At 33.6% G+C, this 72,089-nt stretch overlaps 1 protein-coding gene across 1 annotated transcript; it reads left to right on the top strand.

Annotated features, from left to right (window-relative positions):
• Nucleotides 1–46,349: 46,349 nt before the first annotated feature.
• LOC131052682 (probable LRR receptor-like serine/threonine-protein kinase At3g47570) lies at nt 46,350–49,420 on the top strand. Its single transcript, XM_059221080.1, has 2 exons — nt 46,350–48,978; nt 49,065–49,420. Exons 1-2 carry the CDS (start codon nt 46,350–46,352, stop codon nt 49,418–49,420), a joined length of 2,985 nt encoding a protein of 994 aa, XP_059077063.1.
• The last annotated feature ends 22,669 nt before the right edge of the window (nt 49,421–72,089 follow it).

Genomic DNA, 72,089 nt, shown 5'->3' on the forward strand with positions numbered 1-72,089 from the left:
CTACTGGTTTATCAGTGTTCTGAGAGTCAATAATGTGTGTTGGTGACTCAATGTTCTCACTATTCATAGCATTGGTTTCCTTAACATCTGCAATCTCTTTATCCACAACATTGTTAATATCTTGTGTATCTACATTCATGGTGAAAAGAATTTTAGAATCTCGGTTAGTGTCATCAAGTGTTACTTCTTCAACTTCCTTATTTAATTGATTGTCTATATGTACTAGTGTAGCTGAAGTAATTGGTGGGGTTTCCTATGCTGGTGGAGGAAGGTTATCTATTATCTTTATAAAAGGTACACTACCAATTTTACCTTTACCCTTGTCCTTATCCTTTTGATATACTTTGGAAAAAGACTTATCCACTTTTGTCTACTTCTTTCTCCCATCTTCTCTTTTTCAACAAAAAATATGTCCCAACTATCTATTGTCTCATTAGCTATCTCTTTCACTCTCCCAGCCATTAGGCTAACCTACCGGTTTCCACTTCCAAAAAGTGACTGGTTTTGCTTCAAAAATCAGTTCATCAATTTCCTCTTTTGAATTTATAGGATGTACTACCAATAATGCTTCAACTTTTAACTTTTTATCTAATTCCATCACTGACATTCTTTTAACTTCTAATTTTAGATACAAGTCATTTGGCAGATCATCTACAACTTCAATCAAAACTTTCTTATAGATGTCTAGGTACAAAATGATACTAGCCTATATTGTCTCCTTGTCAGAATCATTTTAAGAATGATACAATCACTGATCTTACCAGTGAATACAATGTGTTAGTTCAACACAACCATAGATCTCTAGAAGGATAAGTGTTGACATCAATGACAAATCTAATGCAACACATCCATAATACCAACAATCTCCCCCTTTGGCATTTATGACAACACTAGATGGAAAAACATGTCTAAGTGCCAAAGAAAAATGCCAAAAACCAAAAACTAGCAATCTCCCAAGATAGAGATCAATAACAGAAATCAAAATGCAAAGAGTAAATATCTCTCCCCCAATGAATAATGTCTCCCAATGAATAATGCAATATTGTTAGGAACCAGAAGGAAAAGTGAGGGGGGGTGAATCAGTTGTCAATGAATTTCAACCCAATTATAAATTACTTCAACTTAATATTTAATACCGGTAAACCAATTTTAATGTCAGCTAAACAGATTAACAGTGAATATCAATACCGATGAAACTTAATGCATGAAACAGAAAGAGAAACAACATCCACAACACATAACACAAATATTTTTGACGTGGAAACCCTGTAAGAGGAAAAACCACAGTGGGCAAACTTACCCACAATCAAATGATACTACTTCAAATTGTATGTGTATACAAATGGGGTTTGCACATGTAGAAAGGCCAACTGCCTAGAGCACACTGCTCAAATGGGAGTCTCAATGACTACAGTAGGATGGTTAAATCCTAGAATAATGTACTACTTCAAAGTGCATCTGCAATGCTAGATTCAATACCGGTTTAAGCTCTGATAAACACCTTCAAACCTTCCTCTAACCTTCAAATGATGTCTTCTTTATTCACTCTATGAGATTCTCATATGATCTTCAATATGCGCTCATACCAGATTACAATTCCATACCATTTACCATTACATTACATACATCTCACAGATGAGATCTTACATTTATACAAAACCTAAGACCAAATTCTAAGGTCAACTCACTAAGAATATTACATTAAAATCAATTAAAATGTGTCGGCTTAAAACAATAATCAATAATAAATCATCTCCATAACATGTTGTGCTGATCTGGAATAGATAACGTGCACCGGTAACGTACACCGGTCCATAACCTAGACCTATCTATTAGTAACAACAAATATGTCAACTTGATTAGAGCAATAGTCAAAACACCAAAACCAAGTATCCAAACCATGTCTTCGACATAATCAAGTGATCTCTAGATGATAGCAAGTCATCATTAGTGTCGGTGAACCATATAACCTATTGGTGAGCATATACTAGTGACTGTGCATAAGTCATTAACCTTACTAGTGAACACAATGTATCAGTTCAACACAACCATAGATCTCCATAAGGATAAGTGTTGACATTAATGAAAAAACTAATGCAACACATCTATAATACCAACAATCTCCCCCTTTGGCATTGATGGAAACACTAGATGGAAAAACATCTAAGTGCCAAAGTAAAATGCCAAAAACCAAAAACCAACAATCTCCCAAGATAGAGATCAATACTAGAAATCAAAATGCAAAGAGTAAACATCTCTCCCCCAATGAATAATGTAATCTCTCCTCAAAGGATAATGTTTTTCCATAGATATCTCTCCCCCATTGACATCAAATACCAAAGCAATTAAGAAAATATACCAGAACATACAACCAACTACTCCCCCTGAGAAGTATCTCTCCTCCATCAAAGCTGGAAAAAGGTTTCTCGGTTAGTTTCTATCGGTTTGATACCAATCTCCAATCATCTAAGTCTCTGCCAGTGAGGGTATTACCCCAAGCTACTCTCTGAGATATTTAAAATTTTCCTTAGGAAAAGGCTTTGTAAAAATATCTGCAATATGCTCTTTAGTATTCACATAAACCATTTTCATTTTCACTTCATTTGCTTCAAAATTATCCTTCAAAAAGTTATACTTGTTAGGTCTCGGAGACAACCAAGAGGGGGGGGGGGTGTAATCAGTTGTCTCATAAATTCAAACCATAATTAACTTAACCAAAACTTAATGCTTAATACCGATAAACCAAACTTTATGTCGATAGACAGTTTTATCAGTTATATACAATACGAGTAAAGATTAATGTATGAAACATAAAGATAATAACATCCACAACACATAACACCAACATTTGTATGTGGAAACCCTGTAAGGGTAAAAATCATGGTGGGAAACCTTACCCACAATCAGATGATACTACTGTAGATAGTATGTGTGTACAATATGGAGACTGCACATGCAAAAAGGCCAACTGCCTGGAGCTCACTGCTTAATCACAAAATGGGAGTCACACTGACTACAATTGGATGGTTAAATCCAATGATAATGTACTGCTCAAAATAGCATCTTCATATGTTGGATTTAGTATCGGTTTAATTCTGATATGCCTTCTTTAAACCTTCCTTCAATCTTGAATGATGTCTGCATCTATAGCTCTTCTTATATTCGCATATACCTTATTACAATCCTTTTTCCAATCCCATACCTATCAATCTCACAAATGAGATCTTACATTTATACCATAATCTGAGACCAATTGAGTAGGTGGGATTATTAAAGATATCACAATAAATTCAATTACAAATGAATCAATATCTGATGCATTATGTTGGCTTAATGCATTTACAATAATAACAAATCATCTTCAAGATGTGTCATGTTGATCTGGAATAGATACGCTTGCCGGTGCATAACTTGGACCTATTTGCCGGGTAACAATAAATATGCAAACCCAAATAGTCTAATGAATAAATCACAATAACAAAATGTCCAAACAATGTCTTCAACATAACCAAGTAGTCACCAAATAATTCCAAGTGCTGGTGAACAATATAACCTATCGATGAACCAAATACCGATGACTGTGCATAAGTCACTGACTTGCTAGTGAACATAATCAAGAGTCTCCAAGTGCTGATAAGAGTGGAAAAGTGTTGACAAGTGTTGACATCAATGAAAAAACCATATCAACATATCCAAAATACCAACAATCTCCCCCTTTGGCATTGATGGCAACACAAGATGGAAAAACCATCAAAGTGCCAAAGCAAAAATGGCAAAAATAAAAAACCAACAATCTCCCAAAGAGATCATTAACCAGAAACCAAAATACAGATATAGAGAGTAATAATCTCTCCAACAATCTCTCTCCAAAATAACAATCTCTCCCAAGGGATAATATGTTTTTCCATAGATATCTCTCCCCCTTTGACCTCAAATGCCAAAGCAATGCAAAAACCAGATACCAATACAAAATACCAACTCATTACAAAATACCAACTACTCCCCCTGAGAAGTGACTCTCCTCATCAAAGTTGGAATAAAATATTTCTCTATTAATTCTGTCGGTTGATGACAAATATCAATTGTCTAAGTTTCTACCAGTGGGGGTAGAACTCCAAGCTGCTCTCTGAGATATTCAAAAGTCTCCTTAGGCAAAGGTTTAGTAAAAATATATGCAATCCGCTCTTTAATATTCAGATAAACCAATTTCACTTCTTTTGCTTCAACATTCTCTTTTAGAAAATTGCATTTGATAGAAACATGTTTAGTCTTTAAGTGAAATACTAGATTCTTAGATATATCAATTGCTGCCAAATTATCATAGTAAATAGTTATAGGTTCCTTGCATTTTACCTTTATGTCTTTCAACATTTGTTTAATCCATAATATCGGTGTGCAATTAGTTGCTGCTACAACATATTCTGATTCTGTTGTTGATAAACATGTGCAACTTTGTTTCTTACTCAACCAAGAAATTAGTCTGCTACCAAGAAAAAATGCTCCACTGGTGGTACTTTTTCTTTCATCTACATCTCCTACCCAATTTGCATGTGTATACACATAAATCAAAGTTTTCATCTCTAGGATACCATAAGCCAAGATTTGTAGTACCTTGTAGGTATCAAAAAATCCTTTTTACTATCGATTCATGATTTTCTTTAGGATGAATATGAAATCTTGAAACAATACATACCGCATTCATAATATCAAGTCTTGTTTGTGTCAAATACGGTAAACCTCATATGATACACCTGTACCTAGCTAGATGAACAAGTGCAGATTCATCCTTCAATGATAATTTATTAGTTGTAGTCATAGGTGTGCTTACTGATTTAGAGTTCTCCATGCCAAATTTCTTTAGTAATTCCTTCAAATACTTAGATTGACATAAGAATATACCTTTATCAGTCTGTGCAATCTGCAATCCTAAAAAGAATTTTATCTCCCCAATCATAGACATTTGAAATTCTTGCTGCATTTTGTTAGAAACGTCTTTACATAATCCATCTTCTCCTCCAAAGATTATATCATCAACAAAAACTTCTATAACCAAGATGTCATCATTAGTCACTTTGTAATATAGATTGTTGTCTGCATTACCTTTAGTGTATCCAATCTTCAAAAGATATTTGTCCAATCTAGCATACCAAGCTCTAGGAGCTTGCTTTAGTCCATACAAAGCTTTTCTTAACCTACAAACCATATCTTTGTCAGCTGTCAAAGAAAATCCATCAGGTTGTTCAATGTAAACTTCCTCTTCAAGATCTCCATTCAGAAATGCACATTTAACATCCATTTGATATACTTTATAGTTCTTGTGTGCTGCAAAAGCCAAGAATAATCTGACTACCTCAATTGTAGCTACTGGTGCAAAGGTTTCATTATAGTCAACTCCTTCTTTCTGTGAATATCCCTTACACACTAATCTTGCTTTATTTCTGATTACCTTACCATCTTCATTAAGTTTATTTCTGAATACCCATTTAGTTCCAATTACTTTTTTGTCTTTAGGCCGGGGAACTAATATCCATGTGTTATTCTTTTCAATTTGTTCCAATTCATCTTCCATAGCTTTAATCCAAAATTTATCTTCACGTGCCTCATTAACTGATGCTAGTTCAATTTGAGAAATAAGACATACCTCTTCATTTGCCAATCTTCCTCTAGTCAGAACTCCTTGATACTTGTTCCCAATTATCTAATCTTCAGAGTGATTCAGTCTTACATACTAAGGTGTTTTTACTTGATGTTGTTCCCCAGTCATTGTGGAATCCTCAGATGATGCCGGTGTGAATGGATCAACATTTTGTACCAGTGTACTCATTGTAGGTTCATTTGTTATTATCTCTATTGCTGGTTCAGAGTCTATGTGCCTTGAATTTCATCTAAACTGTTCATCAATCTTCACATTTGCACTCTCAACAATTTTCTGCAATCTCTTGTTAAAACATCTATATGTCTTTCTCTTAGATGAATAGCCAAGAAATATTCCTTCATCACTTCTAGGATCAAATTTGCAAATATAATCATCTCTTCTAATGTAGCATTTACTTCCAAATATTCTGAAATATTTAAGAGTAGGAGTAATGCCAAACCATAGTTCATGAGGGGTCTTACCGATTTCACCTTTGATGTGAACTCTATTGAATGTATAGATTGTTGTATTCACTGATTCTCTCCAATATATATGGGGTAGGTTTGCTTCTGATATCATGCTCCTAGCTACATCCAAAATAGTTTTGTTCTTTCTTTCTACAACTCCATTATGTTGGGGTATTCAGGGTGCTGATAACTGTCTTCTGATCCCATCCACTTCATAGAATTTATTAAATTCCTTAGATGTGAACTCACCTCCTTAATGTGATCTCAAACATTTTATTTTCTTACTGGTTTCATTTTCTACCATCACCTTGAATAGTTTGAATTTTCCAAAAGCTTCTGATTTCTCCCTGAGAAAGGTAACCCAACACATTCTAGAATAGTCATCAATGATTAGCATAAAATACCTATCTCCTTGTAAACTTTTAGTTCTTGAAGGACCACATAAGGCAGTATAAATTAAGTCAAGAACATTATTGGATTTTTTTGGAATACTCTTAAAAGATGCTCTAACTTGCTTTCCAAATTGACATTCCTTACATACCGGATTATGAGGTTTAACAATCTTAGGTAAATCTCTTACTGCCTTAGTTGTACTGATTTTCACAATACAATCAAAATTTGCATGACAAAGTCTCTTATGCCATAACCAACTTTCATCAATATGAGCAATCAAACATGCCTTCTCATAGTTATTCAAATGAAAGATATTACCTCTACTCTGATTACTGGTTGCAATCTCTAAGCTAGTTCTATTCATGATTGTGCATTTATCATTCTTGAATTTTAATTGAAATCCTTTTTCAAGTAATTGACCAACACTCAAAAGATTATGCTTCAAACCTTCAACATAGTAAAAATTATCAGTATTATGCTTACCATCAAAAGATATAGTCCCTTTTCCTTTGATTATACAAGCTTTATCATCTCCAAATCTCACTAGACCTCCATTGTATTCCTGAAAGGTTAAGAATTTACTTTTATCACCAATCATATGATGTGAACATCCCGAATCAATGATCCATTCATCCTTATCTTCAATTTTAGCTTTCAAGGCCTGCTCTACTGGTTGAACAGTATGTGTCGGTTGATCTTCTATTATAGCAAAAAAATCCCATCCATTGTCTACCAATTCCTCATCAGAATCATTAGTAACTCCTTCACCAACATAGGAACAAGATTTGTCTCTATTTTTCTTAAATTTGTACTTCGATATTCAGGGTTAGGCTTATATGTTCTTTTAGCTTCTTCTTTCAATCTTGCCTGTCTATCAGGACACCTAGATGCCATGTGACCAACTTTATTGCAATTAAAACATTTAAAGGGTTCTTTACCTTCATACTTACTTCCAACTGGACCTTTAGCCATTTTCTATGCAAATAGTGCTTCAAGATCTTCCAATTCTTCATTTTCTCTCTTGCTTTCTTCAAGTTCTCTTGCATAAAAGGCTTTCCAATCAGATTTGTCAAATGATGATTGTTGGTGTAAATAATTATTCATCATGGATATTATTACACTTTACTTAAGTTTACTTAGGAAATGCATTTCATGGTAGTTTAGGTATGAGACACTTAGGTGTTTGTGCCACATTGGGATAGTGTGTGTAGGAGAATTTCCACCTTTTATGGTGTCTTGTTGTTACACTCCACATTCAGTGGGTGATCCACCTCATGTGGACTATTATATTATTTCTCCTACCTACCCACACCTATTTCCTAACTACCCTTGTTTCTTATTGAGCCACATGTCATGTTTGTGTGCTCACATATCCATATAGCCTTGCCTATATAAGAAGGCTTATATTCATTGTATGTAATGCTTAATGATCCAGTTGATCATATTTTTCATCTTGATAGAATACAGTTTATTTCTATCATCTATTTTGTTCTCTCTTATTTGTGCTTTCCATTTCCTCTTGATCTTGGCAAAATCTCAGATGGTATCAAAGCCACTAGAGTGTCATTGGTTAGCCAATTCAGAGAAATTTGATGTTATTTGGGGTTTGCATTTTGGATCTTTCTATTGCAAGTTTTTATTGAAGCTTGATGGGTCAAATCTAAGGTCATCATTGGATTTAGGAGGTCCAAGAAAGTCAGTTTTGCCTTTTGTTTCATCCAAATCGAACTTCAGAGGCCAAATCTAGAGGCAGTTGAAGTTTGATGGTGTGGTGGAAATTTTCCAAAAATTATAATTTTGCAGGCATTTTTCAAATAGCAATATCTCACTCATCTGGACTCGTGTTTTCGAGCAATTTTTTTTGTTTTTGGGTGTAATTTCATGATCTATACAATGGTGCGGGAGTTTTCTGATTTTTGGATACAAGTTTTTCGAAAATCATGAAATCCTGATTTTTACAACTTTGTAGGCTTCATTTGGGCTCATATGGACTCCTTTTCTGGTGCCATTTTTTTTGAAAGTGCATATTTTTTCATCTACTTTCATAATCTACCAATTTTTGTAGTAATTTTAAGTAAAAATTGTTCTTTCATTATTTGGCCATTTTTGGCATATTTGGTACTTGTATTTTGCTTGGATCTCAGTTTAGATCACTAGCAATATTTGTTGAAGTCTCTTAGATCTCATTTTGAGAAGTTGTAAATTGAAATCAGAAGTCCAGTTATCCTTCTTTTGCAAGTGGCCTATTGTACACGTACTACATATAAAGTGCAAAAATCATCATTTTTGGGGGGTACTTTGATTGAGTTAATTTGGGGGGGTGTCTCCTATGATTTTGTGCTCTTGTGTTCCTTCCTTTTTGCTACTATGGATTCTTCTAAGTTTCCTCTCTTAACTCCTCATAATTATGCTACTTGGAAAATTGATGTATGGAGTAAACTTATGGAAAAAGGACTAACTCATTACATTGATGGAACTATTGTTGCTCCCACTAATCCTAAGGTTGATCTAGTTGGTCACTTGGATTGGCTCACTAAAAATATCATGGCAATTGGTACCTTAAGAAAGTATGCATCAAAGGATCTCATTTTTCATATTGAGAAGTGCACTCTAATCAAGGATGCTTGGAAAAAGTTTCAAGACTTGTATGGTCAAGTTGATGAGATTAGAGAATATCAAATTGATAGTGATCTCACCATGTTGGATCCCAAGAACTTTGATACTATACAAGACTATGTCACCAAGACAAATGAGTTGAGGGCACAGCTCAAAGATTGTGGCATTGATAAGAAGGATACTCAATCAATCTTCAAATTGATGGGCAAGCTTCCACAAGAATATGTAGCATTTATTTCTAATTTCCAAACCCATAGGATGACAATGGGTTCAAGCTACACAATGCCTACATTTGATGCTTTCAATGAAATGTTGATGATGGAACAAACTAAGTTGATGAGCATGGGCATTCTTAAGGCTTCTAAGTCTCAAGCATTAGTATCAAAATCAAGGGAACAAAGGAAATCAAGGAAAGCACAACTCAAACAAGAAGAAATGGAAATCAAAGTCTAAGGACAAAGCGTCATCCTCTCCACAACAAGGAGATACATCCTCTTCCAAGAGGGATAATTCACCAAAGAGGGAGAAAACTACTTGTGCCTATTGTAAAAAGTTTGGTCATGAGGAGTGTCATTGCCATTTTAAGAAGATTGATGAGCTCACACATATCATCAAAAAGCATAACATTGATTTGTGTAATGTCTACAAGAAGGATGATTCATCAACTTCCACTTCCTCACATTCAAAAGGAAAAGGGCAAGCATTCATGGCTTCTACAAGTAGGAAGACTCACTCTTTTGGGACAAGAAAAGGAAAAGCTCTATGTGCTACTATCAGTCATGATTTAGAGAGATGGCTTCTATATTCAGGGGTTTCTCATCATATGGCATATTCATAGTCTATGTTCTCTACATTTGAACCTTGCACCATGCCGCAGATATTGATGGGCAATCATACATACATGGATGTGATTGGGAAAGAATCTATTGACATTCGGGATAACTCCTTCAATAATCTATTATGTGTACCCCACTTGACAAACAATCTCCTTTCTATCTATCAAATCACACATGGCGCAACTAAGAGAGTTATGGAGTTCACACTTGAGTCAATTTTCATTAGAGACTTGGAGACTAGAGCTATCATTGCGACTGGGGTGGTTGCTCATGCATCTCGGTTATACTCCTTTTCAGATTTTGTTGATGATGATGATTTCACATTTGATGATTCTACACATGATGATCACACTTCTTGTGATGGTTCAGATTTTGAGGAGAACTTTGGGCACTTGAACATGGGGATTCTCAAATGTGAACCCATTCTTGAGTCTTGTATTTCATCTCCTCATATTGATATCACATCACCTATTGCACCTGATGTACGGATAGTGCGACAATTTTGCCTTCATGTGATTCAGTGCAACAGGATATTCATTGTCTTCCAGCTTCAAATTCATGGGATGGTTACTTGACAGACATTGCATGTTTATTTATGGAATCCTATATTGCAAATTTGGGAGACATCATCGATGACATTCATCTTCTCTTTGATGAAGGTGATCCTTCTTCGATTGTTGTGAGGGAACACCCTGACCCTCTTGTTCATTCTCTACATGATCATTCTTTCAAGGTTGATATGATTGTGGATACTTATGTAAAACAGTTGGAGGAGGTCTCTTTATTTTTTGAGGAGACATGTGAGTCTTTGGGACATGTTCTACATCCATCTCCACTAGATCTTGGAGTACCTTTTTCAGCAATGTGGCATAGTTTCACATATTTGGAGGGGGTATCTTTTAGCATTGACATGGGGACACTTGAGCAATTTTTAGAGATTCCTTTCATCATGAGTTTTCTTCATATATCTTCCCTTCATGATTGGGGAGACTTCATGGATACACCTTTGGTTTTGTTTCTTCCTAAGGGGAGGAATATTGTTCAATGTTCATGGAGCAGTTTCTTCATACATCGAGCTCCTATCATTGGTGCAGATTCCACATTGAGGGGGGGCTTCCTAGCTTCTCTTCTTCTCTCATATCGGGGGGACTTTTTCCTCACATGGGGTTTTGTCCTTCACATACTTCTATGAGAGTTCTTTGTATCTAGTTTTTCATCTCTGTTTTGGGGGAGGGTTTTTTCCCATTGGGTTTTTCTCTCTTTCTCCACTTTGTGAGAGATTTCATTGCATTGGTTTTCATGCATTTGCATTTGTACATGGGTACCTAACATGGCCTAGTAGTTGGGACCCATCTTACATTGCTTAGTTGCATTGTAGACTTGAGTGCATTCCCCTAAGTTGCACTTAAGGGGGCGTGTTGGTGTAAATAATTATTCATCATGGATATTATTACACTTTACTTAAGTTTACTTAGGAAATGCATTTCATAGTAGTTTGGGTATGAGACACTTGGGTGTTTGTGCCACATTGGGATAGTGTGTGTAGGAGAATTTCCACCTTTTGTGGTGTGATCTTGTTGTTACACTCCACATTTATTGGGTGATCCACCTCATGTGGACTATTATATTATTTCTCCTACTGACCCACACCTATTTCCTACCTACCCTTGTTTCTTATTGAGCCACATGTCGTGTTTGTGTGCACACATATCCATATAGCCCTGCCTATATAAGTAGGCTTATATTCATTGTATGTAATGCTTAATGATCCAGTTGATCATATTTTTCATCTTGATAGAATACAGTTTATTTCTATCATCTATTTTGTTCTCTCTTATTTGTGCTTTCCATTTCCTCTTGATCTTGGCAAAATCTCAGATGGTATCAAAGTCATTAGAGTGTCATTGGTGTACTAATTCAGAGAAATTTGATGTTATTTGGGGTTTGCATTTTGGATCTTTCTATTGTAAGTTTTTATTGAAGCTTGATGAGCCAAATCTGATGTCATCATTGCATTGATGATGTCCAAGAAAGTCATTTTTGCCTTTTGTTTTATCTAAATCAGACTTCAGAGGCCAAATCTAGAGGCATTTGAAGTATGACGCTACGGCGGAAATTTTCCAGAAATTATAATTTTGCAGGCATTTTTCAAATAGTGATATCTCACTCATTTGGACTCATTTTTTCAAGAAATTTTTTTTGTTTTGGGGTATAATTTTGTGATCTGTACAATGCTGTAGGAGTTTTCTGATTTTTGGATACAAGTTTTTTGGAAATCTTGAAATCCCGATTTTTACAACTTTGGAGGCTTCATTTGGGCTCATATGGACTCGTTTTCAGGTGCCATTTTTTTTCAAAAGTGCATATTTTTTCATCTACATTCATAATCTGCCATTTGTTTGCAGTAATTTTAAGTAGAAATTGTACTTACAATATTTGGCCATTTTTGGTATATTTGGTACTTGCATTTTGCTTGGATCGCAATTTAGATCACTTGTAGTATTTGTTGAAGTCTCTTAGATCTCATTTTGAGAAGTTGTAAATTGAAATCAGAAGTCCACTTAGCCTTGTTTTGCAAGTGGCCTATTGTACACGTACTACATATAAAGTGCCAAAATCATCATTTTTGGGGGGTACTTTGATTGACTTAATTTGGGGGGGGGTCACTGTTGATTATGTGCTATTGTATTCCTTCATTTTTGCTAGAATGGGTTCTTCTAAGTTTCCTCTCTTAACTCCTCATAATTATGCTACTTGGAAAATTCATGTCTGGAGTAAACATATGGAAAAAGGAAAAACTCATTACATTGATGGAACTATTGTTCCTCCTGCTGATCCTAAGGTTGATCCAGTTGGTCATTTGGATTGGCTCACTAAAAATATCATGGAAATTGGTACCTTAAGAAAGTATGCATCAAAAGATCTCACTTTTCATATTGAGAAGTGTACTCTAATCAAGGATGCTTGGAAAAAGTTTCAAGACTTGTATGGTCAAGTTGATGAGATTAGGGAATATCAAATTGATAGTGATCTCACCATGTTGGATCCCAAGAACTTTGATACTATACAAGATTATGTCACCAAGGCAAATGAGTTGAGGGCACAACTCAAAGATTGTGGCATTGATAAGAAGGATACTCAATCGATCTTCAAATTGATGGGCAAGCTTCCACAAGAATATGTAGCATTTATTTCTAATTTCCGAACCCATAGGATGACAATGGGTTCAAGCTACACAATGCCTACATTTGATGCTTTCAATGAAATGTTGATGATGGAACAAACTAAGTTGATAAGCATGGGCATTCTTAAGGCTTCTAAGTCTCAAGCATTAGTAGCAAAATCAAGGGAACAAAGGAAATCAAGGAAAGCACAACTCAAATGAGAAGAAATGGAAATCAAAGCCTAAGGACAAAGCATCATCCTCTCCACAACAAGGAGATACATCCTCTTCCAAGAGGGATAATTCACCAAAGAGGGAGAAACCTACTTGTGCCTATTGTAAAAATTTTGGTCATGAGGAGTGTCGTTGCCATTTTATGAAGATTGATGGGCTCACACATATCATCAAAAAGCATAACATTGATTTGTGTAATGTATACAAGAAGGATGATTCATGAACTTCCACTTCCTCACATTCAAAAGGAAAAGGGCAAGCATTCATGGCTTCTACAACTGGGAAGACTCACTCTTTTGGGACAAAAAAAGAAAAAGCTCTATGTGCTCCTATCAGTCATGATTCAGAGAGATGGCTTCTATATTCAAATGCTTCTCATCATACGGCATCTTCGCAGTCTATGTTCTCTACATTTGAACCTTGCACCATGCCACAAATATTGATGGGCAATCATACATACATGGATGTGAATGGGAAAGGATCTATTGACATTGGGGATGACTCCTTCAATAATCTATTATGTGTACCCCACTTGACAAACAATCTCCTTTCTATCTATCAAATCACACATGGCACAACTAAGAGAGTTGTGGAGTTCACACCTGAGTCAGTTTTCATTAGAGACTTGGAGACTAGAGCTATCATTGGGACTAGGGTGGTTGCTCATGTATCTCAGTTATACCCCTTTTCAGATTTTGTTGATGATGATGATTTCACATTTGATGATTCTACACATGATGATCACACTTCTTGTGATGGTTTAGATTTTGAGGAGAAATTTGGACGCTTGAACAAGGGGATTCTCACATGTGAACCCATTCTTGAGTCTTGTATTTCATCTCCTCATATTGATATCACATCACCTATTGCACTTGATGATGCGGATAGTGTGACAGTTATGCCTTCATGTGATTTAGTGCAGCAGGATATTCATTGTCTTCCAGCTTCAAATTCATGGGATGGTTACTTGACAGACATTGCAGGTTTATTTATGGAATCCTACATTGCAAATTTGGGAGACACCATTGATGACATTCATCTTCTCTTTGATGAAGGTGATCCTTCTTCAATTGTTGTGAGGGAACAACCTGACCCTCTTGTTCATTCTCTACATGATCATTCTTTCAAGGTTGACATGATTGTGGATACTTATGTACAGCAGTTGGAGGAGGTCTCTTTATTTTTTGAGGAGACATGTGAGTCTTTGGGACATGTTCTACATCCATCTCCACTAGATCTTGGAGTACCTTTTTCAGCAATGTGGCATAGTTTACCATCTTTGGAGGGGGTATCTTTTAGCATTGACATGTGGACACTCGAGCAATTTTTAGAGATTCCTTTCATCATGAGTTTTCTTCATATATCTTCCCTTCATGATTGGGGAGACTTCATGGATACACCTTTGGTTTTGTTTCTTCCTAAGGGGAGGAATATTGTTCAATGTTCATGGAGCAGTTTCTTCATACATCGAGCTCCTATCATTGGTGCAGATTCCACATTGAGGGGGGGCTTCCTAGCTTCTCTTCTTCTCTCATATCGGGGGGACTTTTTCCTCACATGGGGTTTTGTCCTTCACATACTTCTATGAGAGTTCTTTGTATCTAGTTTTTCATCTCTGTTTTGGGGGAGGGTTTTTTCCCATTGGGTTTTTCTCTCTTTCTCCACTTTGTGAGAGATTTCATTGCATTGGTTTTCATGCATTTGCATTTGTACATGGGTACCTAACATGGCCTAGTAGTTGGGACCCATCTTACATTGCTTAGTTGCATTGTAGACTTGAGTGCATTCCCCTAAGTTGCACTTAAGGGGGCGTGTTGGTGTAAATAATTATTCATCATGGATATTATTACACTTTACTTAAGTTTACTTAGGAAATGCATTTCATAGTAGTTTGGGTATGAGACACTTGGGTGTTTGTGCCACATTGAGATAGTGTGTGTAGGAGAATTTCCACCTTTTGTGGTGTGATCTTGTTGTTACACTCCACATTTAGTGGGTGATCCACCTCATGTGGACTATTATATTATTTCTCCTACCTACCCAAACCTGTTTCCTACCTACCCTTGTTTCTTATTGAGCCACATGTCATGTTTGTGTGCACACACATCCATATAGCCTTGCCTATATAAGTAGGCTTATATTCATTGTATGTAATGCTTAATGATCCAGTTGATCATATTTTTCATTTTGATAGAATACAGTTTATTTCTATCATCTATTTTGTTCTCTCTTATTTGTGCTTTCCATTTCCTCTTGATCTTTGCAAAATGTCAAATGGTATCAAAGCCATTAGAGTGTCATTGGTTTGCTAATTCAGAGAAATTTGATGTTATTTGGGGTTTGCATTTTGGATCTTTCGATTGTAAGTTTTTATTGAAGCTTGATGGGCCAAATCTGAGGTCATTATTGGATTGATGAGGTCCAAGAAAGTCAGTTTTGCCTTTTGTTTCATCCAAATCGGACTTCAGAGGCCAAATCTAGAGGCATTTGAAGTATGACGCTACGGCGGAAATTTTCCAGAAATTATAATTTTGCAGGCATTTTTCAAATAGTGATATCTCACTCATTTGGACTCATTTTTTCAAGCAAATTTTTTTTGTTTTGGGGTATAATTTTGTGATCTGTACAATAGTGTAGGATTTTTCTAATTTTTGCATACAGGTTTTTCGGAAATCTTGAAATCCCGATTTTTACAACTTTGGAGGCTTCATTTGGGCTCATATGGACTCGTTTTCAGGTGCCATTTTTTTTCAAAAGTGCATATTTTTTCATCTACATTCATAATCTGCCATTTGTTTGTAGTAATTTTAAGTAGAAATTGTACTTTCATTATTTGGCCATTTTTGGTATATTTGGTACTTGCATTTTGCTTAGATCTCAGTTTAGATCACTAGCAGTATTTGTTGAAGTCTCTTAGATCTCATTTTGAGAAGTTGTAAATTGAAATCAGAAGTCCACTTAGCCTTGTTTTGCAAGTGGCCTATTGTACACGTACTACATATAAAGTGCCAAAATCATCATTTTTGCGGGGTACTTTGATTGACTTAATTTGGGGGGGTGTCACTTTTGATTATGTGCTCTTGTATTCCTTCGTTTTTGCTAGAATGGGTTCTTCTAAGTTTCCTCTCTTAACTCCTCATAATTATGCTACTTGAAAAATTGATGTATGGAGTAAACTTATGGAAAAAGGAATAACTCATTACATTGATGGAACTATCGTTGCTCCCGCTGATCCTAAGGTTGATCCAGTTGGTCACCTGGATTGGCTCACTAAAAATATCATGGAAATTGGTACCTTAAGAAAGTATGCATCAAAGGATCTCATTTTTCATATTGAGAAGTGTACTCTAATCAAGGATGCTTGGAAAAGGTTTCAAGACTTGTATGGTCAAGTTTTAGAGATTAGGGAATATCAAATTGATAGTGATCTCACCATGTTGGATCCCAAGAACTTTGATACTATACAAGACTATGTCACCAAGGAAAATGAGTTGAGGGCACAACTCAAAGATTGTGGCATTGATAAGAAGGATACTCAATCGATCTTCAAATTGATGGGCAAGCTTCCACAAGAATATGTAGCATTTATTTCTAATTTCCAAACCCATAGGATGACAATGGGTTCAAGCTACACAATGCCTACATTTGATGCTTTCAATGAAATGTTGATGATGGAACAAACTAAGTTGATAAGCATGGGCATTCTTAAGGCTTCTAAGTCTCAAGCATTAGTAGCAAAATCAAGGGAACAAAGGAAATCAAGGAAAGCACAACTCAAACAAGAAGAAATGGAAATCAAAGCCTAAGGACAAAGCATCATCCTCTCCACAACAAGGAGATACATCCTCTTCCAAGAGGGATAATTCACCAAAGAGGGAGAAACCTACTTGTTCATATTGTAAAAAGTTTGGTCATGAGGAGTGTCGTTGCCATTTTAAGAAGATTGATGAGCTCACAAATATCATCAAAAAGCATAACATTCATTTGCGTAATGTCTACAAGAAGGATGATTCATCAACTTCCACTTCCTCAAATTCAAAAGGAAAAAGGCAAGAATTCATGGCTTCTACAAGTAGGAAGACTCACTCTTTTGGGACAAGAAAAGGAAAGGCTCTATGTGCTACTATCAGTCATGATTTAGAGAGATGGCTTCTATATTCAGGGGCTTCTCATCATATGGCATCTTCGCAATCTATGTTCTCTAAATTTAAGCCTTGCACCATGCCACAGATATTGATGGGCAATCATACATACATGGATGTGATTGGCAAAGGATCTATTGACATTGGGGATAACTCCTTCAATAATTTGTTGTGTGTACCCCACTTGACAAACAATTTCCTTTCTATCTATCAAATCACACATGTTGCAACTAAGAGAGTTGTGGAGTTCACACCTAAGTCAATTTTCATTAGAGACTTGGAGACTAGAGCTATCATTGGGACTGGGGTGGTTGCTCATGCATCTCGGTTATACTCCTTTTTAGATTTTGTTGATGATGATGATTTCACATTTGATGATTCTACACATGATGATCACACTTCTTGTGATGGTTCAGATTTTGAGAACTTTGGGAACTTGAACATGGGGATTCTCACATGTGAACCCATTCTTGAGTCTTGTATTTCATCTCCTCATATTGATATCACATCACCTATTGCACCTGATGATGCGGATAGTGCGACAATTTTGCCTTCATGTGATTCAGTGCAGCAGGATATTCATTGTCTTCCAGCTTCAAATTCATGGGATGGTTACTTGACAGACATTGCAGGTTTATTTATGGAATCCTACATTGCAAATTTGGGAGACATCATCGATGACATTCATCTTCTCTTTGATGAAGGTGATCCTTCTTCGATTGTTGTGAGGGAACACCCTGACCCTCTTGTTCATTCTCTACATGATCATTCTTTCAAGGTTGACATGATTGTGGATACTTATGTACAGTAGTTGGAGGAGGTCTCTTTATTTTTTGAGGAGACATGTGAGTCTTTGGGACATGTTCTACATCCATCTCCACTAGATCTTGGAGTACCTTTTTCAGCAATGTGGCATAGTTTACCATCTTTGGAGGGGGTATCTTTTAGTATTGACATGGGGACACTTCAGCAATTTTTTAAGTTTCCTTTTATCATGAGTTTTTTCATATATCTTCCCTTCATGATTGGGAAGACTTCATGGATACACCTTTCATTTTGTTTCTTCCTAAGGGGAGGAATATTGTTCAATTTTCGTGGAGCAGTTTCTTCATACATCGAGCTCCTATCATTGGTGCAGATTCCACATTGAGGGGGGGCTTCCTAGCTTCTCTTCTTCTCTCATATCGGGGGGACTTTTTCCTCACATGGGGTTTTGTCCTTCACATACTTCTATGAGAGTTCTTTGTATCTAGTTTTTCATCTCTCTTTTGGGGGAGGGTTTTTTCCCATTGGGTTTTTCTCTCTTTCTCCACTTTGTGAGAGATTTCATTGCATTGGTTTTCATGCATTTGCATTTGTACATGGGTACCTAACATGGCCTATTAGCTGGGACCCATCTTACATTGCTTAGTTGCATTGTAGACTTAAGTGCATTCCCCTAAGTTGCACTTAAGGTGGGGTGTTGGTGTAAATAATTATTCATCATGGATATTATTACACTTTACTTAAGTTTACTTAGGAAATGTATTTTATAGTAGTTTGGGTATGAGACACTTGGGTGTTTGTGCCACATTGGGATAGTGTGTGTAGGAGAATTTCCACCTTTTGTGGTGTGATCTTGTTGTTACACTCCAAATTCAATGGGTGATCCACCTCATGTGGACTATTATATTATTTCTCCTACCTACCCTTGTTTCTTATTGAGCCACATGTCATGTTTGTGTGCACACATATCCATATAGCCTTGCCTATATAAGTAGGCTTATATTCATTGTATGTAATGCTTAATGATCCAGTTGATCATATTTTTCATCTTGATAGAATACAGTTTATTTCTATCATCTATTTTGTTCTCTCTTATTTGTGCTTTCCATTTCCTCTTGATCTTGGCAAAATCTCAGATGGTATCAAAGCCATTAGAGTGTCATTGGTTTGCTAATTCAGAGAAATTTGATATTATTTGGGGTTTGCATTTTGGATCTTTCTATTGTAAGTTTTTATTGAAGCTTGATGGGCCAAATCTGAGGTCATCATTGGATTGATGAGGTCCAAGAAAGTCAGTTTTGCCTTTTGTTTCATCCAAATCGGACTTCAGAGGCCAAATCTAGAGGCAATTGAAGTATGACGCTACGACGGAAATTTTCCTGAAATTATAATTTTGTAGGCATTTTTCAAATAGTGATATCTCACTCATTTGGACTCATTTTTTCAAGCAAATTTTTTTGTTTTGGGGTATAATTTTGTGATCTGTACAATGGTGTAGGAGTTTTCTGATTTTTGGATACAGGTTTTTTAGAAATCTTGAAATCCCGATTTTTACAACTTTGGAGGCTTCATTTGGGCTCATATGGACTCATTTTCAGGTGCCATTTTTTTTCAAAACTGCATATTTTTTCATCTACATTCATAATCTGCCATTTGTTTGCAGTAATTTTAAGTAGAAATTGTACTTTCATTATTTGGCCATTTTTGGTATATTTGGTACTTGCATTTTGCTTGGATCTCAGTTTAGATCACTAGCAATATTTGTTGAAGTCTCTTAGATCTCATTTTGAGAAGTTTTAAATTGAAATCAGAAGTCCACTTATCCTTGTTTTGGGAGTGGCCTATTGTACACGTACTACATATAAAGTGCCAAAATCATCATTTTTGGGGGGTACTTTGATTCACTTAATTTGGGGGGTGTCACTTTTGATTATGTGCTCTTGTATTCCTTTGTTTTTGCTAGAATGGGTTCTTCTAAGTTTCCTCTCTTAACTCCTCATAATTATGCTACTTGGAAAATTGATGTATAGAGTAAACTTATGGAAAAAGGAATAACTCATTACATTGATGGAACTATTGTTGCTCCCGCTGATCCTAAGGTTGATTCTGTTGGTCACTTGGATTGGCTCACTAAAAATATCATGGAAATTGGTACCTTAAGAAAGTATGCATCAAAGGAGCTCATTTTTCATATTGAGAAGTGTACTCTAATCAAGGATGCTTGGAAAAAGTTTCAAGACTTGTATGGTCAAGTTGATGAGATTAGGGAATATCAAATTGATAGTGATCTCACCATGTTGGATCCCAAGACATTTGATACTATACAAGATTATGTCACCAAGGCAAATGAGTTGAGGGCACAACTCAAAGATTGTGGCATTGATAAGAAGGACACTCAATCGATCTTCAAATTGATGGGCAAGCTTCCACAAGAATATGTAGCATTTATTTCTAATTTCCAAACCCATAGGATGACAATGGGTTCAAGCTACACAGTGCCTACATTTGATGCTTTCAATGAAATGTTGATGATGGAACAAACTAGGGTGATAAGCATGGGCATTCTTAAGGCTTCTAAGTCTCAAGCATTAGTAGCAAAATCAAGGGAACAAAGGAAATCAAGGAAAGCACAACTCAAACAAGAAGAAATGGAAATCAAAGCCTAAGGACAAAGCATCATCCTCTCCACAACAAGGAGATACATCCTCTTCCAAGAGGGATAATTCATCAAAGAGGGAGAAACCTACTTGTGCCTATTGTAAAAAGTCTGGTCATGAGGAGTGTCATTGCCATTTTAAGAAGATTGATGAGCTCACACATATCATCGAAAAGCATAACATTGATTTGCGTAATGTCTACAAGAAGGATGATTCATCAACTTCCACTTTCTCACATTCAAAGGGAAAAGGGCAAACATTCATGGCTTCTACAAGTGGGAAGACTCACTCTTTTGGGACAAGAAAAGCAAAAGCTCTATGTGCTACTATTAGTCATGATTTAGAGAGATGGCTTCTATATTCTGGGGCTTCTCATCATATGGCACCTTTGCAGTCTATGTTCTCTACATTTGAACCTTGCACCATGCCACAGATATTGATGGGAAATCATACATACATGGATTTTGATTGGGAAAGGATCTATTGACATTGGGGATAACTCCTTCAATAATCTATTGTGTGTACCCCAATTGACAAACAATCTCCTTTCTATCTATCAAATCACACATGGCGCAACTAAGAGAGTTGTGGAGTTCACACCTGAGTCAGTTTTCATTAGAGACTTGGAGACTAGAGCTATCATTGTGACTGGGGTGGTTGCTCATGCATCTCGGTTATACTCCTTTTCAGATTTTGTTGATGATGATGATTTCACATTTGATGATTCTACACATGATGATCACACTTCTTGTGATGGTTCAGATTTTGAGGAGAACTTTGGGCACTTGATCATGGGGATTGTCACATGTGAACCCATTCTTGAGTTTTGTATTTCATCTCCTCATATTGATATCACATCACCTATTGCACCTGATGATGCGGATAGTGCGACAGTTTTGCCTTCATGTGATTCAGTGCAGTAGGATATTCATTGTCTTCCAACTTCAAATTCATGGGATGGTTACTTGACAGACATTGCAGGTTGATTTATGGAATCCTACATTGCAAATTTGGGAGACATCATTGATGACATTCATCTTCTCTTTGATGAAGGTGATCCTTCTTTGATTTTTGTGAGGGAACACCCTGACCCTCTTGTTCATTCTCTACATGATCATTCTTTTAAGGTTGACATGATTGTGGATACTTATGTACAGCAGTTGGAGGAGGTCTCTTTATTTTTTGAGGAGACATGTGAGTCTTTGGGACATGTTCTACATCCATCTCCACTAGATATTGGAGTACCTTTTTCAACAATGTGGCATAGTTTACCATCTTTGGAGGGGGTATCTTTTAGCATTGACTTGGGGACACTTGAGCAATTTTTAGAGATTCCTTTCATCATGAGTTTTCTTCATATATCTTCCCTTCATGATTGGGGAGACTTCATGGATACACCTTGGGTTTTGTTTCTTCCTAAGGGGAGGAATATTGTTCAATGTTCATGGAGTAGTTTCTTCATACATCGAGCTCCTATCATTGGTGCAGATTCCACATTGAGGGGGGGCATCCTAGCTTCTCTTCTTCTCTCATATCGGGGGGACTTTTTCCTCACATGGGGTTTTGTCCTTCACATACTTCTATTAGAGTTCTTTGTATCTAGTTTTTCATCTCTCTTTTGGGGGAGGGTTTTTTCCCATTGGGTTTTTCTCTCTTTCTCCACTTTGTGAGAGATTTCATTGCATTGATTTTCATGCATTTGCATTTGTACATGGGTACCTAACATGGCCTAGTAGCTGGAACCCATCTTCCATTGCTTAGTTGCATTGTAGACTTAAGTGCATTCCCCTAAGATGCACTTAAGTGGGTTGTTGGTGTAAATAATTATTCATCATGGATATTATTACACTTTACTTAAGTTTACTTAGGAAATGCATTTCATAGTAGTTTGGGTATGAGACACTTGGGTGTTTGTGCCACATTGGGATAGTGTGTGTAGCAGAATTTCCACCTTTTGTGGTGTGATCTTGTTGTTACACTCCACATTCAGTGGGTGATCCACCTCATGTGGACTATTATATTATTTCTCCTGCCTACCCTTGTTTCTTATTGAGCCACATGTCATATTTGTGTGCTCACATATCCATATAGCCTTGCCTATATAAGGAGGCTTATATTCATTGTATGTAATGCTTAATGATCCAGTTGATCATATTTTTCATCTTGATAGAATATTGTTTATTTCTATCATCTATTTTGTTCTCTCTTATTTCTGCTTTCCATTACGTCTTGATCTTGGCAAAATCTCACAATGATGATGATGCAGATGATGTTGATACTTTGAAAGCTAATTCTGTCTTTATTGTAGCAACATGACCAAATTCCTCAAGTTCAAAAGCTAAAAGTTTTGCAACCAAAGTGTCTCTAGATACTGATGTATTAGGCATTGTTCTCAATTCATTTATAGTAGTAACTTTCATTTTATATGTTGGTGTCAATGCTCTTAAAACTTTAGAAACAATTTCATCTTCACTTAAGGTTCCTCCACAACATTGTATACCCAAAACAATTTCATTTACTCTTTCCATAAAAGCAGAAATGCTTTCATCTTCTTCTATTTTCAGATTTTCATACCTGACCCGGAAGCATTCAAGTTTTGCAATTTTACTATGGAATCTCCTTCATTCAATGTTTCCAATCTATCCCAAATAGCTTTAGCAGTAGATCTATTTGATAATACCATGATTTGTTGATTTGACAATGCGTTCAAAAGTGCTTCTCTTGCTTTGCAATCATTTTCCTCATCTTTACCCAAGTTTGGTGGATTAGGTTGACCTAGAGTAGGAGCAACATAACCATTATTTGTAAAATCCCATATATCATTTCCAATTCAGTTCAAATGTGTCTCTATCCCGATCTTCCATATGCCATAGTTAGTTCCATCAAGTTTAGGACTGTCCTTCTTGAAATAGTTACAAGACCTTGGATCTCCCTAAGTTGTTAAACTTATGCAAAAAGAGGACTAAGCTCTGATACCAATTGTTAGGTCCTGGAGACAACTGAGAGTGGGGGGGGTGAATCAGTTGTCTCATAAATTCAAACCAAAATTAACTTAACCAAAACTTAATGCTTAATACTAGTAAACCAAAATTTATGCCGGTAGACAAATTTATCAGTTATATGCAGTACCCGCAAAGATTAATGTATGAAACAGAAAGACAATAACATCCACAACACATAACACCAATATTTATACATGGAAACCCTGTAAGGGAAAAAACCATGGTGGGAAACCTTACGCACAATCAAATGATACTACTGCAGATAGTATGTGTGTACAATATGGAGTCTGCACATGCAAAAAGACCAACTTCCTAGAGCTCACTACTCAATCACAAAATGGGATTCACACTGACTACAATTGGATGGTTAATTCCAATAATAATGTACTACTCAAAATAACATCTTCATATGTTGGATTCAGTACCGGTTTATCTCTAATATGCCTTCTTCAAACCTTCCTTCAATCTTGAATGATGTCTGCGTGTATAGCTCTACTTATATTCACATATACCTTATTACAATCCTTTTTCCAATCCCATACCTATCAATCTCACAAATGAGATCTTACATTTATACCATAACCTGAGACCAATTGAGTAGGTTGGCTTACTAAAGATATTACAATAAAATCAATTACAAATGATTCAATATCTGAGGAATTATGTCGGTTTAATGCATTTACAATAATAACAAATCATCTTCATGATGTTTCATGCTGATTTGGAATATCTATGCTTGTCGGTGCATAACTTGAACCTATTTGTCGGTAACAACAAATATGCAAACCCAAATAGTCTAATGAACAAATTACCATAACAAAGTGTCCAACCAATGTCTTCGACATAACCAAGTAGTCACCAAGTCATTCCAAGTGCCGGTGAACAATATAATCTGTCGGTGAACCAAATACTGATGACTATGCATAAGTCACCGAGTTGTCAGTGAACATAATCAAGAGTCTCCAAGTACTAATAAGAGTGGAAAAGTATTGACAAGTGTTGACATCAATGACAAAACCATATCAACATATCCAAAATACCAACAATACTTAATAGAAACATGCTTAGTCTTAGAGTGAAATATTAGATTCTTTGATATATCAATTGCTGTTGAATTGTAACAATAAATGATTATCAGCTCTTTGCATTTTACCTTTATGTCCTTCAACATTTGTTTAATCCATAATACCTAAGTACAATTAGTTGTTGTTGCAACATATTTAGATTATGTTGTTGATAATGAAGTACAACTCTTCTTTTTGCTTAACCAAGAAATAAATCTGCTACCAAGAAAGAATGCTCCACCAGTGGTGCTCTTTTTGTCATCAACATCTCTTGCCCAATTTGCATCAGCCTATGCACATAAATCAAAATTTTCATCTTTAGGATACCATAAACCAAGATTTGTTGTGCCTTGTAAGTACCAAAAAATCCTTTTTACTATTGATTCATGATTTTCTTTAGGATTACTCTGAAATCTTGAAATAATACATACTTCATTCATTATATCAGGTCTTGTTTGTGTCAAATATAGTAAACCTCCAATCATAGATTTGTATCTTGTCAGATTAATAGGAGTTGAATCACCCTTCAATGATAATTTATCAGTTGTAGTCATAGGAGTACTTACCGGTTTAGAATTTTCCATACCAATTTTCTTCAGTAGTTCCTTCAATTATTTTGTTTCACATATGAATATACCTTTATCAGTTTGTGAAATCTACAATCCTAAGAAGAATTTTATCTCACCAATCATAGACATTTCAAATTCTTCCTGCATCTTGTTAGCAAAGTCCTTACACAATCCATCTTGTCCTCCAAAAATGATATCATCAACAAAAACTTCAATAACGAAGATGTCATCATTAGTCACTTTGTAATATAAGTTGTTGTCGATATTACCTTTAGTGTAACCAAGCTTCAAAAGATATTTATCCAATCTAGCATACCAAGCTCTAGGAGCTTGCTTCAATCCATACAAAGCTTTCCTTAATTTGTAAACCATATATTTATCATTTGTTAATGAAAATCCATTAGGTTGTTCAATGTAAACTTCCTCTTCAACATCACCATTCAGAAATGCACATTTTACATCCATTTGATATACTTTATAGTTCTTATGAGCTACAAATGCAAGAAGTAATCTAACAGCACCAATTCTAGCTACTGGTGCAAAGGTTTCATTATAATCCATTCCCTCTTTCTGTGAATATCCTTTACACACTAATCTTTCTTTGTTCTTGATTACCTTACCATATTCATTAAGTTTGTTTCTAAATACCCATTTAGTACCAATAACATTTTTGTCTTTAGGTCAGGGAACCAATGTTTGTGTATTGTTCTTTTCAATTTGTTCTAATTCATCTTCCATTGCTTTTATCCAATGTTCATCTTTACATGCTTCAATAACAGATGTTGGTTCAATTTGAGAAATTAAGCATACCTCTTTATTTTCCATTCTTTCTCTTGTCATAACACCTTGAGACTTATTCCCAATTATCTAATTTTCTGAGTGATTCAATCTTACATACCTAGGTTTATTCTGATGCTATTGTTCTTCAATCATTGTGGAATTATCTGATGATGTCGGTGTGACTGGATCCACATTTTGTATCAATGCACTATGTATTGGTTCATTTATGATCATCTCAACTGCCAGTTCAAAATCTACAAACCTTCTGAAGTGTTCATCTATCTTCACATTAGTACTCTTAATGATCTTCTGCAATCTTTTATTGAAACATCTATATGCCTTGCTCTTAGATGAATCACCAAGAAATATTTCTTCATCACTTCTAGGATCAAATTTACCAACATACTCATCTCTCCTAATATAATATTTGCTTCCAAATATTCTGAAGTACTTAAGAGTAGGAGTATTACCAAACCATAGTTCATAATGGGTCTTACTGGTTTCACCTTTGATGTGAACTCTATTGAAAGTGTAAACTGTTATATTTATTTATTCTCTCCAATACATGTGAGGTAGATTAGCTTCCAATATCATGCTTCTAGCTACTTCCAGAATAGTTATGTTCTTCCTTTCCACAATTCCACTTTGCTGAGGTGTCTGAGGTGTTGATAGTTGTCTTTTGATTCCATTCACTTCACAAAATGTATTAAATTCCTTTGATACAAATTCACCTCCTTGATCAGATCTCAAACATTTGATTTTCTTACAGATTTCATTCTCTACCAGTGCCTTGAATAACTTGAATTTTCCAAAAGCTTTTGATTTCTCCTCGAGAAAAGAAACCCAACACATTCTACAATAATCATCAATAATTAACATAAAATATAAATTTCCCTATATACTTCTAGTTCTTGCCGGACCACACAAGTCAGTATGAATTAAGTCAAGAACATTATTGGATTTCTCTAAAATACTCTTAAAAGTTGTTCTAACTTGCTTTCCAATTTGACATTCCTTACATACCGGATTATGAGGTTTCACAATCTTCAGTAAATCCCTTACTGCATTAGTTGAACTGATCTTTACAATCCAATCAAAATTTCATGACAAAGTCTCTTATGTCATAACCAACTTTCATCAATATGTGCAATCAAGAATGTATTATCACCATTATTCAAATGAAAGATATTACCTTTATTCTGATTACCGGTTGCACTCTCCAATCCAGTTCTGTTTCTGATTTTGAATTTTCCATTTTTAAATTGTAACTAAAATCCCTTTTCAACTAATTGACCAACACTCAAAATATTATGCTTCAATCCTTCAACACAATAAACATTGCCAGTATTGTGCTTACCATCAAAGGATATAGTGCCTTTTCCTTTGATCAAATGAGCTTTATCATCGCCAAATCTTACTAGACCTCCATTGAATTCCTGAAAAGATAAGAATTTACTTTTATCACCAGTCATATCATGTGAACATCCACTATCAATGATCCATTCATCTTTTTCTTCAATTTTATGCATTAGAGGATAGAATCATAGGAATGAAAATGATCTACAAAAGTGGACTCAACCTAGAAAAAAAACATGGATCTTATGTTGAATCTGAGGTGAAACTCAAACAAAAAGGAGTCACTTCCAATCCCAAGAAAACCAAATTTTGATGTCACATAAATTTCATCATTCTTTATTGAATCTAGATATAATTGCATATACTTATTATATTTACTTTCTTAGATACCATAAATACAATCACAATTATCATGTTTTCAATGAATATTATTTAATATAAAGGTATGCCCAAAAAGGTTTAGGACCAAAAAGTTGCTGCCCCACATTTTGGTCTCTTAGGGAACACAATATACTCACATTATCATTTCTAGCGATTGAGCCTCAACTCATGTTATGTTAAGTTTACATTTAAACTCAAAAAAGAACCAAATCTATCTCATTTTTATTTTTTCCTAATTGTGAAACCTGCAACTTAGAAGTGGTTTGGTGTATTCTTTCATTGTTAGAGAGCCCATTAATTATTTTTTTTCCATCAAATCAATACCAAAATGTTTTCACAATGTCGCTAAGTTCAAAGTGTTGAATATTTTTTTATAATTTATAAGAGTTCTTTATGGACCACAAGAAAACACACTAAATAAATAATCAAGGTTGATAGTAAAACAAAATGCATTTTTAGTGTATTTTCTTGTTTCAACACTTACAATTAATGGTTTGTTTATATGTTGTATTGCGAGAAGATGTGTTGGAGAAATTCAAGGGCAAAAATGAGCAATTTTCTCCCTATGGAGGAAACAATGATAATATTCAGGACATCATTAGACAAGAACATATGATGAGAAACTTATGCTCAATCTATTTAGAGTTTCAAGTGTCGCATTTCGAGGAGAAAAAGTCATGGAAGAGGCTAAAATGTTTAGCTCTACATTGTTGGAGATTATTGTTAGCATGAGCTTGTATGGTTGTCATTGATTTCCAACCTCGTTATTATGATGTATATCAATTTGGCTATGCTTTGTCAGACCATGATTATCTAGAAGGAGATTGGTCTAGATACTCTTTTAGTGTTGATTGTGTCATCTTGTATTCATGGTGGTCTGAAATGCTTTTGGTTCCCTCTGGATATGTTGTTAATTGCATTGAAATTTAGTGGATCATGTTATTTTGGTCCCAATATGTATTGGAAGATGTATTGAGGTGATTATTTGGCTCTCACTTTGGTTTGTGGAGATCTGCATGGAGTATTTTGCTTTGAATGTGGATATTTGGTTGTTGGTTGATTAAATATATACCTTATTCTTTGTAACATATTTTGGGGTATGTATTTGCATATATGGTTTGTCAAATTATTCATGAGATGATGTATTATGATATGTTTTCATTTCATCTTCCTGCTAGAGTGGACCAAACTAAGTATTTTAGGTCTAGGTGGCTTATTTGTGTAATATTGCTTATTATATTTTGTCTGACCCTTGATTAATATTTCAATGTTGTATCTCATATATAAGATGTGCAGAAGGATGAATTGAGCATGAACAAGAAGTAAATTATGTGAGAAGTGTATGTGAATTATTTGCAAGCAGATTTGAGTTTGTGGTGATGTGAAAGTTAGTTTGGGAAGAGCTTTGAAGCTGATATGTTTTACCAAAAAAAATTGTGACAATGGAGATTATCAAAGATGTTTGACATGTTATTGGTTACTTTATTATTTTTTAGGGACAATTTCATAATTAGGACAATCCTTCTTATTTTTTAGTTTAGCTATTTAATTTGTTGCTAATTGATAGTGAGTCATCCAACAATAGTTTATATCTTGTCCTGAAGAAGTATTCTTTAGCAGTACAAGTCCTTTTGTATCTTTCCTAAGGTAGTGCGCCTTATTTTTACAAGTCCTTCAAGTGTTGGTGCTCCTTGGATACAAGCCTAAAATGTCATAACATTGTTATTCATATTGTGAGTTAGATTCTCACCATGGTTTTGCCTTGTTTGGGTTTTTCATGTAAATTTGGTGTTCATGTGTTTATGTGGTTTTTTTTATGTGTTGATGGTTAAAGTGTTGATATTAAATAAGTTTATTAATAATTTTTTTTGAAGTTCCCCCCTCTTATTCATGTTGGGTGTTCAATAATTCATATCAAAGCAAGGTTCCTATGTGGAAAGCTTAACCACTTGAGGTAGATCTAGAAATGGAAAGAGGCCTTCTTGTTAAAGATTTGATGTTTGATGGAACAAACAATAAGTATTTGAAGGATAGAAGGGAATCTTATTTGGAAGCATTACAAAATGGAATATATGAGATTATCCAAACTGGTTATCAATGACCTCTGAATGGACCAACAACTCTAGATGAGATTAAGGCTCAGGAGTCAAATACGAAAGGTAGAATAATTCTTATCAGTTGTCATAATGATGAAGTTTTTGGTAAATTCAAAAGAATGAAAGAAGATCACGGAATTTGGAACAAGTTGTTTTGTGCATATAAAGGTGATGTGAAGTCTTGGCAAGAAAGACTCTTAAACATGAAGAAAATATTTGAAGGTTTAAGAATGGATGATGATGAAAGAATTCAAAGTTACATACATAGAGTGAGTGATACAACAAAAGCTATCTGTTCTATTGGAGGAGTTCTTGAAGAAAGTGATGTTATTAGAAAGATCTTGTTTACATTGATAAACCCCTACAAACTAAAAAAATGTGCAATTGAAATATTTAATGACTTGAACAACTACACAATTGATCAGCTTATTCGTACATTATCTAACTATGAGATTGGAGAGATAGAAGATATAAATTCTTGTCGAAGAGAAGCTACACTCAATGTTTCAAGGATATCAAGAGATGAATAAAATTTTAGTGAGAACTTGGATGAGATTGAAGAAAAGTTTGTAAGAGGATTGAAGAAAGGAATCAGAAAGCATTAAGGTAAGTTGCCCTTGAAATGTTTTAATTATGGAAGAATTGGTCATTATGCTTCTAAATGTACATATAAAGAAGATTACAAAAAGTCTAAGGATGATGAAAAGAAAAGTAGGTATAGAATAAAAGACTTTAAGAGAAAAAGGGAAAATCAGTTTATATTCTATGGAGGCACATTCATAAGAAGAAGATGTTGAAGACTTGAATGAAGAATGTTTATTCTTGGCTATAGGAAAGAATTATCTAGAAAGTAAAAAAAGACCAGAAGAGAAGATTGCATTGCATGCTAAATTTGAACCTAGATCATGGATCATTGATTTTGGATGCTCAAATCACATGATTGAAGACAAAGATAATTCTATGGAACATCAAAATCAAATGCCCTCACCAACTGAACATTCATATTATGCAACATTTCAAAAAACAACATGGAGTATAATTTATCTACAAATATTTGCCTCTGAGAAAGAAAAAATAGCAAACTAAAAAAAGTTCAAAATCACATACGTTAAATTGTAGGGTGCTCGGGACTATTTGAAAACTTTAAAGAAAGGAAATTTAACCTGCCCATTTGGATGCACCAATATATTCCCACATTTAAGATATTTATTCAATGAAATGTCAAAAAGTGAATCAATGGAATTGATAGCTAGAATCCCAAGAATAAATATTCTACAATAAATGCAAATATCAAAGACTTAAAATGTTTTCAAATAATTGCGATTTAAGCTCTGGAAAATTTTCAAGTTGTATAATTAAATATTTTGATGGGTAGACTTTATAGACAAATAAGCTACTTACAAGCTTATTCATGTTCTTTCATTATAAATTAAAAAAACCTATATCTTGATTGTTTAACAGGAATTATTTTAAGACTATGCAATTTTTGCTACTATGAGATTTTTGCTACTAAAAATTAGGAGAAATAAGCTAAGGGTTCGGATAACTAGCCATTTCTAATTTATTCATATAATTAATAAAATTTAGAATATTTGTGTAACACCCCGCCAAGAAACCCTAGAGGAAATGACTAACTTAAGTAAATAAAAGTGAAATTTTTTTTTTTTAAACTATTTAATAATGTTTTGAGCTATAGAAGGATAAGAGTGGATCTAAACTGCACATGTGAAAGTCATCTACTAACTTTCCACTAAGGTTTCTCAACATTGTTACAGTTCTAATCTTACATCAATTAAATAAATTGAAACTAATAAGGATAACATTGCTACACAAAAGAAAAAATTTCTTACGAATGGTTAAAGTATTCCATTTAAACCAATTATTAAATTACACATTTACATTGCATCACATAAATAATTTCTAAAACTACATTCATTGAAACCAATAATAACAAATAACATAACATACAAAGTAGTGATTAATAAACATGATGACATTTAATATTAAGGAAAATATTGCCAAAATCTAACATTAAACCTATCATCTAATTCTCATTTCATATACATCAAGTTTTCAGCATGAATACAACATAGTTTACTTCATTGTTACATCACAATTACATCATATACACTTCATAGATACACCATTTACATTTTTGCCTTGTAGGCATGAATATACATAGGTTACAATGGATACACATAAGTACAAAGTCAGAATGAAAAAGATCTCCATCAGACTCACTGAGCTGACCCAATCCAGGAGTAGCATTCTAGAACATGAAAGAAGTCGATCCACACAAAGACAAGAACAAAATCCCCGATGGAAGAAGGAAACTACCACCCGACCATGTAGAATTTGAAGGTCCAACCCCCATTCTAGGAGATAAAATAAGGCCCTCAAGCATACAACATGAAATAAACAACACATGGCCTAAACATATTTCCACTAGGTCAGGACTCAATCACACATACATGAAGAAAAACTAACAAAGAATAACTCCAAGTGTTGTAGAAACATGACAACAGTGCACACCAGGGAGGATCGCCATCACATAGCTTGATATGGGTTCTCCTGGTAGGTATCCATAGTCCTCGACCCCCATCTTGGGTTATCTTGGAAACCTCTCCCTACCCCCAGCCCCCATACAAGACACATGTGGAACCAACATACCTTTCAAAAGGACAAGGTATATGATCACGCCATTCTAGGCCTTCCCACCTCACCTTGAGCCTAAATGAGCACTCAAGCCATGAGTGGGGCAATCATTATCTTGATTAATGTTTTTATCTACCCAACCCCCTAGATTCATTATTAGGTTATCACTTATTAAGTAAACTTTCAATGGGTTATCTTAGCAGCCACTTTGGGCCTTGACCCCCACTTGGAAGCCACTCCCCCTTATGATACTAAACATACTCAAAATATTTTTCAAGGCATGAATAGAAATTGGCCAAAACATCACAGTGAAATCCAATGCAAATACTTTACATCACTTGGCCACATGCAACACCTTCACTGGAAGGACACAAAAAGGGCATTACAAATGATTAAAAATGGTTCAACTCACATTAACCAAACCATTGATGGGAATTGACAAGTACTAACACTAATGGCATGGATCATAACCAAACATCCACATAAAAAAATATGCATCTAATTTCATTAATACCTACAACAATCAATTAAAAACATGAAAATATCACACACAAGCCCTTAAAACATTATCCCAATATACCCCTCATACAATTAATTTGACAAGGTAATCCACCAAACTAGTAAATTTCTAACATGAAATATTTTCAAAATATTGAATAAACTAATTGTAAAGGAAACAAATAAATTTCCGAAGACAATTTCCACAAAATATTCTATTATATTTTATTCAAGAATAAAATAAATCAATTCATACAAAATATTTTACAAAGTATTTAAAACTAAACAATTCTACAAAATTATTTATAAAAAATATTTATACCAAACTATACCACTAAACTATTCATGAAAACATTTATACCAAACCACTTACTAAATTTTTTTAATTTTTTTTCAATAAAAGTGGCATAGCCACTAAACTTTATTATTAATTTTTAGATAATTTTTTCAATGGGTTCAAAAGGCATATCGGCAGGAAAGAACCTACAAGAAAACCTCTGGTTGTTGCCTTAAGAAAAGAAACTAAACTAGCCTCACAAAATAGCTAGATCCCGATGATTCGAAATCTCACCCATACCCATATAATTAGCCTATTTACAGAGATCCCATAGGACATATACCTCAACTGATTATATACTCAGTTGGTTACAAAATGAAGAACTGAACACCAAAAAAGATTCATCAAGAAGATCTAGGAGCCCATCAGCTATTATCAGCAGCAAGATAAAAAATGTGGAGAATCATGCCGAGACACCAAGGAGACCAAAAATATGAACCAAAGGAGGACTGAAACTAAAAATAGACTAAATATATCCAACCCCAAAAATTTGAGTCATTGAGAAATGCCCAAAAATCCATCCCATAATCAGCTTGCAAAAAAGTGAGAGATACTTGCAAAAACTGTGAAATCAGTTAGTCATAAACCAATTACTCGAGCTTTCCTCTAGAGGAGTAGGTAGAGCATCATAAGGAACCAGAGGCTGTATAGGAATTGTAGGGAGAGGAGTAGCAGATGAAGAAAAATAGAAATTAATTAGAGCATGAAGGCCAATTAACACATCCCGTGCCCTAGCCAAAACCCGGGGAGAGATAAAACCAAGTAAATTCTCCATGGCTTTTAGTGCTTCATCAATAGTGTCACAAATCAGACCCATTCTAATTTCAAAAAGAAATTCTCCACAATGACCATCTTCTAAAATATTTTGAATAGAAAGGAAGCCCCCATAAGAAAGAGTACCCATATCAAAATTATAACTATCCAAAGCTGACCCAAGATTATGCATATCAAGCATTGGAGGAGCCACAAATTTTGATGCAATAAGTTGGACCAGAGTCTTATCCCACAGAAGATCATAACATATAGTAAAAAAATGAGACAAAACTTTTGAAAAAGAGATAAAAGAAGGAGAGAGCAACCAATGATTACCCACCACCCTGCCAATTTCAGACTCCAACTCCAGATTATGCAAAACAAAAACTCTCCCAAGCTTTTCAGAATCATAACCATAATTATCGACAATGTCTACCTCTGGAGTAATTAATAAAAAATGATAAATCGAAAGAGTATTAGTCATGAGAGATAGTTACCTTTCCCACAGAGAGAAATACTCCTCAAGTTACCATCGACACAGATAAACAAAAACATACTGCACCAAAAATTAATATATAGCAGAAGCAAAAAACAAGTAAAACCTAAATTAATTTGCCACCATGCACAGTAATGAATGATCCATCCATGTGAAAAGCCAAGAAAAAACATTCCGAGTGATGCATCTTGTCCAATCAAATTAAGCCAAAAGGCCTATAATAATTTAACCGTCTTTCATAATAATGAATGATTTGCTCATGTGAAAAAAGCAACTATCCAAAAAATCATTTTAAGAGATGCATCTCGGTTGAACCACAATAGGCCAAGAAATAAATAATGATTAAACCTCATAATCACCTCTATGATAAGTACCACTTACTAAATTATTATGATAATGAATATATACATAGAGAGAGAGAGAGAGAGAGATTCATTAACTGACAAATTTTGAGAAGGAAGTTATAACAATCAGCCAAACTCATAAATAGAAGGCACACAAAACTCAATGGAGACAGTCCATGGATGGTACCCACAACTGTGGGTAGAGCCCCCATGGTTGTGGGAAGGCTCCTCATAGTATAGGGTTTCCCACGACTGTGGGAGGATCCCCCACAATAGTGGGTAAGCTCCCCTCAGCATGGGGTTTCCCCATGGCTGTGGGTGGAGCCCCATGGTAGTGAGTGTGATCCCCAAAGCATGGGAGTTTCCCATGCTTGTGGTTTGAGCCACCCACTATGTGGGTAGGCTCTCCACAACCCAAAAAAAAGCACTTTTTTTTAAATTATTTTTTTTTTTACATTTTCAAAACAATAATAAGCAAGTAAAAATTTAATTAAATCAATATGTAATAATAGAGTTTTCATAATAAAACTCTGCTAACAAAATTCACAATCACAGAAGCAAATTTATTTTTAAAACACATTAACAAAATACTAGAAAACCTCGGGCAATAGGTATGATTCATACATCAACATGATCTTTAATTTTTTTTTTTAAAGAATTCCCCTCCTAAGAAAATTTTAGGGATACCAAATTGAATAAATTTCCTAGAGCATTTACAGACAAGATCATTCAATTTTTCATTAAAACAAAACAAAATCTGGTTTCTATGAGACATTCAATATAATTTCACAATTTAAGGAAAATATCTAAACCCCTACCTCTATTCGTTAATCATGCCCAAACACAGAGGTATAAGCCGATTCCCGAAATCCACAACTTTATCTTCCACAATTCGGCAATTCACAGACAAAGATCCATTCCCCAAAAGCATTCAACAAAAATTCATCCCGAAAAAACCCCAAACTACATGCCTTTTCTCCCAAAAAATTTCCTCTAGCCAAATACCTTGTTCCTTCCCCATAATTATTGCCAGGAAAGGAAATTCCTCTGAACAAATCTAAAATTACACACCAGTTCCAGAAAATGTTTTTTTAGGAGTAATTATTGCATTTTTTATTTTAATTGACATTTAATTCATTATATAAATTTAATTTATTCTTAGAATTAAAATAACTTGATTTATTAAAGAATGGAGCTTTAATATTAATTTATTATATAAAACACCAATATTAGTTTTATTTCAATTAATTAAATACTGACTTAATTATTAAAACAATAAAGTTTTTTTATTTAATTTACTTAACAAGCACAAATATTAATTAATTTATCTACTATCTTAATATTAATTTATTAAATAATTAGCAAGCTATTATTACTATAACAGACTTATCTTAATATATTCACATATCCACACAAATATACATTCCTATAAACATCCATTAATTATTACTCATTAATAAAAATAATTAATTAATTAAATTACAATTATAAATAAAACTTTAATAAATTAACAATTAATCTCTATCAACACAAACACACAATAAAACCCACAAGACACCAACAAGGGCACAAACACAACATACCAAAGTGTCAGATTTTTGTCTATGTGGCAAACCTATGGATTGACTCAGAACAAAGGACAATGTCGTATTACCAAACAAGGCTAGGGTAAGAAAATTGGGTCGTATGTCATCTCCCACAACTTCCATAAAGTTAATATAGATGTGTGCTCAAACCTGAGAACCAGGTGGAGTCGATGCCTTGTACCTACAATCATGCATCACCGAAAGCACATGCATACATACATACATATATACATGTGTGTGTGTGTGTGTGTGTGTGTGTGTGTGTGTGTGTGTGTGTGTGTATAGCTAACAATTACAAGCACACTAGTGGAGGAGAATTGTGGCATTTTGTGTCTCTCTGAAGTGAGTGACAAAATATTATCCCCTCACATCCCATACAAACTCAAACATGTACAATCAAACCCCATGAAATATCTCATACATAAAGCAAGTATGTCAATCCATGGTTAGTACATATGAATAAAATCAAACATCTATACATCCATAATCAGTACTCATAAATAAATTCTAACATCTAACATCCATAAACAATACTCATAAATGAAATCTAACATCAAAAAATCCATGGAGACATAATGCGTAATCAACATTTATCAAATTCAAAACAACATATCATAGTATCCTGATAAAAGTTATAACAACATTGAGTATCATCCAACCACATAAGAAACTAAAAAGGTCAAAACATTCAAACCATAAGGGAAATAATGTCTAAATAAGGGAGGGGCATTAAAATTTGAGGATTGAAATATCTTGGAAGCTTTAAAGGCACTAGAGTAGCTAAGAATTCATCCATTACAAGATCTACTTAAGTGTCAATTGAAAATAAAAAATGTGTTTGATGATAAAAATCCCTAAAATTACCAACAAAATAAAGAAGACAATCTAAATAAGTTGTGGGGAAATCCATCCTATCAACTTATTACTATAGAGTTCTAGATTATTTAACAATGAAAGACTTCCTATAGAAGGAGATGTAGTACCTTGTAATTTCAGGTGAGAAAGATGTATATAGACTAGTCTCCTAGTGTGAATTCTATAGGAAATGCCAAACCACTAGTAGATGTTGCTGGAATTATTTACCCTCTATCTTAGTAGTGATGTATATGGATCAAGTATAATTCCCTTTCTAAAGGACAAGTGAGATTCTGCATTTCTTTCTAAGGGGACATTGTTTCTATTGAAGGTTGTGGTCGCCCACATAATTGGCAAGGTAAGAAATAGAATGCAAATATGTGCAAACATAAACAAGATATGTGGATTCTTTGTTTCTATACATGGACTGTTTACATGGCTTGTGAAAAAATGTGGAAATATAGACAAGGCACATTAACTAGACAGCGCATGTGTTAGGGGAAAATAATTACCTTGCAAAGAAATTATGAGAGTAAAAGCAACATAGCCTAATTCAAGAAATGACCCTGAGAAGACCTATAATCTCTCATGCCTCGTGATTCTTAAAATAATCTATAATCATTGGTCGCCTACAACACACTGTGCATGTCCTCTAAGAGACATGCGTTCCCTTACGTGAAAATTTGTAATTGCCAATTTTTGCCTAATCAAATCTTAAATACATAGTTTGTTATATATTATGAATTTAAAAAACTTGTACTTCTCTCTACTCGAACATAACATAAAAATAGAAACCAACAAAAATATGCTACGATATTGGCTAGTACAATTAAAGATTAATAGTCGTTTAAAATTGCTTCGTCTGCTATAGTTCTATGACAAGAACTAATAAAGATTTCATCTTCAACATGAACTCTCAGTAATAACATTTCAATAAGGTTTAAAACTTTGGTAGTAAGAACCATAATATCATGATTTAGCCATCACACTGTGTCATTATCGTCCTTTGATAGTCTTATTGTAATATGCACTACAAAAAATTTGGATCATCATACAAAACACATAATAAATTATATCTGAGAAATTTAAATTTTCAAGTTTTATATTTAAGAAATTTTAGTGTAATGGTGAAATTTATTTATTTATCTTCATTTAGTTTTGTGTCTATTTATGTTTCCCCTTTTTCTTTCACCAATTTTGCAAGACATCACCTTTTTCCTTAAACTCATCTCATAAGCACTTATGTCACATTCTCGGCCTTCGACAACCTTTGGGAACCAAGACTTCCCTTATTCTGACCTTCCTTATAGGGATGTTTTTCTGACCTCTCAAGTTCATCATCAACTTAACCTTGATTGGAGAAATATTTTTGAGTTGAACCATCTTCAAGGTTCCTCAAGTGCAAAGGTTCGATTATGTGATATTCACAACTGCTATCCAGTATCAATCAACCAATCGGTTGATACAAGAATTTTGATATTACTTCCACTAATAATTGAGTTCTCAATCCTTCCAAGTGGCTGATATACCTTTAAGAGAAATTGAGCATACTACGAAATGAAGAAGTCACAATGTCATCAAAGTATCAAAGGATTTGAAGACATGAAATTTTGCCTCTAAATTTTTCACTCGCCGTTTATCTTATATTGTACTCTTTCCAAAGCATAATCCTATTTAGATTTACAAGTACATCTCCTTAATGGCCAATTAAATGGTGAAAGACATGAAAAGGTGGTAGCAAGAGTAGGAGGGCAGCATATGAAGTTAATTATCACAACTCACATTTAATGCATTAAAGAATTCAATATACGAAGGAAGGGTTGTGGTGCTTCAATGCACATCATTATTACATAGATTAACTTATTATAGCTTCTTAGAATTGAATATTCCTTTACCTTATCTTAGAATGGTTCACCCGCATTAAAATCAATTCCTATCATTCATCTTGATTTGGACTAGCCAAAAAGCAAGAAAGTGGATATTATCTCTAGATTGAGCACTCTTGCGTGGAAATAGAAAAAAAATTCTTAGACTACAGAAAGATAGTTACTATATTGACAGAAACAGTGAGGCAAGTTGGTGCAGGAGAATCTAGCATTATCGTGCCTACAAGGGACCATTTTGGCATTTTGATTTGAATTTTTCAATTTTGGTCATGTAATATGGTCCAAGAGACCACTTTAGTCACGTATCCATCATTTATGTCAATGTGTAGTTATGTTTTAGGGGTTACAAATAGATACCTAACGTTGGTTAGGAGGGTAGCATAGTTTGTGTTCATGTTTTAAGAAGTCCAATGGTCATAAATTTGAAACTTGGCTATGAACCATTGGACATGGTTGTAATAAGTTAAATACCACTTTCTTGGGTCGAAGAAAGGGTTTTTGAAGACTTTTGAAGGCACAAAGAGCAATAAAACTTCATATTTGTGTGTTTTTTCCATAAAATTTGTTGCTATAGGTTGTAGGACTGATTCGTAAAAGTTGCTACTATCATGAAATGAATTAGAGTTTGTATTTTGTTGAGTTAGATAATTTTGGCTTTGATTTGGTTGATTTTCATTCAGTTTGAAGCATTTGGGAGCAATTTTGGTGTAACCGGTGGATAACCCCTACTTGTGAGGGTTTTGTTGTCAAAACATGTCAAAAAGGCCATCCCACTAATATAACTTTTGCAATTAATTTGAATGGGTGTAAATAGGATGTTATAAATGTTAGTAGTGTTCATAGTGCAGGCTTTGGAGTTGGGATTAAATTGTTGCATGTAGAGGCCTAATATCCTCATGTATTAGGTTAGGAGAGGGTTTTGAGTTTGGGTAGATTAATGATGTAAACTAGTATTGTAAGATGCATATTAGGACTCCATGTGACATTCTTATAGCCCTGGAAGGAATATTTGGTATTTGGGAAAAAAATAACACATACTTGCTTTAGAAAATAGGCCTAATTAGACTTTTTTGTAGCATACCAGTCAAATTTTTGGAGACACTACTCCAAAGTAATCCATATCCAATTTGAGCTATGTTATAATATGTCGAAATAGGTATCTAAAAAGGTACACCTTTTTTCTAGAATCTTTTCATACAGTTAGTTATGCTCAAAAAATCGCTTTGGAAGTGCTACAAGGAGATAGGCCTAGATATAGCCAAGGTAACCTTGAAACTAAGGTAGAGGTTGAATCAATGAAAGGGAACCCTTGTGATTTTACAAGGGTGCCAAAGGAAGTCCAATATTTTCAATGGAAAATAATTTAGCGCCTTTTCTAAAAGATATTGGAAGTTAGTAGGAGAGAGCTCGTGAAATGGGAATGAAGACCATAGAGAGAAACCAAAGAACCTAATCCAAAATTGAAGTCTCATTCAAATAAAGTTGTTAAGAACACTCCACTCTTATACTACATCACAAGTTAAAGAGCACAAACTTCATCTGCAAGAAAGAATCATCAGAGCTAGGACCCAAACAAATTAACCCTTTAAAGAGGATGGTTCTCTTAGGTAATGGTTTAGCTCTAGTTATGTAGCCATGGGAAAACATGATAGAGAATCCACAGGAAGATATTCTTCATGGATTGACCATTCTAGCTTAAGAATGTCACTATCACAAAGGTGATAGGGAGTTTGCATATGTGACTCTAGTGCTAGTTGAAGAAGAGGAAAAGGTTGAGATTATTGATGCCCAGATTTAGAAAAGGATTGAGAAGGAAAGAAATCCTATGCCACATGGACTTTAAAGAAGCTTTTAGTTTTCTTTGCAGAAATTGTTCTTTTCAAGGAAACCATTATCTTCAAGAACTTATTTTCTTTTGTTATAATACTATTGTAAAAGGGTGAAAAGGGAGGACTAGTTCCCCTTGCACTTTGATGCATGAATGAATATCGATCAATTTTCTTTTTGATTTATTTTCCAAGTTAATTTTAGGATTTGACAGTATGTTTTTCTTTCCAGAAACATAATTTATATGCATAAATAGAGACTGTTCTTTTAAATCTAAGGATGAAAATTTGTTTGTAGCTTTGTATTCATGCATGTTCTTTTGGTTGACATTTACTTCGATATTGGCAATCAGTTCCTTGAATTCATTTGTGTATTAAGTCATAAATGAACATGTTTATAGAACTTTGAGTTGTAATGCATTTACATTATCAAAGGAAAATTTCTATCAACTTCCCATCATAGTTGATCATATATAATGAATCGGTGGATTTCGAGTCATTTATTTGTGTTCTTTCCAAGTCTTACCATTTCCTTTGTTTTTCTTTTATAATGAATCTCCCATAGCAGACTTTTTGGGTATCCCCATGCAGGAGGAAAAACCCTTGTCCATTCCTTCCAAGCAATCATCAATGAAAATAACACAACATTTAGCATTGATTGCATCACAAGAAAAGAACAATGTCTCACATGCCACATTTATAGGGGATCTAGTCGAGAGGAAGAAACCCTAGCTCTAGCTGTCGAAATAGGGTAACAAGATATAGAACCCTTAGAAACAACAGTGCCAATGCCCCTGTCACAGTCTCCATATTTCACTTCATCCTCACCTATGGAGCTGCAAGATTTAGATCCTTGTATTCCCTCTCACTTAGCTTGAGAGTGCATACATTCTGAGCCCTTCGGTGTTCACTCTAAGCCCTTCCAACTTGCCAATATTTTTGCAATATTTTTTAGAATTATTTTTTGTTTAATGTAACAAATATTTTTATTTTATTTTTAACTATGAAAATTAGTAAAATTTAAAGTCAACGCATTTATTTATTTATTTATTCACATAATGTAATGTATTGCACCACAAAAATAGAGAGAAAAAGAAACAATATATATATATATAATTTTTTTCTCTTGAAATTAATAAACTTCTCTTCAAAAATTAAATTACTTTAATTTAATTTAATAGACTTCTTTTTCTTCACTTAATATAATGTCATCATAAAAAGTAAATAAATATTTTATAAATTAAATAGTCTATAAAAATTAATAAAAATTTAAAATATTAAAAATATTATCATCCAATATTATTCTTTTAAATAAAATTTAATTTATTAATTAAAAATTAATTTTCATTATAATTAGTAATTTATTAATAATTTCATATGTATCAAGTTTTTCAGCATGAATACAACATAGTTTACTTCATTGTTACATCACAATTACATCATATACCCTTCATAGATACAACATTTACACTACTGCCTTGTAGCCATGAATATACATAGGTTACAACAGATACACATAAGTGCAAAGTCAAAATGAAAAAGATCTCCATCAGACTCACTGAGCTAACCCAATCCAAGAGTAGCATTTTGGAACATGAAAGGGGCCGACCCACACAAAGATAGGAACAAAATCCCCAATGGAAGAAGGAAACTACCACCCGACCATGTGGAATCTGAAGGTCCACCCCCCCATGCTAGGAGATAACATAAGGCCCTCAAGCATACAACACGACAAAAACAACACATGATTTAAACATATTTCCACTTGGTCAAGACTCAATCAAACCTACAAGAAGAAAAACCAACCAAGAATAACTCCACAAGTTGTAGAAACATGACAGCAGTGCACACAAGGGAGGATCGACATCACATAGCTTGATATGGGTTATCCTGGTAGGCCTCCATAGGCCTCGGCCCCCATCTTTGGTTATCCTGGCAACCTCTCGCTACCCCTAGCCCCCATTCAAGACACATGTGGAACCAACATACTTTTCAAGAGAACAAGGTAGATGATCATGCCATTCTAGGCGTTCCCACCTCACCTTGAGCGTAAACAAGCACTCAAGCCATGAGCGGGGAATTCATTATCTTAATTAATGTTTTTATCTACCCAACCCCCTAGATTCATTATTACGTTATCACTTATTATGTAAAATTTTAATGGGTTATCTTGGCAGCCACTTTGAGCCTTGAACCCCACTTGGAAGCCAGTCCCCCTTATGACACTAAACATACTCAAAATATGCTTCAAGGAATGAATAGAAACTGGCCAAAACATCACAGTGAAATCCAATGCAAATACTTTACATCACTTGGCCACATGAAACACCTTCAATTGAAGGACGCGGAAAGGGCATCATAGATGATTAAAAATGGTTCAATTCACATTGACCAAACCACTAACAAGAATTGACGAGTACTGACACTAATGGCATGCATCATAACCAAACATCCACATAAATAAATACATGTCTAATTTCATTAATACTTACAACAATAAATTTAAAAAATGAAAAGATCACACACAACCCCTTAAAACATTATCCCAATATACCCGTCATACAATTAATTTGACAAGGTAATCCACCAAACTAGTAAATTTTTAACATGAAATATTTTCAAAATATTGAATAAACCAATTCTGAAGGAAACAAATAATTTTCCAAAGAAAATTTCCACAAAATATTCTATTATATATTATTCAAGAATAAACTTTAAACCAATTCATACAAAATCTTTTACAAAGTATTTAAAACTAGACAATTCTACAAAACTATTTATACCAAACTATACCACTAAACTGTTCATGAAAACATTTATACCAAACCACTTACTAAATTATTATTATACTTTACATCACTTGGCCACATGCAACACCTTCACTTGAAGGACACACAAAGGGCTTCATAGATGATTAAAAATGGTTCAACTCACATTGACCAAACCATTGACGGGAATTGACAAGTACTGACACTAATGGTGTGCGTCATAACCAAACATCCACATAAAAAAATACACATCTATTTACATTAATACTTACAACAATAAATTTCAAAAATGAAAAGATCACACACAAGCCCTTAAAACATTATCCCAATATACCCTTCATACAAATAATTTGACAAGGTAATCCACCAAACTAGTAAATTTCTAACATGAAATATTTTCAAAATATTGAATAAACCAATTCTAAAGGAAACAAATAATTTTCCAAAGACAATTTCCACAAAATAATCTATTATATTTTATTGAAGAATAAACTTTAAACCAATTCATACAAAATCTTTTACAGTATTTAAAACTAAACAATTCTACAAAAATATTTATACCAAACTATACCACTAAACTCTTCATGAAAACATTTATACCAAACCACTTACTAAATTATTATTATACTTTACATCACTTGGCCACATGCAACACCTTCGCTGTAAGGACACACAAAGGGCATCATAGATGATTAAAAACTGTTCAACTCACATTGACCAAACCACTGATGGGAATTGACGAGTACTGACACTAATTGCATGCATCATAACCAAACATCCACATAAACAAATACACATCTAATTTCATTAATACTTACAACAATCAATTTAAAAAATGAAAAGATCGCACACAACCCCTTAAAATATTATCCGAATATACCCCTCATACAATTAATTTGACAAGGTAATCCACCAAACTAGTAAATTTCTAACATAAAATATTTTTAAAATATTGAATAAACCAATTCTAAAGGAAACAAATAATTTTCCAAAGGCAATTTCCACAAAATATTCTATTATATTTAATTCAAGAATAAACTTTAAACCAATTCATACAAAATCTTTTACAAAGTATTTAAAACTAAACAATTCTACAAAATTATTTATACAAAATATTTATACCAAACTATACCACTAAACTGTTCATGAAAACATTCATTTTAATTCTCACTCTATCTCTGACCTCAATTTAACCCAAATGAGTTTAGATGACGCCATTTCTCCTGTGCTCAAGAATCTCTCCTCTTTTCGATCCCTTGACCTCTCTGACAATTACCTCATTGGTACCCTCGCTCTGTCTCTAGTCGTCAAAACCCTAACTCTAGCCGTCAAAAGAGGGTAACAAGCGATAGAACCCTTAGAAACAACACCACCAATGCCATTGTCAGGGTCTACATACTTCACTTCATCCTCACCTATGGAGCTGCGAGTTTTAGATCCTTGTATTCCCTCTCACTTCGCTTGAGAATGCATACATTCTAAGCACTTTGGTGTTCATTCTAATTCCACCTTGCCAACGTTTTTGCAATATTTTTTAAAATTATTTTTTGTTTAATGTAACAAATATTTTTATTTTATTTTTAACTAAGAAAATTAGTAAAATTTAAAGTCAACGCATTTCTTTATTTATTTATTCACTTAATGTAATGTAATGCACCACAAAAATAGAAAGAAAAACAAACAATATATATAATTTTTTTCTCTTGAAATTAATAAACTTGTCTTCAAAAATTAAATTACTTTAATTTAATTTAATGGACTTCTTTTTCTTCACTTAATATAATGTCATCATTAAATACATATTGTTTAAATTAAACAGTCTACAAAAATTAATAAAAATTAAAAATATTATCATCCAATATTATTCTTTTAAATAAAATTTAATTTATTAATAAAAAATTAATTTTCATTATAATTAGTAATTTATTAATAATAAAAAATTAAAATTAAAAAACATAATTAAAAACTAAATAAATAATTTAAACGATAACCACTCATTTAAAAATGATATTTTATTAATGCGTGAAGACCGTCCCACTCGTTTCCCATCCATGTGAAAGAATGAAATTAATTTTGTGCAAAATATAATTTCCCTGATCTAGGTATTTATAACACCTCCATTCCATTAAATCCTATTCTCTTCAATTGCCAAAGTGTGTTTCCCCTGCTCCTCAGTAGTTTGGTCTACCATGGCTGCTCCTATTCTTTTCTTGTTACTTTTAATCTCTGCTCTTCCTCATTTTCTCAATAAACCCTCTCATCATCACCAACGACAACCACAACTCTTGTTGCAATTCAAAGCCGCCATTTCCAACAATGCCGCAACTCTGCCCGACTGGACTTCCCTTAACCCAGTCTGCAACTGGACTGGCGTTACTTGTCATTCCCATTCTCACTCTGTCCGTGACCTCAATTTAACCCTAATGAGTTTAGACGGCACCATTTCTCCTGTGCTCGGGAATCTCTCCTCTCTTCGATCCCTAAACCTCTCCGGCAATCACCTCACTGGTACCATTCCACCTCAACTCGGCCAACTCCCAAATCTATGGGAACTCTCGCTGAACGACAATCAATTACAAGGAACCATTCCGCCCGACCTCTCTGCTTGCCGCAGTTTGTATTTTCTGGCACTCTCCGATAACAAACTGTATGGCAGCATTCCCCCTGAGCTGAGTCTTCTCACGAGTTTGAAGTACCTCTACTTGGGCACTGACAGTCTCACGGGTACCATTCCATCCTCTTTCAAAAATCTGACAGACTTACTTATTTTGGATTTGGCCGAAAATGAGCTCTACGGCTCCATTCCTTCTGAATTGGGCATGCTCGCTCACCTTTGGACTCTTCAACTTTCTAATAATTACTTGTCAGGCACCATTCCCAGCTCTTTAACAAATCTCTCAAACTTGAATGACTTAGTTTTATATCAAAACCAGATAAGTGGACATATTCCTTGGGAAATTGGTACCAAGCTCTCCAATTTGGTAATCCTTAGTTTATGGGGAAATCAGCTTAGTGGAAACATACCAAACTCCTTGGGAAATTGTTCCCGACTCGAAATACTTTTTTCAAATGATAACCAACTAGGTGGAACGGTTCCAATGGAGCTGGGTAAGTTGAACCTTCTTACCCGGCTTTACCTACACACCAATCAACTTGTTAGTGACAGCAGTAACACATTGGCCTTTCTCAATGCTCTCACAATTTGCTCCCACTTGCAAATAATAGAAATGGGAAACAATCATTTCACTGGTGTATTGCCCCCAGCCATAGGCCAACTGTCTTCCAATCTCGTTCGCTTGACTTTACGAAACAACATGATCAGCGGAAGCATACCACAACAGATTGGCAATCTGACAAAATTAACTTACTTAGATCTAGGCAATAATCTTTTCAGCGGCAATATTCCATCTGGAATTAAAAGATTCCATCAGTTGGAAAGATTGTATTTGAGTGGGAACAAATTAGAAGGAAGCATTCCAAGTGAGATGGGCCAAATGCAACATCTCGGAGCCTTATATCTTAGTTACAACTACTTATCTGGAAATATACCAGATTCTCTTTGTAGCTGCCAGCAGCTAAGATATCTTTATCTTGACCACAACAATTTTTCAGAGAGTATCCCTGTTAGTTTGGAGAGATGTCAGAAGTTAGAACTCCTTGACTTATCTTACAACAAACTAGGGGGAAGGATACCTCGTGAAGTCATTACCAGCCTAAAAAACTTGGCATTCTATCTCAATCTTCCATGGAATTCTCTGGAAGGGTCCTTGCCACAGGAGATGAGTAAAATTGTGATGGCTCAAGCCATAGATATATCTGGAAATCGACTTACTGGGGTCATTCCATATTCTCTAGGAGACTGTACAGCATTAGAGCGCCTAAATCTGTCCCACAACGCCTTTGAAGGTCCAATACCAGGTTCACTCTCCAAATTAAAAAATCTCCAAGAAATTGATGTTTCTTTCAATAATTTGTCAGGAAAGATTCCAGAAGTAGGGTTGTTTTCAAATAGAACTGTTATATCATTGTTTATGGGGAACCCTGGCCTATGTGGCCCCAAAAACTATTCATTGCCTCCATGTCTAAATCAGAGCCAGGAAAAACATTCGCTACTCAAAAAAAAAGTCTTATCTGTTGTTGGAACCCTTGCATTTGTTTTATGCATCTTCATTATAGGAATTCTGTGGAGATGTAACCTTTCAAGACAACAAGTTCGTCCCTCAAGCTTTATTTTTCCAAGGCTCAGCTATCAAAAGTTTTCTTATCAAGATCTTTTCATTGCAACAGCTGGATTTGATGAGCTTGGAGTGGGTAAGTTTGGATCAGTCTACAAAGGCATCTTGAGGGATGGTGAGGCAATTGCCATCAAGAATCTTAATTTGCAAAATGAAGAATCTCTTAAGAGTTTTAAGAGAGAGTGTGAATTCTTAGGGAGAATCCGGCACCGTAACCTCATCAGAATCATAAGTGCATTTTCTTACCCCGACTCCAAAGGTTTGGTTCTTGAATTTGCATGTAATGGAAGCTTGGAAAAACATTTGCACCCTGACAGAGATGATGAAGGCTTTTGTAAATTGGGATTGAGTGAGTGTTTGAGCATTGCTGTAGATGTAGCCCATGGCATGGAATATTTACATCATGATTGCCCTCTACAAATTGTGCACTGTGATTTAAAACCTAGCAATGTACTCTTGGATGCCAACATGACAGCCCTTGTCACCGACTTTGGTATATCCCGTTTAACTGCTACAAATTCCATAGATTCACTAAGTACAACAACATTTGCACTCAAAGAATCTATTGGATATATTGCTCCAAGTAAAATTTATGAGCTTTCTTTTGTATAGGAATTATCATTTTCTTTATTAGCTTTTTAAGAATTTAACCGAAAAAATTGATTGCAGAGTATGGATTGGATGGGAGTGTTTCTATAAGAGGAGATGTTTATAGTTTCGGAGTTCTGATATTAGAAATGGTTACAAGGAAGAGGCCAAGTGATGACATGTTTGTGGGAGACATGAGCTTGGACAAGTGGGTGAAATCAGCTTTTCCAAACAGACTGCCAGAAATTGTTGATAGCGAGCTACTGAAAGATGTGAATGAAAACATGGACAAGAATAAATGTCTTATTTCTTTCGTTCATTTTGGTTTGCTTTGCAGTAGCGAAACACCAAGAGAGCGACCTTCCATGAGAGATGTAGCGAATGCCTTGGAGAGCCTGAAGAAATCTTTAATGGGAGGGCAGCTGCTTCCAATTTAACAGCTACCATATCAGAACTCCTGGAAAATACAAATCCCACACAAGCACTGGAATCTGACAGTCAAAGTTCAACATTTTAATTGTTTTTTATTTCCATTAAGAAGTTTTTGTCCTTTATGTCTGTTAGTTTCAAGTTTGTCATCTTTCCTGTAAAAAAAATTCAGTTCCTTGAGCTTGTATGTTGTTCCATTACAGTATTCATGTGGCTTCATTACAGTATTTTGAGAAAGCATGAAGTTATCAATACATTGTAATCTGCGTAACAAATTGAATTTTGAGATTACATCTGAATGGCGTACATTGGTATTGATTGACAATCTAGATAATTTGGTTTTCCAAAGATTTCGAAAATTTTGGATTCGAAATGCTGATTTAGAAAATTGGAATAAAGTGACCGTTGACATTGATATTGATTTACAATCTAGATACTTTGGATTGCAATATAATTGAAGGGAATTACATTGAAATTTTATTTTAATGGTTTAATATACAAATAAAATAAAAATAAATTAGATTGAAAATAGAAATACTTTAGAATTTAGAATAAAATTGAGAATCTTTGATTTAAATTACATATTGAAGAATTCTAAAGGAGAGACAAGACAAGAAGGTATTGATATACCAAAAAAAAAGATGAAATTTACTTTTATCGAGTATTAGAATATGAATATGGTAAATTAGAAAATAGAAAATTCATAATAAATGGTGTTTAAGAGATTTTGTCATATTTTTTCCTTTGGTGTTTGTCCATAATCTACAACCCTCTTCCCATGGCTTCCATAGCTCTATAATATTTATGCAAGATATTTTTTAATATAAATATTGTAAGCTTCAAGCCTTTTATCTAGAAAATGGTTGACTCATCATTTCACTAGTTGTTGTGAGCATACCAAACATCATTTGAATGATTTATTACTATGTATCTATATTTGAATGAATTCAACTACATTCACTTAACATCCTTTAATACTCAACAATATTCGCGCTCATCCTAGATCATTTAAGAATTCAAGGAGTGATTATTAAAGCACTTTAATTTTGGCATACTAAAAGAATAACATTTACTTTGAATTATTCATCAAGGACATTTGCATGACTTCTTGCTACATATTAATCTTTTGTGTGACTATAAAAACCAATCTTTTTCAAGGGTTAACTTAGGAGAAAAATTTAGAAACCCTCTAAATATATATTTTAAATAATACTAGTACTTAAAGAAGAGCAAGGATTGGAAAGAGCAGTAAATCAAGAAGTCAAAGTGTATGTCTAGTTGACGATCAAATCTATGCATCAAAAAATAGATTCATAGACATGGAAATGATCTATAGATGTGGATGCAACCTAGAACATAGATCTTATACCGATGTTGAGGTGAAATCCAAACATAATTATAGTGTCGCATGAATTTGATCCCTCTTCATCAAGTTTGGATCTAATTACATGTATCCATCATTTAATTTTCCTAGCATAGTATAAATAGCATTTTAATTATCACTTGTGTAGCTATTATTATTTAATCTTTAATTATCCATTCTCATGTGTATGCATCTTATTTGATTAGCTAATATTGATTTAAGGAAATAATTATTTTCTTTTACATCTTTGATGATCTCATCTAATCTTATATAACTTAGTTTATATAGGGAAACTTATTATAATTATTAGGATTTTTAAATCTATAAGTAGTATTAATTATACATCTTATCTATAGATACAATCTTTTTCCATTCTTGCTTTGTGAACTACTTCAAATATAATGGAGACCAATTATGACACAATTTTTGAAATTTTATTTGAAATAAACTAGAATTATTTGATTTTTGAAATGATAGGATTGTTCAACATTATTTCTAATGATTTCAAACTATTTGAATGAAATGAATAGTTTATTTCATATAGATTTTTTAAATCTAATGCAATAGTTAGTCCATAATATGTTTATAGATTATTTGAAATAGCCTTTTATAACAATTTATTGTTCTTATATACTACCATGTATTTTTTACCTAACCTTTTCACACTTTCTTTGCCCTTATCATATATATTTAATACTTATTTTTAAATCTAATATAATTATACTATTCTAATCATTCTAAGATGATATTAATTAATTATTTTCTTATTATTATTAATTCCATGAGCTATCGATCGACCCAATCTTCTATTAAGAAGGAATAATTTCTTAACCCCTAATATCGTTGCTCACTCTCATAGAAATGGTATCTTTAAATGTGGCTAAAAAAGGCATTAAAATTAGCACTTGACAAGGCTTACTTGATGATTTTATACACTATGAATCCCATTATAAATATAAAATCTAATTTATAAGGCATTAGTGGGATTTCCCCACAGCATATAGTTTTAGAACATCTTATATCATTATGATTAATTTTAATGATATATTCTTTAGCCTATCCTTCTCTTCCATCCCAACTATACCACATTCATGGTCAATACCACTATTAACCTAAGTGTTATTCCTACCTCATTTCCCATTAATTTTACTACCTAATAGGGCTTACCCTATGGTTGCACTCCTCTCCTCATAAAAATCACCAATGCTTCCATTCCTTATAAAAAATTTCCCATGCCTATTCCCACTACATTTATAACCACTAAGCTACCACAACCTCAACTCATAGCCTATAATAACCCTCCAACTTATCTCATGATCTATCATTCTCATAATGTGTCTAATTCATTCATAACTATTTAGTTAGCTCTTAGATAAAAACCATAATAAATTTCCACTATTTCACGTACTTATAATAGCACTTTCACCTCCACCAACACATTATATACACTAATATGAAAATAAAAAATTATGAAGAAACTTAATGATGTCAAGAAGGATTATATTTGTTAGAATACTTTTCATCTTTATATTTTGAAGTTCATTACATACCTATTACATGTAGATTTAATAGCTTCTAGATTCGAATTATACAATATAAAAAGAGACTCAAGTATTCACATCTAATATTTTATAACCATGTGCATTGTCTTTATTGAAGACACCAAGATATTAGCTAAATTATTTTCATGAACCCTAAAGGACCCTGTTATATACAATACCAATTTTATTCTTTACATTTAGGTTTGATGAAATTGTTTTATAATATTATTACAAAATTTTCACATAATGTGGATTTTAAAATCACTATGAAGGATTTGACTAGATGTGCACAAAGAAGAAAGGTACCTTCTACCATCCAATTTCAATATCTGTGTGAAAAAAGAAAATAGCTCTTTGATCATTGTGAGTTTCAAATCATTTTTTTATGAATCACTTCCAATCATAAAGAATAATATGCATAATTTGTATTTTATTAATTAAATAATTAATCCACAATATACCAGTATTATTTGTTTACAAAATTAATCTTTTTCGCAAAAGTATTTAATTAACATTAACCAAACTCTAAGATAACACTGCAACTAACATAACACAAAGACACAAGGGCATGACCGACAAATACAAAACTAACTACGACCACATGGATACCTAATAGGAAGGTTATGTCTAGGGTTTGATTGATAACTCCAATTTCCACTTTACCATTGGGTTGAAGAGCATGCTCAGACTTGAAGATTTTGGTGGATTTGATGCTTGGTACCTATAGCTGCATAAGAAAACCATCAAACATGTGCATATAAACCATATAATAACACACCATGAAAAGGGAATGGAAGCGATGTAGCTTGCCCATAGAGAGAAGTGCGATGCTTTTCTCCTTCACCCAAACACATCAGAGATAAAAAGGAGTGTATGGTCAGAATAAATAATCATCGATAAGCATAAATATTAAATCCTAATGTATTGCATATGGAAACCATCTCAAAGATCATCTAACTAACAAAGCATAGATATCACCAAATAACCATATCATAAACAATGGTATGAAAAACATCATTATTATAACAATCCATATAACATAAAGAATAAATGTCATATATGAATTCAAGGAACATAAGAAAACATCACATCCAAAACAAAATTGACCAACACCAAATGGGTTGAAACCACACAGAAGGCTCAAAACCACAAAATCTGACAAGCCAAAAGAGAGGGCACTACATATCATCTACCTTGTAAATCATATAACTTGGCTCCAATATCCTTGGAAAGTGTTGTATGGCACTTATGTTGCATTGCTAAAATATATTTATAATATTTATTCTCACTACTCTTTGTAATAAAATATTTATAATATGAACACAATAATTAAATATTGTTTTCCCCACATGTGGATGCCTAGAATAAAATAATTGATAATTTTGTAAGTGGACAAATGAGTGACCTTTGTTATTTTTCTAGTGTGGGCTTGGAAGAGGAAATAAGTTTCTCTTAATATTATATCATTTATTACATTTAATATAGTATTTAACTTACAAGATTAGGTGCCTAATTTGGAGGGAAATTATTGGAGCCAAAACTAGCATCCTTTTATCTTTTATGGAGGGAATCCAAGGGTTGTTGTAGTTTGGAGTGAAGATTCTTGTTTTTACACCTTTATTGGTGGTTTTAGAGCTCTTTTCATTCTATAAATTCAATTGTTTTGATGTGGAATTAATGAAGAATAGATGAATGTAGATTTAATATACATTAACAAGGATAGGTGGGAGGCATAAGAAGGTTGTTCTTATGTACATAGGTACTTCTATGTTAGAGGTAAAGAGGATAATGGAAGTGAATCTATTTTAATCATATTTATTGTAGATAATGCAAACTTGACCTCTCTTCTTTGTGGATTGTTTTTTCCACATGGGTTGCTCCATGTAGAGTATATGCTATGCAATTCTTTTATGTATGTGATTCATTGAATTGCTGCTATTTTATGGTGAGAATATTATTTATTTATTGTTATTATAATTTTAAATAAGATAGGGTCATCGAACATGAAATGTAGGTTGATATTTTGCATCATTAAGAAGGATCAAAGCATTGTTTTCTACATTAAGGAAACTTAATTTTTGCATTTACATATAAGTCACATTTTCATGTTGTAGTTGTCCAAGCCATGTATCAAATAATTCAATTGGTTCATTGGATAAAGATTTATCTTCACAATATTTGGTATTGAACTTGTTTATTCAATAGTAGTATTGATGTAAGTGTCCTTTTCTTCTTTCTACTTTCCCGAGAGTATGAGCATAATTTCATACTCCCACTAAAGTGTGGGCTAAATATGATGTACTAAATTGCATACCTCTATAATTTTACACTCACATTGGACTCACTTCAATGGTGGTTGCACCTAATGTTTTTTATTTAGGTTTGATTGTGCTCAATTTTAGGATCATCTCTAGAACCTAGTGCAATCCCCTTCTCAATGACCTTTGTTATAGATCATTTTTGGGGGAATAGGGTGCCAAGTAGTTTGGCCCAAAATTTGAAATTGCAATGGTCATATTTGCAAGAAGTGGTAAAGTGCTCCTTGGTGTTGGCTTTCCCCCAAAAATTAAACTAAAAGAGGTGCAAACTCTTACATATATATAAAAGTCCCTCTGTAATTTTAACTAGATGTCTTACTATTATTGTCCATTGAGTATTCATTCAAGTATTTTCTTCTTTTTTTTAATGTCGAGTAAACTTTTTAATGTGACCAGCAATGCTGGCATGACATGCCCTTCGGCTCCACGTGAAACAGTTTTGACCCGGAGCTATGAACCAGTGAGGCCACAATCAGGGGATCTCATCCCCACACTTCACTTTTTCAAACCCATGAGCACAACGGCCTAGTGAAGACATAAGGCCTGCGAGCGCAATGGCCCGGTAGGGGTTTGAAGGGTGAATTCACAAAACTGGTTCCCACTTTTGCCAACAAAAGAATTTGGCGAAAGTGGGAATTTCGGATTTGACAATGTTCGAGCGAAACACAAATGTTCGCTCGGACTGCCCCTGGGAGTCCGAGCGAACCAAACGGTTCAGCTGGGTTCGAGTGAACACGGTGGTTCGAGCGAACCCATTAAATATCGATATTTTAATGGGTTCGCTCGAACCCCCCATTCGCTCGAACCCTTGGCAGTTAGGGTTTTTTTTAAAATTTTATAAATATCGAAAATGATAGTTAAAAGGTCATTGTTACATTTGACTTTTTCTGTCTGGTGGGGGTTGGATCGAACCAGTCGTCAGCATCATGTCATCGACCCTTGTCTGCAGCAGTTAGCATCTTTCTTATTTCAGTTTTCGACCCTTGTTATATCAGGTGCACAAAATAACCCTTTGTTTGGTTTAATAATGTCTTTTTTTATTAAATTTGTAAATAATTTATTTGTTAATTTAATTTTTTAATTAAATAATTATATATAGTTATTGGTTTTGAACATTTTAGAAAAATGTTTGATAATTTATTGTTTTTCATTATTTTAGAAAAATGTTTGATAATTTAATATTTTGATTGAAATGTGTAAATTTGTTTTTAAAATTACGTAATTGTATAGATGTATATTTTTTTCAACATTTTAAAAAATTGTTATGAAAAACATAGAAAACTACCCTGTAGTAAATCAGATCTTAGAAAAACATTAGCAAAAAAAGAAAAACGTTAAAAAAATTAATTTAAATAAACATTAGAAAATTTAGATACCAAATTTAAACAAATTAGACAAAATAAATTTCCTCTACAATGTGACCTATTTTCACATCCTATTACACGCACAACATGACCCCTTAAGACCACATATGACACTATACGTTCTCTTAGGAGGTCATAGAGGATCACATATAATATAATAGTGTACATGTATGACATTCCCTTTAGGATCGCATCTAGTGTCCTAAGGGGTCATACGTGGTTCTAAGGGGTCACATGTGTTATAACACATGCGGGACCCCTTAGAATCGCATATGACCCCTTATAAAATTGTAGGGTGAATGACATACCCCTTAGTCCATCAAATAGTGTCTTAACACATACGTGACCCATTAAAATCGCATATGACCCTTTATAAAATCAATCTTAGTGTGAACGACATATCCCAAAACCCATCACATAGCGTCTTAAGGGGTCGTATGTGGTCCTAAGGGGTCACGCATGCTTTAACACATGCGTGACACCTTAGTAGGTCACATAGGACCCCTTATAACATCCTACTATACATATGACATTCCCCTTAGGATCACATAGTGTCATAAGGGGTCATATGTGGTTCTGAGGGGTCATGCATTTGTTATAACATATGCATGACCCCTTAGAATTGCATATGACCCCTTATAAAATCCTAGTGTGAATGACATACCCCTTAGTCCATCACATAGTGTCTTAAGGGGTCCTATGTTGTCCTAAGGGGTCACGCATGCATTATCACATGTGTGACCCCTTAGTAGGTCACATATGACCCCTTATAACATCCTACTGTACATATGACATTCCCCTTAGGATCATATAGTGTCCTAAGGGGTCATATGTGGTTAGACCCACATATGACCCCTTATAAAATCCTATAACCACATATGACCCCTTATAAAATCCTAGTGTGAACAACATACCCTTTAGTTCATCACATAGCGTCTTAAGGGTCGTATGTGGTCCTAGGGGCCACGCATGCATTGACACATACGTGACCCCTTAGTAGGTCACATGTATGACCCCTAATAACATCCTACTGTACATATGACATTTCCTATGTGTCCTAAGGGGTTGAATATGTGGTCCTAAGGGCTCATGCATGCATTAACACATGCGTGACCCCTTATAGAATCCTAGTGTGAACGACATACCCCTTAGTCCATCACATACTATCTTAAGGGGTCGTATGTGGTCCTAAGGGGTCAACATGCATTAACACATGCGTGACCCCCTTATAACATCCTACTGTACATATGACATTCCCCTTAGGATCATATAGTGTCCTAAGGGGTCATATGTGGTTAGACCCACATATGACCCCTTATAAAATCCTATAACCACATATGACCCCTTATAAAATCCTAGTGTGAACGACATACCCCTTAGCCCATCACATAGCGTCTTAAGGGGTCATATGTGGTCCTAAGGGGCCATGCATGCATTGACACATGCGTGACACCTTAGTAGGTCACATAGGACCCCTTATAACATCCTACTATACATATGACATTCCCCTTAGGATCACATAGTGTCAAAAGGGGTCATATGTGGTTCTGAGGGGTCATGCATTTGTTATAACATATGCATGACCCCTTAGAACTGCATATGACCCCTTATAAAATCCTAGTGTGAACGACATACCCCTTAGTCCATCACATAGTGTCTTAAGGGGTCCTATGTTGTCCTAAGGGGTCACGCATGCATTAACACATGTGTGACCCCTTAGTAGGTCACATATGACCCCTTATAACATCCTACTGTACATATGACATTCCCCTTAGGATCATATAGTGTCCTAAGGGGTCATATGTGGTTAGACCCACATATGACCCCTTATAAAATCCTATAACCACATATGACCCCTTATAAAATCCTAGTGTGAACGACATACCCTTTAGTTCATCACATAGCGTCTTAAGGGTCGTATGTGGTCCTAGGGGCCATGCATGCATTGACACATACGTGACCCCTTAGTAGGTCACATGTATGACCCCTAATAACATCCTACTGTAAATATGACATTTCCTATGTGTCCTAAGGGGTTGAATATGTGGTCCTAAGGGCTCACACATGCATTAACACATGCGTGACCCCTTATAACATCCTATTGTACATATGACATTCCCCTTAGGATCATATAGTGTCCTAAGGGGTCATATGTGGTTAGACCCACATATGACCCCTTATAAAATCCTATAACCACATATGACCCCTTATAGAATATGTGGTCCTAAGGGCTCATGCATGCATTAACACATGCGTGACCCTTTATAGAATCCTAGTGTGAACGACATACCCCTTAGTCCATCACATACTATCTTAAGGGGTCGTATGTGGTCCTAAGGGGTCAACATGCATTAACACATGCGTGACCCCTTATAACATCCTATTGTACATATGACATTCCCCTTAGGATCATATAGTGTCCTAAGGGGTCATATGTGGTTAGACCCACATATGACCCCTTATAACATCCTACTGTACATATGACATTCCCCTTAGGATCATATAGTGTCCTAAGGGGTCATATGTGGTTAGACCCACATATGACCCCTTATAACATCCTACTATACATATGACATTCCCCTTAGGATCATATAGTGTCCTAACATACATATGACGTGTTAGATCTCTCTATTCTTGAATTTTTTATGTATGTCAAAGATTTAAATATGTACATGTACATTAGATCTCTCTATCTCTCTGAAATATATGTTATCTCTAGATCTGAAATATATGAACTCTCTCTCTCTCTCGCTGAAATATTTGAAATTTTTACATGTATTTTTTGAAAATGAAAATGATCTCTCTCTCTCTGTCATGAAGATTTATATGTATATAATCTCTCTCTCTCTGTCATGAAGATTTATATGTATATAATCTCTCTCTCTCTCTCTCTCTCTCTCATGAAAATGATCTCTCTCTCTCTCTCTCTCATGAAAATGATCTCTCTCTCTCTGCTTACGTATTTATTTTAACTTTATGACATGTACCTAGATAGATGGCATCCCAGGATATACCTTCGCAGGCTCCTGATCAGGATCCACCTTTGCAGGCTCCTGATCAGGATCCACCTTCACAGGCTCCTGATCAGGATCCACCTGCGCAGGCTCCACATCAGGAGCCACCACAGCAGGATCCTCCACAGCAGGATCCCCCCTTGCCCGATATTGCCACTATTTTTCATTACAGTGATCGAGAGCTGCATAGGTTGAGGGCCATACTAGATGACCCTCGTACTGATGGCGTGTACAAGAGTACGTGCACGTCCATTTTTGATAGTTTGCAAACATTGAGGGACCGCTTAGTATCTCATACCTCATTCTCACCTAAGGTTATAGAGGATATATATAGACAGTTGAGGAGTGAGGTGAGGGGTCCTCATTCTTTTGCTGATGTGGTGGGGGTGGTCTCGAAGGAGACCATCAAGGAGAGATGCTTCCCACAATATCAGGAGAAGAGTAAGGTGAGGGGATATCATGTTACCAGATGTATTGACCCACAGGTTGCGTCACTGATTTACCCACGATTCTTAGCAGCCCATGGTCGTTATCCTAATAACGACCAGATTCCATTATACTTTGCACAGCAGGTATTTGCTGAGGTTCATTGTCAGATGAAACCAAACTACCTTGATATTCCGGGATATTATGGACAGGGGAGGGGCAGGATTGCTGATAGAGATGCATACCATAGGCGTGATAGAGCTCCGCCTAGACACAAGGACCTTGTTGGCCAGAGATTTCCTGCAGTAGTCCCAGCCATGGCACCCATAGCAGATCACGTTGTGATTGCTTCTCAGAGAGAAGCAATTGATAGGATTGGACATATTGCATCAGCAGCAGCCACCATATCTTCTGACAGGGTGGGCAGATATATGATGACTCGACCACGTTCGCGATCATCCATAGATCATGCATCTTCTAGTCATGGGGGGGCTTCAGATTCAGATGATCAGTATATTTTTGCTGGCATCCCCTCCCTAGATGAGGTAGCAGCTATAGTCAGAGGTAGTAGACATGTACAGATGTCGCAGTATTTAGTCGAGGACCTACTACATGCTTATAGTTTTATTTCATCTCGACTTGGGATACCATTGGGTGATGTTAGAGAGGAGATTCTCAGAGATGTTCAGGCTACAGCGGCATCGACGCATACCCCGAGGCAGTCACAGCATTCTCATCACTCTACGCATGCTCCAGGCACTGACCCACCTACAGATCACTCTGTTGCTGCAGAGGAGGAGCTACGAGCTGATGAGCTCCATATCACAGATGAGGGCCGGTTGGATTCATGTGAGGAGATACGAGCTGATCAGGTACATATCACAAATGAGGGTTTGGACTCATTTGAGGATCAGCTGAGAGATTTGAGCCATACTGGATTTATGGACATGCTACTACAGTTAGACACTTCATCCACGATGCCCACTCATCTAGTTAGCCCCTTGCACTCCTCAGTGATACGTACAACTAGAGAGAGATATGCTGGCACGAGTGATGTTGTTGATATGATTATGGGACAGGATCAGTCTACTATACAGCCTACTCCAGGTGATACACAGGTATGTACATGTACATGTGCGTTTAAAATTTTAGAAGATATGTATACTTACATTGCAAATTTGTACCTAATAAATCTATATATATATATAGATCTCATGTTTAATTTAAATAATCTAGAACTTTCTAAGTTTTAATTTGTAGATCATTTAAATTGATTGTGGACTAATCCTTAAATTGACAGTTAGCTCATGTCACTCCTTCCTTGAGCTCTGAGCATGTGCGTAGGAGAGATTCTTTAGATGCTGACATTAGTGTACAGGTTAGTTATGGTTTTTGGTATATATATATTTGATGTACATGCACGTCTAGAGAGATCTATATATATTATATTTAATATTTAAATAAATTCTACTTTTGCAGGACTCCCCCTCAGATGGTCGCTCAGTTCGTAGCGGACATGATGATCCCCAGTGTTGATTTGCTCCAGACTTTATAGCTCATTTACATTTATCTTTTTATATACTTTCATATTATATATATATTCATGCACGTACATGGAGTTTAGACTCTAGATTATACTTTATACCTGGTTTATGTTTGACTCTGGATTATACTTTATACTTTATACATGGAGTTTAGACTCTAGATTATACTTTATACCTGGTTTGTGTTTGACTAGAGCTAGATTATACTTTATACATGGAGTTTAGACTATAGATTATACATGTTATAAGTTTTATACATGTTTGATTATATTATATTTATACACATGTTTGATTATATTCTAGATTTATGTACATGATGTTTGATTAAATTAGATTTAAATACATGATTGATTAGATTGTATATTTCATGCATGTGTACAACGACTTGTTTAGACTCTAGATTATACTTTATACCTGGTTTGTGTTTGATCAAGATCTATTATACATGTTTGATTATATTAGATTTATACACATGTTTGATTAAAGATTAGATTTAAATTCATGTTCAAGATTAGATTGTATATTTCATGCATGTACAACGACTTGTTTAGACTCTAGATTATACTTTATACCTGGTTTGTGTTTGATCAAGATCTATTATACATGTTTGATTATATTAGATTTATACACATGTTTGATTAAAGATTAGATTTAAATTCATGTTCAAGATTAGATTGTATATTTCATGCATGTACAACGACTTGTTTAGACTCTAGATTATACTTTATACCTGGTTTGTGTTTGATCAAGATCTATTATACATGTTTGATTATATTAGATTTATACACATGTTTGATTAAAGATTAGATTTAAATTCATGTTCAAGATTAGATTGTATATTTCATGCATGTACAACGACTTGTTTAGACTCTAGATTATACTTTATACCTGGTTTGTGTTTGATTGATCTATTATACATGTTTGATTATATTAGATTTATACACATGTTTGATTAAAGATTAGATTTAAATTCATGTTTGATTAGATTGTATATTTCATGCATGTACAACGACTTGTTTAGACTCTAGATTATTCTGTATACCTGGTTTGTGTTTGATCATCTATTATACATGTTTGATTATATTAGATTTATACATGTTTGATTAGATTAGATTTAAATACATGTTTGATTTTCAAACAAACTTGATTTAAATGTATTCAATTATACATGTTTGATTTTCAAACAAAAGAGTATGTATGAAATGAACAAACTAAACTAAGATAGGTCATGTATTGAATAGTTCACATCCAGTACATGTATATTACATAGGTATGTATATTTGTAGGTATGTGAGCTTCTAGGTATGTATATTGTAGTTAAATAGTTCACAACATGTACATGTCCTAATTCCATATTAAATATATCAATTTTACAAATTTACATATTACATTCTAATTTAAATATGCATTTTTTAATTAAATACAAATACAATTACATACAATTAAACATGTGCACATTTAAATACATCCTAATTTGATATAATGTATAAATAAACTTAAAAAAATATTTATCCTAAATAGTTTCAAAACAAGTTACTTGAGATCTAGAATTTATCTTGAACTTTTACATTAAAATTCAATTCAAGTGGATTACTAAATTATGTATATATAGTTCATACCACATCAAGTGGTTCACAACGCTCTTCAATAACACTTAATATTTTGTCATGATCTTCACTATCTAGTCTCCACTTTTGAGTCCGCCCTCGACGTGGAACTGTTTGAAGAATTAGGCCAACAGCAATGACCAAGTGACTATACTGATATACCTTGTTATCAATTTGGTATTCAGTGAAATGAATCCCATGTTGAACAATTTTAACTTGTTTGAAATATGTCCCTTGCACTACAACTGATCCTGCATGTACATGTATATAAGAAACATGAGAAATTAAAAAAATTCACACAAGCGATTTGTATGTATGTGCATATTCAAATAAGAACTCAAACCTGTGGGAAATGACATTCCATCACTCATCTCAGATTTTGATAACTTCTTTCTCTCTTCTGTGCAACGCAATAAATAATAACTAACACCTTCTATATTTCCATCTTCTGCTATGACTGCAAAAATATCTCCTGCAATTTGACACAAGTTAAATAAATTCTAAGTTATATGTCATTTTTAAGGAAATGTTTACATGTGTACGTCATGTACATACATACCTTTTTTAATCAATCCTGAAATATGATCGTAATCACCAGAAATCAAAGGAATGTCTTCAAAGTTTTCATCCTCATTTGAATCCTCGTATGTGTCAGAAACATCTAGTGGCACCATTTTCCATTCACTAACATATCCAAGCTCTTGGTTCTTGCAATCAACGTAGTTTTCGAAAATGCATTCAGAACAAAAACATGAATAATCTCTAGTGTATAATGTCCATGGGCGATTATCTGTACTCATGACACAATGCAAAGATCTTGTCCTCTCCACACTCTTGCATCCATGCATTGATTTTCTATCCACATCTGTAAAATGTACATGTGTACAAGAATACATACATGTAGATCAAGTTGTTAAATTAAAAAAAAATAGAATAAAATACTAAAAGAGAACACGTACCGGTTATCTCCCAAAACACTCTATATGGAATGGGCTTATATGTTCTTGATGATGATTCCCCAGGATAATTAGGTTGTTCAAAGTGTTTCTTACACCATTCAACAACATCATGTGCATTTTCTATACGTTCTCCTGTGTACTTTATTTGATGCTTTCTTATAGCACGTTTGATACAAGCTCCTGCACCATCATGTTCACCCTTTCCATGACCACTCTCAAAAAAACTCCAAACATGTGGTATTTTGTCATTTCGATGATATCTACATAGTGCATAAAATGGCCTCGAAGATTTGAATTGTGCCGCACATCCATCAGACCAAACAAAATGTTTAACTATTGTTATGCCTCTATCTTTCAAATATTCAAAAAACTTCTTAAAGCAATGTTGTACAAAAAGTGTGTCATGCTCCTTATCATCACTGATATAGAAGTGGTACTCTTTCTTAATGACACGATTTTCAAATGTACTATCAACACCATCTAAATTCATCTGTGCATGTCGATAACACACATGCACGAAAATAGTGATTTGCTTTGAAAAATAATACTCTGATTGAATCTCTTTTTGATGCACAAAAGAGTAATTCTCTGCGAAGTCAACTACAGATAAAATAGTTCCAAGTGGGAAAGTGTCTCTTAATCTTTTAAATTGTTCTACTTGCCACTTGGCAAAAAAACCATGGCATATGTATGGTTTTATCAACTTACGAAAATTTTCCATAAATGTTCCAATAGGTATTTCTTCTTCTACATAATCTAGTCTTGTAGATTCCTTTCCAAATTTTGTTTCAATTTTTTTGTACTTATAACTCTTGCAATTTACCATCTTCCTCATGTCAGTATCTTCATCTCTCAAAGGCAATTTAGCCAAGTCCCCGCATGTTCCACAAATTCCTCTTATGCAATTTATTTGACCGGTTGCATTATCATCTGATTTATCACATAAGATGGATGCTATGAATTGACTTGTTCGTTTAGGAGGAGCATTTTCATAACCATCATTATCTTCTCTAATCTTTCGAAACACCTGATAGTACAAGTCAAATTCGATGTGATAACGACAACAACAAGTTTCGAAAACTTTGTTTAACTTCACATAATATGGCCTTAACCGTTCAAAAATGGTTTGTCCAATCTTTATATGAGGGTTTGTTTTAGTAAACAATACATACAATTCATGTTTTGTTGTGTCTAGCCAATGTTTTACATGGAGATCATAACGATCAGGACCAATCCTTTGCTTGATAACATCTCTATTATTTGATGAAGGGCGAGTATTATCATTCCAAAAACTTGTCACAAAGTTCCTAACAACATCTTCAATTCTATCAGAACGAGGAGCTCTACACATAATTGCCCAATTCCCTTCTGAGGTAGTATCATCCAAAATCTTTCTCCTTTTAACATATTTAGATATTGTCCTTCTACTAAAACCAAACTCAGATGACAGTGAAGAGATTTGTCTTTTTTGAGGCAATCTTTCATTTACTAAAGATGTCAACATCACTCTTCTTGAAATGGTCTTATCTAGTTTTCGAGATTTTTACCAATGTTCACCAAACCTTTCTTAACATTATCAACAATAGATTTTTGTAGCTGAGAATATTTCCTCTTTTGATTTGTTGTATCTATACCCAACAATTTCATTGGATCTATTAAGTCTTTATGAGTAAGTACAATTGATAACAATTGAGCTTTTTCTAGTGTAGTATCAAGATTGTTGAAATGCAACATTATTTCTTTTGCACTTTTATTCATTGACCTCCTTTTAGTATGTCTAGGTTCTTCACTAAGACGTTTCAACTCATCCACATCCATTTCAAGTAAATGATCTAAATTTTTATAAGAAATATTTCTCTTCACCTGTTTAGCTAGATCCACAATATGCTCATCCATATCAGTGGTAGGAGGTAAGGAGCCTGACCCCTCTCCTTCAAAGGTCTCCATTGGTTCAACTTGGACAATCTCCTCCCTATGTTCATCAACTATATTGTGTTCTTCAACAGGTTCATTTGCCCGTTCTGCACATAATTTAAGAGTTTGTGTAAGGTTCTTGAATTAATCAGAGATTATTCAATTAGGATTAAGAATAGGGGTGAATTTGGCTTAAAGCTTTACATGTTAAAATTAAAGCCCATTCAATTTGGTTTATTAAATTTAAATACTTTTTTAAGACCTTATTGTTATAACTCTAATTAAATTACTTGTTTAGGTTTAAAGTTCAATTTGTTCTCAGGTTAGGATTAAAGTTCAATCTCTAATTTTGAGCACTAATTTAACACATAAAATAAAATTTTGATAAATTAGAAATTCCAATTTTGAAAATTAAAAGTACAAATATTTTGATGCATGCATACGATAACTTAGGTGACCTCATATTAATTTGTTATGGACCATAATGTAAGTGGACTATAATTTGTCACATGTGAGTATATTTAAGACCTATTATTGCATAATAGACCTCCTAATCTGAAATGTTTTTGCATGTACGTGAAGTTGAATATAAATAGTTCACCTAAATTATTCAACATGTTTAATAGGAGAAAAATGCAATTACACAACAAGCAAGTTGATGGAAATTGAAATTTGCAAATACACATGTATTATCTCAAATTAATTATGTTTTCCAATTAAAACAAAATTATTTTTAATCCTATTAAAAATATTAGATAAAAAATATTGAATTCTAATTAATTGATACGTAATACATATTAAATTAAATATCTTCTTTGTTATAAATTTATGTCACATTTAAGAACTATAATCAATGTAATAGTCCTAATAGGCCTTATTATTAAAATCAATATGACCACATTTGAAAAAACATTTCACAAAATTAATATACTTAACTACCCTTAAGACAAATATATTATGTGATATTAAAGGACCTATCACATGAAATTACTTGTACATGTAGATTAAATATTCAATATATATAATTTAGAACCTAAAAATTATGACATAATAGGTCTTATCTATTATAAATGAACTTAATTATATAGGAGAAAAATGCAATTACACAACAAGCAAGTTGATGGAAATTGAAATTTGCAAATACACATGTATTATCTCAAATTAATTATGTTTTCCAATTAAAACAAAATTATTTTTAATCCTATTAAAAATATTAGATAAAAAATATTGAATTCTAATTAATTGATACGTAATACATATTAAATTAAATATCTTCTTTGTTATAAATTTATGTCACATTTAAGAACTATAATCAATGTAATAGTCCTAATAGGCCTTATTATTAAAATCAATATGACCACATTTGAAAAAACATTTCACAAAATTAATATGCTTAACTACCCTTAAGACAAATATATTATGTGATATTAAAGGACCTATCACATGAAATTACTTGTACATGTAGATTAAATATTCAATATATATAATTTAGAACCTAAAAATTATGACATAATAGGTCTTATCTATTATAAATGAACTTAATTATATAGGAGAAAAATGCAATTACACAACAAGCAAGTTGATGAAAATTGAAATTTGCAAATACACATGTATTATCTCAAATTAATTATGTTTTCCAATTAAAACAAAATTATTTTTAATCCTATTAAAAATATTAGATAAAAAATATTGAATTCTAATTAATTGATACGTAATACATATTAAATTAAATAGAAATAAAATTAAAAATACATACTTGCATCATGATATCTTTGTCTTCTTTGTTCTCGATATCTTTCTTCCGTTTCGGGAGAATAATTCCTTGCAGTCTTATTTTGCCTTCTCTTCTTGTTCCCCATGCTTTTACAAAAAACCTTCAAATTATTCGCTTTCAAAATAATTTTCAAATATCTTCTCTCATCCAAAAGTGCGAATTATTTTAATCATTAGAGTGATAAAAAGCGAAAAAAAATTAAAGATATTTATACGATTCCACAAATGAAAAAAAAAACAAAAAATGCGTCGGCCCGTGTTCGAACGAAAGCCGACAGTTAAAAATTGTTGGGTTCGCTCGAACATGGAAGTTACCAAAAAATGCGTGCCGAAATTTAGCTCGTCAGTTCGAGCGAATGGGGGTTCGCTCGAACCCACTTTGGTTCGAGCGAACCCAATCCGATCGAACATGTGTTCGATCGAAACCCCAAAATTGGAAGTTTCTCCCAAAAAATTTTAGAGTTCTGAAGAATTAATGACTTCGGAGCTCTGGTTCAGTACACGAATGAAATAATCTTCATAACCCAAAAATATTAGATGGTAGTACTCGAAAAAAGCTTTCCAACGGATATAATTTTGTTATATTTTGAATTTATTATGTTCTTGATTTTTTAATTTTATTAAAAGTTGGTTTTTAACCGAACATGAACTTCTCTGTTCAACGCATTGGGAAAAATAAGAAACTAATTCAAAAACATTTTGAAAAATATCTATGCCCTTGGTATTGATGTCTTCTTTCTAACAAAAAAAAAAAAATTGAATTTCGATTTATATAGAACAAGTTATGTGTTCAAACGTAAACCTATGTTTGAATTATGACTAGTCGGACTTCAAAACTTTATAAAATGAAAAATATTGAACATATCACTATAAAACCAAATGCATGCCCTGGATATTGATGTTACAAACCAAAATTCGAAAGAATTGAGTTTTTATCATTTATAGAAAAAAAGTTATGCGTTACGGAAGGCACATCACTCTTAAAAAATGTAGTTTGTTGTAAAAAACTACTTTTCGAGGGAGATGGAAAATTTTTTAAAAAATCTTTCAAAAAAATTTGAAAAAAATGTATATAGAATCTACAAACAAAATGCTAGAAATCACTAATTTACATCATCTTCAAATTTTTAATAGTTTAAAAGTTATAGTTCTCGGAAGTTGAAGATTATTTTAAAAATGTACATCTCAGTGTCAAAAGTGGCAAAAAAGTGGGAACCATTATTGTGAGTTCACCCTGAATCTTGGTGGCCGCTTCACCAATGAAGTATTTTAACTGTGACACTACATGTCTAAAGACTCAATCAAGCATATTCAAAGTGATTGAACACAATTCTATAATCAAGGATTCAATGATTAAATTTTCAACAATCATGATGAATTTTTTGTGTTCTTTCATCATGAGGGCATATATTAACATCAATCAAGAAACGTAAATCCTTATGTGAGACTTAAAGCTAGTGGTTTCATATAAAAGGTAATATTTATTATTTCAAGCATTTCCATTAAGGTTTCAGCCCTTTTTCTCATTATGGATAAGTTATTTATTCATTAAGCACTATTGAAGTGACTTAGGCAAACCCGTTATACAACACAACATTTTTCCCATTTGGCTAAGCCCATAGTATTGGGTTACACGTTTTGGCCAAACTTGACATACAAATCAATATATTGTATCTTAAGATCTTCACTTTATAACGCTTATATAAGATAAACAAATAAAATTTTAAAGATAAAGAAAACTACCAATATGTGATATTTTTCATGCAAATTCTAAATATATATTTTTTAAAGTATTAGAAATAAATTGTGCATATTTTTACATAACTTTTAATATATATTTTTTTACAATAGTTAACATTTTTCAAAAGTAACCTTTTATAATGTCATGCATGATATTTTTTATAGAAAGAATAATATTCTAATTTTTAAATTATAGATTTGTCACAACAATATATACTATATAAATATTTTTAGAATTTTTTTGTTGCATATATTTTTTTTAATTTAATTTTTGAAGTTAGAGTAATTGTAATTTGGACAAAGGTGTATGATTTCATGAATTCAGTTTTTTCTAAATTTTAATTAACTTCTTTTTGTGTTGAAATGAGGACACTGATACCTCAGAAACAGATAATTTTTACAAATTTTTTCTATATTTTCCTATTTTTCCACATTTGAAACAAAGAACTTAATGTTTGATGAATTTAACCTACATTCAAAATAAATTAAAAAAAAACTTATCAACAAAAATTCTAAATAAATTCATTTGACCCCCCAAAATCTTATGTAAAGGTGGATTTTTTTAGCATTTTGATGGGTGAAAAGGATACTCCATTGAAGGAATAAATTCATTTGACCCCCAAAATCTTATGTAAAAGTGGTTTTTTTTAGCATTTTGATGGGTGAAAAGGATACTCCATTGAAGGTATGACTTAAGACTAGAGAGGTTATATCTAAGGGATTTGAAATAAGAGGTTGTGATCTAACACTCTTAAATTAATTCCTTTAAATGAGACCTCTCAAGGCTTAAATCATTATATTTTATTAAAAAAAAAAGTCATTTCAAGTAAAATCAAGATGTACCAAAATTTGCAACCCATTATTATGGGATTACCCATTTTTGTGTGTGTATGTTTAGATACACTCACATAGAGTTATATAGGTGTGCAGACTAGATAACAACAAACAATCTTAAAATATGAACAACTAGAAACACCTGGAGTAGGGAACCCTTCAATTGTGTTTATTAATTTTCAGCTGATATTTAGAGAAAGACATCTACAAATCCTTCTAATTGGGAATTTATCTTACTATTGGATCAAACAACTCAAACTAGGGTGGCTTCCAATGCTATCTAGTCTATCTTCTATTTTGAGATCTAAGTTAATCTATTTATTTGTAGTTGTGTACCTTATTGTTTATGCTAAAATTTGTCATTTATCTACCATTTAATCTAGTTCACTCACACACAATTTTGAATCTCAAATCCATACAACAAAAGGAATCATAAACCCTTAGTTTTCATCTCTCCTATTAGGGCTATAGCTCAAACTAGCTTTTAATCCTAGTGAGATGCCACCAAAATTTGAAATCTTATTTTACATCCCTGGGCTTAGATTTCATTTTCTCACCATTTCAAAAACCAAGAAGATAAATATATCAGAAGAACCATATTTTATAAAATAATAAATAAATTATCACAAAAAATTTATTGATGTGATAGTTCTTGTAGTTGTCTATGACTTACTAAAAATTTAATTCAAAGTGGCAAGAGAGCATTGGAAATACAAATATCCAAAGAAAAGATTCCAAAATAGAATTATCAAAAGGTGTAAATATTTAGTAATTAAATCTAGTGGAATTGGGATTAGTAAAAAACAAGTAAAAGAATATTTAATTTTTTATAATTTATATAGATTAAAATTTGATGAAACCTAAAATTATAAAATTGAGTTAAATATGGTGAATCCTATATTATTTTAAAATGACTAATATAAATATTAAACAATTCAAACCACAATAAAAAATATATGTTGTTATTTTTTAGGTAATTATGGAACTATGGTTAGAATTATGTTATAATTCTATTGAATAAATTAGTACTCACATGTGGTAAAATTTAAATGATATTGGTGAATACGTTAATTAAAATATGTCTTTGATGTTCTAGGGAATTCCCTATTACAAGCACATGATTTAGTGTAGCAAAAAAATTACTTATCAATATTTCATAAATAAATTATTGGCTTATTAATCTATATTTGATTGATAAATGATGAAATCAAGGTGAATTGGTCACACACATTCATTATTTTCACTAAAAAAAATTGGTTAATATCAACTAATTTTTAATTGGTATAAAGTGACATCACTAGAAAAATGAAAATCTTGATTTGTAAACCATATACAAAAGCTGACTTAATGGATCATATTCAATATAATCTTTAGTTACTTCATTATTCAATTATAGTCCAACAATAATAACACTACCTCAAATGTAAAGTATCAATGTGACAGAGTCCACTATTGATTGTGAGTTGAGTTTAGTGGCCATCACCACCCTACACCAATCTTAGTATGGTGGGTGGTTTCTAAATATCTCACCTCACCATTAATATTTAAAATTAGTTTACTCTAAAGTAGGTTTTCACATAATAATAGATATTCTCCCTTTCAAACTTCTAGTTTCCAAAATAAGCATAACAAAAGAAAGACTAATTCAAGCCTTTATATAATCCAAAAGAATCATTACCTTCTCTTTGTCAATTGATCCTAGAGCTAGATATTATGTTAGGCTTAAATATTAAGTTTATTTAATTTTGAATAACACATATCTAGTTAATTCTATAATCCATTCAAATGTTACATCAAAAATTTTATAGATCAAGTCAACATAGATATACAAAATATTGACCAACTCATAATTAACTCTTAAAATAAGATAGACATGTTGTTTAATTCTAATGACAAATAAAATATAAATCAACTTACAAAAACAACAAAAGACCATGTTCAACAGTCCACTTAAACAATTTTTAAAAAATAATTTATTTATTTTGAAATATAAATAAACTAACAAATATACCTTTTATAAATATTTCAAAATTTATAATACTTTAATAATAAACAATCTAACACTATATATTGAAGTAAACGTCCCACAAAAGTTATATATTGCGATGTCGGCCTTCATATTAACAATGCCGGCCAAGGCCAGCTTATTTTTCTCTCTATTCACTCCTGTCCTAGATGAACACTTACATTTCTAGGATTTACCTTTGATAGAGACTACATTTGAATGACATACGCAAGTGATATTGAGAGTCTGATTTCTATTTGATTTTTTAAATTAGG

This window comes from Cryptomeria japonica, chromosome 5 (genome assembly GCF_030272615.1).
Source record: "Cryptomeria japonica chromosome 5, Sugi_1.0, whole genome shotgun sequence".
Classification (NCBI taxonomy): Eukaryota; Viridiplantae; Streptophyta; class Pinopsida; order Cupressales; family Cupressaceae; genus Cryptomeria; species Cryptomeria japonica.

Coding starts and splice junctions, on each gene's coding strand:
- LOC131052682 (XM_059221080.1), top strand. CDS start 46,350: ATGGCTGCTCCTATTCTTTTCTTGTTACTTTTAATCTCTGCTCTTCCT. Junction 48,979..49,064: donor TATTGGATATATTGCTCCAA/GTAAAATTTATG, acceptor AATTGATTGCAG/AGTATGGATTGGATGGGAGT.